The sequence below is a fragment of the Hakea prostrata genome, chromosome 1 (genome assembly GCF_041222555.1).
Source record: "Hakea prostrata isolate BN-2017 chromosome 1, UWA_Hpros_2, whole genome shotgun sequence".
Taxonomy (NCBI): Eukaryota; Viridiplantae; Streptophyta; class Magnoliopsida; order Proteales; family Proteaceae; genus Hakea; species Hakea prostrata.
Window position 1 is genome coordinate 27,158,544 of NC_142600.1, and position 72,089 is coordinate 27,230,632.

Below are 72,089 nucleotides of genomic sequence, written 5' to 3' on the forward strand. Positions count from 1 at the left end.
CCACAACCCCAGGATTCAGCTCATTCATGTTTTTAGGCTAAAAGTTGAAATCACCGGATTTATGAATCGGCCCATGTTTTTCAACCAAACAAGGTTAAAAAATCGAGTTATGAGTCCAGAGATTTGAAATCTCTAGATTCCCACAACCAAATAGGCCCTAAGAGATTTGGCACATTGATATATTTTATGTTGAAGGACAAAGGCGACAACCCTTCATAATTTGTTCCTGAAGGTCACTATATTCTTCCCATTTGGTTTCATAATTGAATCTTACAGGTTTCCTCTTAGTTTTTGCTGAAGTGACCTCAATGGGAGTGTGGTCAGACCCAACCATAGCCATTTTATGTGCATGAATACCCCTACAAGAGTTAAGCATCTGTGAATTACAGAATACTTTGTCAAGATTTTCTTTTATTAGAGCTTTTCCTCTCCTTTTATTGGACCAAGAAAACTTTGGCCTCGTACACTTTAATTCGTGAAGCCCATAGATTCAGATTGAGTCCCTAAAAAGATCCATTTGTCTCTGTGATTTTGGTTCCCCCCCCCCCCCCCATTTTTCAACATTACTTTGAAGTTCATTAAAATCTCCAAGCGCTACCCAAGGTGTAGTAACAGTTTTGCCTAGTTGACTAAAGCAGATAATAAAGTAAGAGAAACATTACCATTCCATAGCAGGGTTGTACCTCTAGACTGTCCTATTGGATTCAAAAAGAAATTGTCAGCATATCCTAGAGACGTAGATAATCTTTCCATTGCAATATTAGGTTGTTTTGTTTCAAGAAGTAAAACCAAACTGGATCTAGACAATTTGCATATCTTATGCAAATATTGTTTAGTCAAGGGTTGATCACACCCTTGACTATTCCACACAAGAAGCTCCATTTTTCACCTGGGGGCTGATTTAGGGCAGCCTTCCTCACCCTGTTTGCTGAGATGCCATTCAATGATGAAGTGGAAATTATTGCAGAACCTAATTTTTCAGCACTCTTCTAGCTCGGTGCTTCAACTTGTCAAAATAAGAGACCTTCAGAGTGCTTCTGAACTAAAACACTGGAGGACATCAGAAATCTTAAGTCTCTTAAATTGATTTGTGATAACTCTATGAAATAGAGTTAAGATTGATAACTTTATACTTGAGATGGCTTGATTTAGGAGTATTTTTATCTTTGTTTTAGTGTTAGTAGTCATTAGATGTTGTCTTATTGAGTCTTAACATGTTGTATCTTGTATAGGTCATCATTGTCATTCTTACATGAATTTCTCTTCAGATTAATGGATGAATTTGATTATTCCTCTTTCTCTTGAAAAATGTAGGTGAAGATCCAGAATAGAAGAAGAATCTGTCATCTAACTTTGCTGTAAAGTTTGCTGTAGCAATACGGAGTAGAATATTGTTAGATCCAATTCAAGTGGAAATGACTAAAAAGGGCTAACTTAATGGACTTTCTTCTTGTCATTCCATGAAAGATCTCAGCCGTTGATATCAAAGGAAAATGTTCTAATCCTACAAGCCAATTTTAACCTAGGACTTTGGGGGAGAAGAAGGGAAGAAAAGAGGAGAAAATGAGGCAAAAACGTGGGGAAGGAAAAGAGAGGAGAGGAGACACGACCAAGGAAACCAGAGGCAGAATTGACTCGTGCGGAAGCAAGGAGAGCTGCTGGAGAAGATGATCTACTGGAGAAGAAGGCTGGAGCTCTTGTGGAAGCATTGAAGCTTTAGTTTCTTTTCATTTTTATAACTCTATCTTTTTATCTTCTAGCTTAATGTTAACTATAACTACTGCTGTGTTTTTGATTTCTGTTATGGGCTAAAGTTGTGCTGTGTTGGGATGATAGTAGTACCTAAACCTGAATTTTGAGATGTAACTATCATGTGTTCTTTAGTTTTACTGCAATACAACTTATTGTCAATGAATTCAGCATGATATATATTGATTGATTAATTTTGGTTCTTGATGAATCTTTCATGAACGATTGTTATGATTGAGTTAACTGGAAGGTTAATGCAGTCTAGATGCTTGCTGAATTGTGTGAGTTAGTATAATCTTTAATTATTTTGTGTTAATTAGTAGGTTGGGTAGGAATACTCAATTACTTCACATTGCCATGATTGGGATTAGGTTTAAATTGCATTCATATTTTAATTCTTCATAGGAATATGGAGATGTTGAATTAGGATGCTAAGCATATGTGTATTGGAAAATACCATTATCCCATTTCATTCCAGGTTCTTAATATATTTTGGGGTTGTAGTATTATTTTAGTATTTGCAATATAAAATTCAGGAGAAGGGAAACTTGATTCCCAACACTTTCTTCACTCACTAAGTTCCTTCTATTGCTCAATTTAGTTCTTTAGTTTAATTACTTGTCATTTGGCTATTTAGTTAGTCAATCACAAATCAATCTTGTTAATCTTGTTTAAATCAATTTTACTTTTACATTTAAAGTTAAGGATAGAATTCTCCGTAGGATCGATACTCTACTTATCATTTATTACTTGATTGCGATACGTACACTTACGTAATATCTTGAGATATAAGCAACAATTTGTTATTTGCAAGTCCTCTTCCATTCTTCTCTTGCATATATGATTCCCATTATTGTAAGATCATTTGATGCAGGTAACTCTTCAATGTTGATAAAAGAAAAACGCATGGAAGGATTTGGCTGTTCCGAAGTCACAATAATTATCTTTTGTGCAAACTGCAATGGCCGTTTTTGATTCTTCAATCATGTTTCCTTGGCCTAATTCACTAAAGTTAACCACTAGTAGAGGATTTGCCTCTGTAGTATCAAGGTTTCTTCCTTGATCACTATCCGTTGCATTTTCAAGAACTTCTTTTTTAGAAGTTGAGGCACATAAAACATGAGGCAAAAAAGGTCTTACCTTATTCAGTTGAGCAAGTCTTTCAATTGGGATTTCTCCGTCAAGTGTTGCAGATGGGTTTATTTCTGTTTCAAGACCATGGGCTTCGTAGCCCATTTTTTCCTTTCCTTTTATTTTTCTTAATGGGTTAGAGATTTGGCCTTTTTCAACATCCATTATAAGATCATTATTTTTAATAGAGTTATCCATCTCCTCAGTTAATTTTACTAGCCCACTAACAGAATGGGCTAGTCTTAACGGGCCTTCTTGATCTTGCCTATTACCTTGCTCCCTGGTGGACCTTGACATACCTGGATTTTGATTTGTGCATGATTGGATGAGTAGGGCTGAATTGGCATCGTTGCCAAAAAGTTGATGTGGAAAGAATGTGTGCATTAGGGCTTCATTCAGCAACAGTGCCGGGGACAAGCTTCCCATGAACCCTAAATCTCCAATCTGTATCTTCTCTGGCGGTGCAAGGAGATCAAACACTAGCTTATGTATGTGTGAAGGAAGAGTAATGTGTCGGTTTGCTGCAGATGCCGGCAAAAACAACTTGGACTCGATCAGAATAGCTTTAGCAAGAAGTTTTTGTAATTTCTCTCTTGGAAGCTTGCTTGAATTACTTCCATATCTCACCCAATCACCAAAATCGGTATTGCATATTTGAATTGCAGCTCTTTCGAAAATCTGTGAAAAGATTGGAAACCCTTGTTTCTTGATAAGGTCCTTCACTAGGCATTGACGAGCTTCGTGTTCAATAATCCCACAGTAGTAGCAAAATAGAGGTACCTTTGCAAATTGAAGATCTATCCAATACTTAAAACCATCGTCTCCACTGACTCTAAACCCAGGTCTAAAAGGTTGATCAACCTTTTGTTCAAGTCTGATTTTGATGGGTTTCCGCAAATCTCTGAGCTGATTAGAGATAGTTACTGACTTTACTGCTCCCATTTTGCTTCCAATTTGAATTGCAATATCCTCTTTGTACAAGTGCGGAGGGACGTTTGTAGCATACATGGTTATTTCAAAAGTGTTGAAAGGCTAGTTCTCCAGTGGTATTTCAGGTACCCAATCTTGCATCAGCAATGGGAAATTCTTCACAAGCCACGACCCCTTTTTTATAGCCAAAACTTTCTCTACCTCATTCTGAAGTTTAATAAGAAATATATTTTCCTTTAGACACCGAACTTCGATTTCATGGGGTACCTTCCATGCATTGATCAATGAGCTTGCCACCGCTCCACCTGGAATCCTTTTTGAAGCAAAGACTTTCTCAATTACTATTGTGGTCCAGTCAATTGATGAGTTGATTCCAAAAGAATCGCCTTGATAGTTTTGACTCAAGATTAAATTTGGCATATAGAGGTCATCAGCATCTTGGATTGATGAATCTTCCATCTGGATTGTTCACCGTGCTACATCAATAAAATACCAAAAAGCACCAAAAGACAAAGAGGTGAATTAGGTAGAAATTAAATAAAGGACATCGCTTTTTCTAACCATTAACACAAAACAAAAAAAGAGTTATGCCATGAAAATAGAGCTTGCAACTACTAAATGGATTGAGTGGATCAATGTCTTTTTAGCATAAGATTGACTTATGTTGGGGGGTAATCTGGTCATTTACTTCTAAGTCATGTAACAAGTGAACCGGTTCGGTTCATTCGGTTTAAGCCTTTGTATATGAGAGGCTTTGGGGTTGGTTCATGATTAGATGCAATTGATTTTTCTGATTTTGAGGTTTTAGTTCTACGGGTTTCTTGGAGCTCTCTTGAAGGTCGTCCATGGTTGCCGTCTTCGATCACCTGCAACTCTGAGTTTCCTTGGATCTTGACGACGATTGTTGAGGGCTTTTGATCAGTAGGAAAAGGCGATCACTCGATGGTAGTTTGAGGGCATTTTGTTGCTGTACCATGTGTATTCGTGAACTTCTCCTTTCTTCTTCTTGTCTGTAACATCCTATACTTAGTTCAGTTGGATTTAGTCCTGAATCCCGGAGAGTAGGCATATTGCCGAACTCCGTAATCATTCTTGTCTCTTTTTCATTATTTGTTAAACCCTTGCATGATACGGTCCATATGAGATGTTAGGGCATGAGGTATTACGGTCACAGATTGGCATCAGAGCCATCTCATTCATGTTCCCTACTTCATTTAGGTATTGTTGAATCATCTAAACCCTAAATTGAAGGTTTGCTTATACGGTTTAAGATTGTCTCAGGTTACAATTTCAATTTCTTTAAATTTCTTTCGCTGCCTATACCCTCGATATATGAATTAACCATTCGGTTCTTATAGTCTCTATACAATTCTGTCATAAATGTTAACCTTATGAAATTATTTATTTCATATGTTATGAATGTGCTATGTTTATGATTCGGTTCTATAAAACCCTCTGTTAAATGTGTTTCATATAATCGTGGTATACTCTGTTAATGTGTTTGCAACCTGTTGGGTGACAATTGAGTATAAGTAGGTAATTCTGATATGCTTAGGGTTTAATTAATCTCATTAATTCTTGCTTCTTTGATTATACTATCTACTGTCCAAATTTTCTTGTTAATATTGATTTAATACTTGGTATGTATTGATTTGTTGTGTTAACATCTGTTTATAAGGCTGCTGCAAATTGTATAAATTGAGCTTATGGTTTTGTGATTAATTAATATTGATTATTTAACTCTTTGTTAGAATAATCTTTTATTTTTTAGAATTGTTTAATCAGTATTGTGAATAGTATTCTTGTATACTGATTAGTGTTTGATACAGGCTTCAAAGTGGAGCCAGGTAAGGGTTTTAGTCTACCAGGGGAGGATACTCCTCCCAGTGTGGTTACCACAGGCTCTAGTAGAGTAGTAGGTCTAGGGGGGAATCCTAGGTACCTAAATTTGGATACTCCTATGGGGGGTTCTAGGGTAGATATTGAGAAGTTTGATGGCACAGGGGACTTTGGGATTTGGAAGAGGAAGGTTTGAGCCTTAATGGCTCAGCAAAAGCTCCTAAGATCTATAGATGACCCAGATGCTTTCTTTGAAAGTATTGATCCAGTCTTGAGGACTAAAGTGATGGAGAATGCCATTGGTTGCATGCTCTGGAACATCACTGATGGGGTTATCAGGTGTCTTGATGATGATGACAATACTCCTATTAAAGTTTGGAATAAGCTTGAACAGATCTATTAGAAAAAGAATCTAGGTAACAAAATTTATTTGAAGGAGAGGTTGTATGGGTTTAAGATGGACCCTACAATCAGCCTTGACAAGAACCTAGATATATTTAAGAAGTTGATTCAAGACTTAGCCAATATAGGGGAGAAGACTAAATTGGAAAATCAGGACTTATCTATTATCCTATTGAATTCACTTCATAATGATTATCTTGTTGTTAAGAACTCAATCAAATATGCCTGTCAAAACATTTCCCTAGAACAACTGATTGATGCCTTAAAGAATAGGGAGTTTGAACTATTGGCTTCTGGTATGACTAAGGGCAGTGGGGAGAATCTGTTTGTTAAGGGTAAAGGCTCTTACAAACAAAGGAGACCCAAAGGGAAGGGAAAAGTATTTGAAAGTCATGAGAATAACAATAAGAATAATAATGGGAACAACAAGTCTGATGCAAACCTCAAGAGATGCTTCTTTTGCAAGAAAGTAGGACACTTTAAGAAAAATTGTTTTGCATATAAGAGAAAACTGCTAGAAGATGAGACATCTAATAATAATGTGCCTAATTCTGGTGAAATAAACATGTTTGAGGTCCTTTGATGACCTAGGTGCCTTCTGTGTTAGATAAATAGACCTAGTGTTAGCACACTTTGGTTTATCCTATTTTGTTCCTTTGTTAAAAGGAGGTGGTCTATTTATCTTTAAGGTGATATGCTTGTATAAGGAAGCTGTTTATTTTCATAAATCTGAGACAACATGTTTTATGCCTGATTTTCTATTGGTTAAGATATGCCTTGTTGTGTGAGAATTCTTGACCAATTATGATAGTGATGGTATGTTATGTATTTGTTGTTGTTTTTTGTACTCTCATGGATGCTTTTTTATTGGCATTGGTATACATGTCTGACTGAGTTTTGTAATGCTAGAGTGGTAATAGGTGGTGTTGAGACTGTTTAATACAATTGGTTACACATGAGGAAATTCCTATTTCACTTGGTATAGCATTAGGTGTATCCTTGGTGTTTGGAGAGGTATAGTCTCCATGTTTAGCATGAGTGCTGGTTTTTTGACACAATGTTGTCAAGTGTTTGGAGAGGTTGGTCTCCAGGGGGAGAGGTTTGTTCTCCAGTTCAGCATTGGTGCTGGTCTTGACATAAGTGTTGTCAAGAGGGTGTGTCCTCACAGGTTGGGGTTCACATGAGATTCATGGGATATGGTCTGTCAGCTTGTATGATTTTTGATTTGGGAGTAGTTATTGTCAAATTTATTGAGTTGTCTGGTTAGATGACTTGCACCAGTTTTATTGGTTAGATTATGTCTTGTTTGCAATTATATATTTTTATGTGGTCATTGAGTCTGGTCTTGTAGGTCAGAGTTGTTAAGTCTTATTGAGTTTACTTCTTTTATCTCTGGTTTGGTTTCTACTCTAGGTGACCTGGATGTGTCTAGTTGTGACTTGTGCCCATCATGTGTGGTGAGTGGGTGAAGAGGTCCTAGTTTGAGTAGTGGTAGTAAGCCAGTGATGGATTGAGGAGTGTTATTGCCTATTTGGGTTTGTTTAGAATATATTCATCTTGTTGGTTAAATGTAAGGCTATTAGAATGTTTGCTATCCTGAGTTACTCTCTTCATTATTTTAATGGGTAATTGGATACTTGTTGTCTTTCTTTACTTTAATGTGGAAGAAAGAAAGATTTGCAACTTCTTTAGGCATTTTAACAACTGAATTTGAAAATATGACTTGTTAATGAATCCTGTTGTGATTTCATTTGAATACCATTGGCATTGATAAATAAGACTTGATGGTTGAGTTTTTTGCATTGTATTTGCATTTTAGGTTGACAGTCGCCTTTAGTTTCTCATTTTATTTTCTGTGTCTTATATCTGCATCTATGTGGTTTACATATTGATTGCATGATTGTATTCCTTGGGAAAGGTTTTAAAATCAGAATTTTGAAATGAAAATACATGGATTTGTTAGGAATTTCCTAAGTTTTGGAATCTACTGATTGAGGGGGAGAGATTTATGCTTAGTTATCTGAATTTATTCCTTGATAAGGATCATTAGAATTTTAACCTGTTGGAATTTATTCAGTTAAATGTATCTTAGCTGTCATGTGTTAAATATTTATTGATCATTGTCATGTTTTATATATTTGAATTGTTCTAATCTCTCTTCTCTAGGTTGGTTAAGTTCTTTTATGTATCATATGATATGTTTAGACTTGACTTGGCTTATATTGTAAGCATTTGTAGATTCATGGGTGTGTTGGCATTGACAATTATGTCAGGATTCATGTTGTTCATCTGTTGATGTTGTGAGGTTTTGTTAATCTAGGTTGTTTTTTGGATATCACCATGGATTTCTTGAAGTTATACTTGTCTCTTGTTTAAAGTCTTACTTGTTTTAATTCATATATTTATTATGCTTTGGTTAGCATGAGTAAGTCTATGTGGTGGGTTATTATCTCTTGTGGAGATTGTATACTTTGTTTTCATTTATCTATGGTGTGGTGATGTCTAGGTATGTTTGTGTTTGTTTATCAGGTTTTGCATATGTTGCAGTTTTAGGGGAGATGCTACCCAAATTTTTATAACTCTTATTCTGTTTATCTCAGTTTTGAGATATATGCCTGGTGTGTGCATGTTTGCTCTTCATAGTTATATGAGTGAGTTGTGAATTGTGAGTTATGGTTAGGGTTTCTCTACCTGGTGCAGTTTGTTGCATGATGTATCTGCTTGGAGTCATTAGTGTTGCATGGTTAGTGCATGTCTAGGTATTTTGCATATTTATTTTGCTTTGTAGTGTGGTTTCTTTTGTCTTGTGTGTGTAGGTACACTTGGATGATGACGGTTGTCATCCAACTCACTATAGTCATTTTGGATGTACAGATTAAGGGGGAGATTGTTGGGGGGTAATCTGGTCATTTACTTCTAAGTCATGTAACAAGTGAACCGGTTCGGTTCATTCGGTTTAAGCCTTTGTATATGAGAGGCTTTGGGGTTGGTTCGTGATTAGATGCAATTGATTTTTCTGATTTTGAGGTTTTAGTTCTACGGGTTTCTTGGAGCTCTCTTGAAGTTCGTCCATGGTTGCCGTCTTCGATAACCTGCAACTCTGAGTTTCCTTGGATCTTGACGACGATTGTTGAGGGCTTTTGATCAATAGGAAAAGGCGATCACTCGATGGTAGTTTGAGGGCATTTTGTTGCCTGTACCAGGTGTATTCGTGAACTTCTCCTTTCTTCTTCTTGTCTGTAACATCCTATACTTAGTGCAGTTGGATTCAATCCTGAATCCCGGAGAATAGGCATATTGTCGAACTCCATAATCATTCTTGTCTCTTTTTCATTATTTGTTAAACCCTTGCATGATACGGTCCATATGAGATGTTAGGGCATGAGGTATTACGGTCACAACTTAGAAAAGATATAAACTTACCTGTGGTAAAAACCCTAACTTTCACAGCTAAAACAGACCTTTAACCCCTCACGTGAGGGACAATACTCCCGAGGAAGTTGCCGGAGTAAGAAAACATTTACCCACGAGAGGTAGGAATTACACTATTGAAGTGAAAATCTTCTTACCGAAATCGTAAGAGAAGTAGACCTTCACATAAAATCGTCAGCAAGAAGGAAGCGAGCAAACCCTTCCATATATAATTTAAACAAGTCGCATCAGGAATGATGCCCTTACCAAATACGAGCAAGTCAGCGAAGCATACCAAAGTGTGGTGGGTCAAGACACCATTGTAGCAATCTTTTGTTAGCAGTAAACATAAGAGATTAGGTACCATTCATAAACACCTAATATCTAGGATCAAGGTGCAATGCATAATCCAACTAATGAGTTTGGGAGGGAAATTCATCTAATGCAACAACGAGAGAAGAAGTGCCATTGCATAGTCATGGTCTTTTGCAAGACAATATTAAACAAAACTGGTGACTTCAAAACTCCATTGTCACAATCCTTTGTTAGTAGTAAACATCGGAGATTCGGTACCATTCATATCTAGGGTCAAAGGTGCAATGCATAATCCAACTAATGAATTTGGGAGGGAAATTCATCTTACGCAACAGCGAGAGAAGAAATACCATTGCACACAGTAAGTATAAGGGTATTTTGGTCTAGTAAAAATATATACTAAACAAATGTGAGTTTATATTTTCATATGATAGTATGATATGATATGATATGATATATATATATAGTAAATAGTATACCTATTACTATAGTATCATGTGCTGTCTCCCATTCTTCCTAGCTAGTTCCTCCCCAACACCCTCTAGCTGTCTCTTCTTTGACAAGTGCACTAATCTACAAATCCTGTATGTCTCACACACTCAGCGCTCCTATTCATTGAATGAGTAGCATGGGATTTAATCCCATGTCATAATTGAAGTGACATTTTAGGATAGTTCAAGTTTCATTATAGTCAATTAACTACATCTCCCAGACTATATGGCATCTAAATGGTAGGATTCTTGTATTAGACGTTTATATATTCAACGCACCTGAGAAATATTGAATAGCCTTGCAATTTGATACGGAGCCTCAAACATTGCACCTGTGTTAAATTAAGTGTCAGAATACATAGCATGGCTATTCAATGTATACCAGACAATATTTCACCAAAATGCAAAAAAATTAAATGCCCAAATTAATTATATATTTCAGTTTTATTTTAGTTGTTTGTAAAAAAATTTATATCTCGGTGAACATGCAATATATATGAAAAATATATTATCCAAAGGGAAAATTCTAAAAAATCCTCAACTCAACAAGAATTGAGAAGCATTCTATCCAATGAATGGGGTCGCAACTCTATTAAGGTCAAAAAAGGAAGGAAGGGGCCAACTAAACATGCAAAATTTTCAAATATGCAAATTCCAAATTTGGCCCTTTAGTATAGGAAGCTTATCCGGTCTATTTCTTGTAAGGAAATAAACCATCATTTCTAGGTGGATGTGTGACATGTGTCCTCTCATTACATCTACATCACTGGGTTGATGTTAGATTTACAAGATAAAACATTTTCTATTTTAATTTAATCATAATCCTTTGATGTGATGTAAGGATGGATCCTTGTAAGAAATTTAATTTAATCATAACCCTTAGATGTGATGTAAGGACGGTTCCTTGTTAGAAATGGCCTGTAAAAAATTCCTTTAAGTATATCTTGCATTGTCTTTTTTTCTTTGGGTGGAATAGATAGATAACTAATTTCTGATTTTACAAAGAAACGAAAAAGCTATCTGTTTCTTGTGACTCACTAGGGTCCACGTAATTCACTTATGAGCTAGTGTTTTTTCTTTTGTCGTCATCATCATTAGCGTTATAGCGATTGCGGTCACAGGCCTAGAAAAATGTGGATGTACTTCTAATATAGTGGTGGTAGCCTCGTATATTGCGACAATATGTCCCATAAAATAATGAGTTTGATCCTCCGCCTTAAAAGACCATAAAACAGCCTTAAGAGAGAATCTATCTCATGGAACAACCTTTCTAGATGTGCTTTTCAGAGCATGAGATTGGAATCTGGAAGACCTTTTAATCAACAAAATTAACGCATGTGATGGAAGAACAACTTTGACCCAAGAGAACCAGGAAAACGGAGATGAAATTGTCCTTTTCTCCTTATAAAAGCCCTTTAATTTGTCTTCTCCTTCTCAGTTCAGTCTTCACCCTCTGCTAATATTTTCTAGCGAGAAATGGCTTCGACTGTTACTCTTCTTAGCTTCTCTCCAGCAGTTCTTCACTGCCACCGAAGTAGACCTTTCGCTCTTTCGGAATTGCAGCACTCCTTTCACGGTGAGTGAGTTACTCAGGCCGGTTAATCTCTTCATGATGAGATATTTAGATCTCCCTTCTTTCCTGGAGATCGACGATATGATCAGATTATCTTGATGGAACACTTTCATTGTTCTTAATCCAATCTTCAATCATTTAATCATTTCTCATCCTTCTTTTTCTTTTAAGTTTTGCTTTCCGGCCAAGGGTTTGGAAAGTTTTAATGCATGAGAAAGTTTTGATGCATGCATGGCCACTGGAAAATTTTAGTGTTCTGATGATGAAACCTTCCGGTGAGAGTTTGAATTGGATTGTTTCGCCGGAGACAACGCATCAAATCTTCCTGACCCGGCCAATCCTATTTTCCTGTTATCGTTAAAGATCATCTCCCTTTCAAATCTGTGTCTTTTTATCGTCTTTCTTGGTAACAAAAAAAAGTACTTTTTTTTGGTCCGGACGACATCGTAGTCTCTTTTATCTTTTCTCCATTTGTTTCGATTCTTACGAGATTTGTTGGAAAATCTTTAACCATATTCTTTATTTTCATCTTGAGCTGACGTCCACCTGATCAGCTAATATGACTGGAGTATCGTGGTCGCTGAATCAGTTGTTTTGTCTTCTCTCGCGTAAGCAGAAAATATTTTCAACTAATTTTGAAATTAAATTGGAATGTTTAGGTTTTTGGTCTATTGGGACGAGAAATCATAAAGTAGCTCCCTACCTCAATCAGTTGAGTTCAAGATGGAATACCATATCCAGAACTGTCCCTCAAGGTAACAAAGGATGTCCATTTTCTTCAAATGTTTTTTTTTTTGATAATTCTGAAGTATACTTTTTTGGTAAAGAATAAACATCAGATATTGACAGTGATTTGCTTTTGATAGCACAAAAGCAACTCTTTGAGAATGTTCACAAAGATCCTTTTCAAGCTAACGATGATGTATTATCACAGGTAATTCGATGCTTGTTTGGTTGTGGATTTTTTTTAATCTCAAATTATAAATTCACATTATTTAATTTTAATGAAGGATCATATTGCAAAGGAGATAAACAAGAAAATAAAGACTATTAAAGCGATTTTGGGATCGATGGAAGATGGTGAGATAAGTGTATCGGCATATGATACTGCATGGGTTGCAATGGTGGAAGATATTAATGAAAAGGGTGTGCCACAGTTTCCAACCAGCATTCAATGGATTGTGGAAAACCAATTCGATGACGGCTCTTGGGGAGATTGTGATAAATTCTCTGCTCATGATCGAATACTTAATACATTAGCATGTGTCATAGCATTGAAGTCATGGAACATTTATCCAAGACTATGTGAAAAAGGTATCCACATTCAACGATTAAAACATAGCTTATACCGTAATTAGTAAATATATGGATATTTATTCATGTGCATGCATATTAAATTTGGAAGAATTAATTCAAAACTTGTGATCCAGTTTCAAAGTTATGAGAAAGTTTACATATATTTACCCTAGCTTGCACAGTTCTTGAATGTTTTATACGCAATAATAATACGCACTGCATAATCTTATTGCTTTTAGTATAGAGTATAATTAATATGCATGTATGAACTATTTCTCATAGCATCCTTCATTGTATATCTTATATTTTATGTGATTTTGATTGCATGCACTAATTAAAGATTAATATAGGATTAATTTTTTTTTCCTCTATAGGTATGGTTTTCATTAGAGAAAACATGTCGAAGCTCGAAAATGAAGATGAAGAGCATATGCCAATAGGCTTTGAAATAGCATTTCCTTCATTGTTGGAACTAGCTGAAAAACAAAATTTGCAAATTCCAAGAGATACACCATTCCTTCAAGATATTCATGAAAAGAAAAACTTGAAACTCACTAAGTAAGCTTTTGTGACAAAAGTCAGGGCTTTATTAATTATTTTTTTTGCTAGGAAATCTTTATAGTATTTGTGCAATAAATGTTTATATACGATATAGGATTCCATGGGAAATGATGCATGCAGTGCCCACAACTCTTCTCCATAGCATAGAAGGCATGTTTGGATTGGATTGGGAAAAGCTTATCAAACTACAAAGTCCAGATGGATCATTTTTGTTTTCTCCATCATCCACAGCTTATGCACTTATGAGAACCAAAGATGAAAAGTGCTTAGCATACCTTCAAAGAGCTGTTGAAACATTTAATGGAGGAGGTAAACAATCACTTCTCTCTTTTGTTTTTTCACAGTTAGAATCACTTTATCTGCTCTCACTGATACTATTTTCTTTTTCCAGTTCCTAATGTCTATCCGGTCGATTTATTCGAGCACATTTGGGCTGTCGATCGCCTGGAACGCCTTGGTATCGCAAGATTCTTTCAGTCAGAAATTGAAGAATGCGTCAGTCATGTACACAGGTATTATACATTATAGGTCTATAATCAAAACCTGCTTCAATGAGCTTTCCATTGTCCCATTAATACCACAATTTCTTGAAATATTGGCAGATATTGGACCGAGGATGGCATATGTTGGGCAAGAAATTCTAGTGTCCAAGATATTGATGACACAGCGATGGGTTTCAGGTTGATGAGATTACATGGTTACGATGTTTCCCCAGGTGACAAGACTTATAAAGATTCTCAGAAAGGAGAGAATTAGATCACCCTTACAATTCTAATGGAATTAACAAGACATTTGGTTGTTTCCTTCATCTACAGATTGTTTCCGGAATTTTTACAAGAATGGGGAATTCTTCTGTTTTGCCGGTCAATCGAATCAGGCAATTACAGGTATATTTAATCTTTACCGAGCCTCCCAGGTTCTGTTCCCAGAAGAACAGATACTACGAGAAGCAAAGATATTCTCGTCTAACTTCCTCAAAGAGAAACGGGCAAACAACCAACTACTTGACAAGTGGATTATCACAAAAGATCTTCCTGGAGAGGTATATCCATATAATTGAAGCACTGGACATACCATATTAAGTATATAAAGAATTAATGTATGAACTTAAGGAAATGTTTCAGGTTGGATACGCTCTGGATGTACCATGGTACGCAAGCTTACCGCGAATTGAGGCGAGATTCTACATTGATCATTATGGTGGAGGGAATGACGTTTGGATTGGGAAGACACTTTACAGGTTCTTTCTTCTTCTTCTTCTTCTTCTTCTTCTTCTTCTTCTTCTTCTTCTTGTTTCATTGTTAATACAATTCTTGAAACCCAGATTCTTTTCTTCTTGGTCATTAAAACCCTAGATTCTAAACCCTACTGAAAAGTTAGATAATGACAGTATAACTTGTATTTGTTTAATTTTATTTGGAAATATTGTAGGATGCCTTACGTCAACAACAACAATTATCTTGAACTGGCAATGCTTGATTTCAACAAGTGTCAATCCTTACATAAGCTAGAATGGACTACCATGCAGAGGTGAGAACCAAAGAAACTCAAACCCTAGCGGCTAGCTATGAAATACCAATAATTGAAAGGGATACAAGTGTTAATGTGGTCATGAATGTGGTCTGTGTATCAGTTGGTTTAGGGAATGCAACCTGGGAGAACTCGATCTTGGAAGTAGAGAACTTCTACTTGCGTATTTTCTTTCTGCCTGTAGCATCTATGAGCCCGAAAGGGCACCTGAGCGACTGTCATGGGCCAAATCTAGTGTGATCATAGAGGCAGTGACGTATTTTATGGAGATGGAAAGCACAACCACGGAAGTGAAGAAGGCCTTCCTCAACGATTTCAACTACATGAGTACCATGGGAGCCAATGATGATGTTAGGTGAGAATTGTCAAAAGTAATATAAATAGAGATCTTCTTCTTCGTGATATTCCTGCACCTCATATCACTTGTTACATCACAACCCAGAAAGGGGTTCACTGTTAGAGTCAACAGTTAAAGTGTAGAGTGATGAGATTGCAGTATAGCAGATGAGGAATATTTATCTACAACAGAAAGTTCCAAAGCAATCTTTCCAATGTTAATTTCATGATCCTTTTGCCTGCTTGTTTGTTTTTGCATGTGTCAACTGTGCACCGATTCATGCATTCTAGCCTATCTCTTTTGACCCCAGTTGGGTTTTATGTAGGGATCATATACAATAAATTAATGAGATCACTTATTTAATTTGTAATTATGCACAGGATCAGGGAAGCTGAGTCAAAGACAACAGGAAAGGAACTGGTGGAAAACCTACACAGAACCCTTGACGCCATTTCTCTGGAGATCCGGATGGCGCACCACCTAGACGTGCGACAACACCTGAGTTCCATGGTTAGAACTCTTCTTCTCTACCACTTGAACCATTACCAGATCCGCTTGGTTCCATTTATCGTTTTTCTAACTTTGTAACTGAGAATTTTGTTTGTATCTTGGGGCTTTGGTGCAGTGGACCAGTTGGCTTGTTAGCTGGTGCCATGAGAAGGACGAAGGTAAGAGTCAGGAAAGAGAACTTGGGGATGCAGAGTTACTCGTGAACATCATCAACTTATGTGCCGGACGTATCGTCTTTGAAGAGGATTCCAGCCACCCTCAGTATAAGCGTTTGATCCATCTCACTAATGCTATCTGTGCCAAACTTCGCCCACTCTTTACTTCCACGGTACTGCTCTCAACTGCTCTCAAACTAAAACCTCTCTCTCTCTCTCTCTCTCTCTCTCTCTCTCTCTCTCTCTCTCTCTCTCTCTCTATGTGTGTGTGTGTGTGAGCACCCGTGTAGTTTTGTCATTTTTATTTTTGGTTAAATGCAACAACTATTACCAGACAAAGAACACATCAGATCAGAAGAGTGATCATAAGCTAATGTAGCTTCTACCTACTAAAGCTTACTACTGTCTTTCCTTTGATGTGGTCAGGGAAATGGGAAGGAGAGCAGAGAGATTACTCGACCAGAAGAAGTGGATCCCTTTATGGAGCAGTTGGTGGAGATAGTTCTTCTCAAGAAACCAGACACTATTGACTCTGAAACCATGCAAACATTCCTCACAGTAGCCAAGAGTTTTTATTATGCCGCTCATTGCAGCCAAGCTACCATCAATACTCACATTTCAAAAGTTCTCTTTGAAAGTGTAGCTTGATTTATTATTTTTTTAATTTGAAAAATTACATACTCAAAAGTGTTTCTCCAATCACATTATATTATACTACTATATGAAAGGAAAATCTCAATTCAGTCATGGTATGTTTTTTGATCGAACCCAAATACCCTTCTTATGTCCACATACGTTTCTCTCTACAACGTGAGGAGATGCCTATGGCAACCAATGTTGGCATCCTTGCCCAAGGAAACAAACCCAACGCCTAGACAACACCCTTAGAAACGATACATGACCAATGAAAACAAACATACGGGCTGCCAAACACAAACAGAGGGTTTTTCCATCGTTCCACAATGCGCAGCACTTTGGGTTTATGATCTGACACCTCCTTTGTAGAATGATCTTTGAATTGTTGCTCGTTGTTTTTTGGAATAGCTTTGTGTCTTTATCTTCTGCATGCCTTAGAAATTGCTCTAAACCCTGACTACATCCCGGCGATGCTCTTAGGAACCTCTGTGTACACCATCAGTAACTCAAAGTACGAGGTCGTTCTTATTTCTGATCCCGGTAGCCTCAAAGTGTTAGCCAAAAATTGATAATATAATCAAGGGCACTTACAACCAAACTTAATGAATTAAGTTTTGGAAAATGAAAAGCTTTAGACATTAATAAACAAGCTAAGCAAATGAGAAGTTTCTTGGGAATCCAAGAGTCCCAAAACCCCTCCATTAACTATGCTAGGGAAATGAGAAGTTTGTTTGTTAGGAAATAAAATGATAACTAAAACACAATTACATGGTTATGTCCGTTTTGGCCGTGGACATCGTCCTGGTTCTGCGAGAGTTTCTAAAGAATTAAGCCCTCACAATTCTTAATTTGTCTCTTGACACAATTATAATTCTCATGGTTATGTCCACTTTGGCTGTGGACATCGTCCGGTTCTGCCGAGAGTTTCTAGAGAATTAAGCCCTCACAATTCTCCTTTGAAGCAGCCCATTTTCTCTCACATAGGTGATTTCTTACTTAAGAGTAACCCGCATTACTCCGCTTGGATCCAACGTTTGTCCAAAGCGTAAGAATCATTAAAAGCATAAGCTTAACCTATTCCTTACAGGTATCACTATTTTCATCTTAGTAATGAGTAGAGGATGAACCGCCACGTGATCTCACTCGGTCGTTACAGTTTAGTTGTCCTATTGAACCTAGATCTTGGGATCTCCAGTCAACTAGGTTAGATTTCCACTTTAATCAACCTATTCATTCATGGGTTTGAGTCCCATTCCTCTTGATATTTGTTTAACTTGATCTCGATTCAACCTTTGGTCAGTGGATCCGCAATCCTTTTCCTTTTGACCTTACATAGTTACGTGCCATGACTTCATTCGAGATCAACAAGCTAACAGTATTAAGTCAACGACATATGAATCTTGACTTATTGTTGAACATTACATCTGTGTTCTCTCAATAGATGCTTAGCTATACATATAGCAGGAATAGGTGATGCTAGAAACCAAAACAAAGTTTCATTCGCCCATGTATCTTTGAGATATATAAATTTCTAATGTGAAGCTAATCAGCTATAAAGTCCATTTATACACGAGATGCTCGCCATTTAGCCTGCCATCTAACTTGCCTTGACAATGCCATAACAAAATAAGACTGGTTTTGCAAAATTCCGAGAAGAAAATAGATAAGTTTTTACTAATAGATAAAACAATTTTGCAAAACCACTTTACCGATAAAACTTTCATATGGCACTCTTATAAGGCAGTTTATCAGTATGCGCATACACTTTCATAATTGTCAAGTTACTACTAATGGAGCATCAACATATTCTATCCATGGATGGACTCCACTAATTTGAAATGCACTAACCATTAAGAGACTATTCTTCACATCTCTCATAGTATAAACAACTTTAACTTGCACCTCTCAAACCCATCATAGTATAACAATGTAAGTTTAAATAACTAATACATTAGGATGGGTGCGGTCAAATTGAGAATAGCATAGTGGTTTAAATCAGATGATCATCCACAAAATAAGTCCATAACTATCCAATGGATCAAATATTAACCGCTAAATTAAATGCCATAAGCTAATCTCATATGTACCCAATTCGGGAATATCTTTCTAGAAATTCCATAGCCATACGGCCTCTTTGCCACACATTTATCCAAGGCTACAAACTCAAATTCTATCGTGAATTTGGTTACCATCTTCTGTCTTTGAAGGATTTCCATGAGATCCACTTCTTGCAGTCATAAACTAAAAAAGAAGTCATCTATCACATGACTTTCATGATCTTAAGTCTTCTCATTTTACATGAAAATTTACATAACCCCCACAATCGATTCGGGTTTAATATATATAAAGTTTTATAACCTTATATTTTTGTTATGTGCTCCATATGTAGGTCATAAGCACCAAGTACTCAATACTAATGAATTAGATTGCTTGAATTATGTTATATCATTCATCTCTTATGACCCTTTTATGGCCAACTATGGATTTGACATAATCCACATAGTCTAAATACATTTGATAAATATGCAACATGCAACCTCATATGATTACAACAAAGTAGGATCAACAAGAAAATTTTCTAACACAACCCAAGTTTGTCATATATGCATAGTGCAACATACAAGTGAATACACTTGCACTGGAAAACACATTTTCCAATAGATTATAGTCATCTCTTTATTTTTGTGCTTCCAATAGTTTTTTGAAGTCTTTCTACTTAAATTGTAGCTTCTTAATTATTGCAGCTACTTGGAAAGACTCCCTTAGATCATTCCCTCAAGAATTCAAAACTCGTAATTATTTCTGAGTCTATTATTTTGAAATTCAAAACTAATTCATCAAGAATTTTCCTTATTAGTAACCTCAGATCTTTGAGGTCTAAGGATTCCCACAGTTCTTTTGGCGGAACCATTAAGCTATACACACCATAAAGTGTATTAACCAAGCCGTTTAGAACATAGTTCCGGCATAGGAAATCAGATTGTTTCCACAGGTCAAAAATTTACACCGCTAATGCATTTGACTCATCCTCTCCAGCAGTAGGAGATTATCTTTTAAGAATATATCATACAAGATATAGTGTTGTTAGACAAAACAACATCTTTTATTTCCAAGTTTGAGGTTCAACCCTTCAAACTTATCATCTATCTTCATTAAAAGAAAGAGTATATAAATTAAATACCAATAGATAACAATCCTAATTGTGGTTAATAATCCAATTTAAAAAACATACTCTTTTTACTATTTTATGCCAAGATACTCTATAAGCATTGGAGATTGCAATATCCATATGACTCAATAATCCCTTACCAAAGCAAAAAATTAAAGTTGAAATTACACATATTGATCACACTAGAATATTATCTAGCTCATATGTCTATGCAATTCATCCGTCCCATAATGCAATTATGGAGCCATAAACTCCAAAACATGCTCTTTGGAATTAACAAGGTATTTTGATATAACAAACATGTGAACCAAGTAAAGACACTTAGTCATGAAAAATTGTAAACCCAATGAACTGTTGTAGTTTCAAAAGAAACATGCCTTTAACTTTGTTATGAAATAATAAACTCAAGGCAAACAATTTTGATCATTTAGAGTTTTTGCATCAACCCAACAAAGCAAATGACATAATTATATTAAATAAAACATGACAATGTTGGGTAAGCACCTTGAACAAAGTATCTCTCAGAAGAATAATATGCACAAGATGAACTTAAAATCTTCTTTTATTCCCATATTTCTTAACGGATTTTTGGCCGTCACAAATCAATATGTACTAGATGAACTAATTGAAATAATAAGTTCAAAACACCTAGTATATGAAACTAATAAAAACCAATGTAATGGTGCCTAGAGCTTGAGTAAGCAATTCTTTGGAAAAACCTTTTACTTATCCATATTTAGCATAGGAAGATGAAAAACCATATAAGCAGTACACATCATCATCTTCTCTTCCTTTCAATTTTATTTCTCCTTACATTAAATATATTGAGAAAGTAAAGTAAATAACATTATAACCTATAATGATATGTTAACATTCCAAACAACCAAATCAACATATGAAAAATTCATGGTAGTCATCCTTGTATATCCATTCTCACAATTTAAGGAAGGTTTTCATACTAAAGCAACAACTTTTGTGTAATATCTCAATCAGGATTTTCATTAGAATTAAAATTACATATAACAAGCAATCATATAACACTCTTGTACTGATGTTTCAAACATCATTAAATTGGTGGAAATATCATAAGCCCCCCTTCATTAGATCTTTAGAATAGGAGCATCAAGCAATTTAGATAGTGGTTCATGGAGTTTCTTAACAATAAGGTGTTTGAGAAACTCGCAGCCTTTACTATGATGTCTAATAAATCAATTAAAGAGGATAACCTCTCAGCAATAAAATTAAGATGGCTTTCACCATGCTTGCACCAATCAATAAGTATTTCAACCACGGCTACCATCCACTCATTTACACCACTATCTGCAATAAGTTATTTATCTTTCCGAAAATTTAAAAGAGTATCAAGAACTAGCCCATCAAAGGTTTCCATCTTCTCATCTAGAGGTTGGATCTCCTCTATTCTTTTACGCTTGGAACAAGAACCCATTCTTATATCTTAACAAGTCTATTTTAAGATTGTTAGCCAAAATTGATAATATAATCAAGGTAATAAAGAATTAAGAGAAGAATTGAAAAACATGTAAACAGAACCTGAACCGGAAGGAGAAGAATAAGGAAAACCCATCAAGGCGTGTCAAACGCTTTCCTTAAAACAGATTCATCCCCTCCACAGTGTGCTTGAGGATTCAACGGACGTCTGTCTCACAGGATGTTACCTCACTTGTGTAAGATGCATGGTAACAACACTTGTTTTTTCTTTTTCTTCAATTCTTCATTCTCTTTTTAAAAAAAAAACTTTATGCACCTCTATTCTCTGTTTCAAGCACACCCTTGCTGCACTTTTTCAGACAGGCTAACAACAGCCCTTTATTTCTCTTGAAAGCAGGTAACAACAACCATTTTCCCTTCTTTTCTTCTTCTGCTACTTCTTCTTCCTTCTCTTTTCACTCTCTTTCTTATTCAGCAAAACAAAAGACTTTCCTACAGCATCTTCTTCTTGTTCAAAAAGCAGATTTTCAACAGCAGCAACAATAGTTTTTTTTGTTCAAAATGCAAATCTTCAACAGCAGTAGCAACAACCTTTTTTTTGTTCAAAATGCAAACCTTCAACAGCAGCTTCTTCTTGTTCAAAATCGCAGCAGCATCAACATCTTTTTGTGTGTTGTTGTACCATATCAAAAGAACCATTGTTGAACTAGTTCCAATACTTGGCTGAACCAACTTGATTTGACCCGAACTAATAAGCCATTCAAACATCTCAATATTCTCACTTAAGTTGCCAACAATGACAACACCTTCATTTTAAGCCAATGGAACAATAGGTTATAGTGACGATACTCAATCATATGGCTCATACGACCATTTTGATCTGATGGACAGCTTGTCGAGAGTGATGGGGTCCATAATCTTAGAGGAGTCTGTGGGCTCCACTTCTCCTTATGGCTATGGGGCTTATGGTTATGGTGTCCCTTCTGCTTATGGACACGATGGTACATACCTGTCTTCTAGGAGTTCGCACTATTATGAGTATAATGATGGATCTTACATAAGCTTGGGTAGTAGGATGGTATCACATCTACTTATGGGGGTTATCATGGTTGGGGTCATCATCATCAGAGTATCCTGATTATGCCTCCATTTGGCTCGGAGACAACTGCTATGTTGAAGACAGCATACCAATATCCTTTTGATCATATGATCCTACCACCATATGATCCACCACCAGCACCACGACACCCACCAGGGTTTCTTGACTCTATTATATATCTCCATTCACATTACCCCCTGTGATGGGAGTAGTTTTGCATCCATGGACGATGCCAATTACAGAGCTCTGGTTTCTTTGTATGTCAGCAACCATCATCATGAGATGACATGGAGTGACTTCAAAAGAATAATGGAGCATAAGAAGTTTTAGCTTTTGGGCCTTACACCATGGTATCACAGAACATAGAGCTGATGGATCCACCGAGGCATAGCACTTGGTATTGAGTATTGACATGTAGTTAGTTGTATACTTGCATTTGTATACTAGTATAGCAGTATTTTTTTTTAATGATGTTTATCAATCTATTGTCATTGTGCATATTTATGTTGGTTTAATTTTTTAAAATAATGTTATAGAATTCCAGTTTTACGCGTATATAGTTGGGTATGTACCGATCGAGAACACCAATTTGGGTGAGGTTTTAGGCAAAACTAGTCATTCCACTGTGTTTATCAGCGAGATTTTGCCATTTCGGCCTAGCGAACCGGTGATATGGTGCAAAATTTCGCTCCATGGTTAAAAGAACTTCTTAGATTTACAAAACCCACTCCAATAACAATCAAATCCACAACACGAGGGGCTCTTTCTCCCTTTGGCCTCTTTCTCCCTTTCATCTCTCCCGAGTTCCCAACTCAACCCCAAGCCATATCTTGACTCCTTGCTAATACTTCTCAAAAAAACAATGAATATTCATAGAGGGGGAAAGTATGGGATTTCTAATTTTCTTTGGCAACAATGAACAATTGGAGCTTATGGGATTTAGAAGTTAAGAAAGAACTAGAGGAACCCAGGAGATATAAGAGACAACTAATCTTTTTCAACCTAATCTTCTCCTAGAGGTTCAGCTTTAACTCCAACCTTTGATTTTTTGAAACCCCAAAACTAGATTCGTATATATCTTCTTGCAAGGCACTCCCTTTTAAATCAAACAACTTTGAATATCATTCGCAATTCCTAGAACATACATCTAATCTGAGATTCATCTCTTTCTATTTGAGTTTTTTGTTCACAGAGAGGAAGGATATCTATGATTCATTGTTGGTCATTGCTAGAGAGGAAGGAGTTCAACAAGGGTTAGGACTACAGTTAGATTTTTCCTCAAATCGTCAAATAGGGTACCCAGTGAATAAATTAGATAAATTGAGGGGTTCAGCTTGTAAATATGAGACTCAAATAACCTAATTAAAAACAACCCCTACTCTTAACTGTTCGATCAAAGGGGGGATACGTCTTGCCTCCAAGAGCCTGCGCTGGAGATATCCGTGGAAGCGCGACCGAAATTCCAGAAATCCCATAATTAGTTGAAATTTGACTCCAACAACCATAAAGGCAAATGCAGAAGAAAAAAAAAATTCTTCAAGAGCTCCATATTCACTATCAACAAGGTAATACACATAGAACATTACTTTTGGTCATGGACAGAGTAGAATTTTAAAAATTGTATTTACAATTGACTTTAATTTAAGAGTAACAAGCCCACTTCAGGAATAGTGCACATGAAGTAGCTAGCACGAGTTAAGGAGCAATTTTATTGTTGTAGTTCTTCTTCTTTTATTTATTTATATATTATTATTATTTTAATTTTTTCGGGTTGGAGAGGCAAAATTGGCAAATGTCTAAGTGTACGGAAAATTTCCACAAAAATTAAAAGAGACACGACACATTCCAGAGCCAATTACTACTCAAAATGTCGCAGTTCATCCCCATGTAACGTCAAACTCTGTCATTGACCTTCAATATGGCCTTGCTGCAATATTTTCACCAACAGGTAAAGTGGTTCTCAACTGTGGCAACCAATAGTAGCAATATATCAAAGACATGGATTCTAGTTTCAAGCTATTAACATCAGAGAGAAAATTTCCCATCCTCATCAACTTCCTAAACACTAATAACTTACTCTTGAAGTTACTGTCATAAAATTTCAAAGTACAATAATAACATACTATTGCTCCTGAATTTGAATTGGACCTGAGTTGGTTCAAAGATAACCTGAGCTGATCTTAAACCAGATGTCTGGACATGAAATGAACCGTAAAAGTGGGCCGCCTCTGTGGATGGGAAGCCACCTTAGACAATTTAGTCAGATTCCAGATAACACGAAACCTTGTAGTGAGAAATTAGAACTCAAAGAGCATTCAAGATAAGAGTTATTGCAGGAGAGTAAATGCGCTTATTCTCACATGATCTCTCTTCTTTCTTTCATTCTTTACCTTTATTTTTAGGGTCCATGCTGTCCTCATGGAGAAGATTCTCATGCTCCCTTAGATTTAGCATATGCCTAATAAAGAGCCAAGATTGACTTTAATGCTTAGCTTGCAGGAGAAGCCACCAAATCTTCTTGAAGAAGCTAGAGGTGCAACACACATGACTTCATATATTGTCAAAAATATCTTCCTACCTAATCCCTTGATTTGACGTGTAATTAATATGGATAAATATCCTGGTGATTGACGTTAAGTACTCAAGGTAGTGGAGTAGAGCATTAAATGTCAAATTTAATGCTTTGATGCATCTTGATCCAGGTTCCAACTGTCTTCCATTGTTCTCCGAGAAGTAACATCTCCGGTGTCATCTTTTGGACGTCCATTCCTTCATGTGCCAATGCACATGTGACACTTATTGTAAAGCTAACCTCCACGAAATGTCAATTTCCGGAATGTATCTAGCAGTTCACAAAACTACTCGTACTAGATCGTACGGTCCACCCCGGTTCGTTAGCTTGAGAAATTATAGCATATCATAAGCTCCTTAAGTTTATGGATTTGGAGCTTTCGAATTTGGGAAGTAACTTTGTGGGCTCCTCTTGAGTTCAACGTGGAGTGGACGAAAACTTGAACCGATAAAAGTGCTTTTTGAGATGTGAGCAATTAATGCTCCGACGATTATGTCAGTAAATGATGCAACGTGTACGGAACCCAACACACATACTTGATTGCCACGTTTGCCCAACAGCTCCTCATAATTAAGAAGAAGAAACGTTACTTGTTGGCAGCCGTTAATCTTGGAACGATCTAGGTCGTTCATTCAAAATTTTACCTTGCTATAAAACCCTTTGGCCTTCATTATTTCTTTTCTTCTTCTTTTACTGCTACTGCAACTGTTAAAGTTTCCAAGCCTCCTACAACCTTACGCAAAGTCATTATGTTGCTTGCTTCCTTTTTGCCACTTTGTACCTCATAGTAGGTTCTTACCACAAGTCTGACTTATCGGTAGTAAACTCTTATTAAGAAATATGACGCACAACGCAACCTCAATGTCCCTAAGGAACCTTGGAGAGAGTTTGGGATTAGAGGAGACCCTTTCGTAGGAGATTTTCCCACTTCTCCTTCAAAGCTTGCATCTGCTTCTTGCAGTGAGTGTGTCCGAGAAGACGCATCGTCTGGGGGCACTGCTGAATTAGGTTTTGCCATAGCTGCAGATTTTGAGACCCCCTTAGATAGAAGGCATTCAAGCTTTACGCCTAGGTCTGGTCCAAAATATTTCCCTTCTCTTCTACGTCCCTAGCATCTTCAACTTATGAAGAATGCTTTCCGAATCCCATATGACTTCAAGGTGAGGATTTTGGGCCCTTTTAAGAGGGCATGCCTACTAAGAGAGGGAGAATTCCCTCTCTATTTTGATTTCATGCTAGGAAGCATGAGAATACCCTTCCACCCGTTCATCATGCAAGTCTTTTTCCACTACAACCTTAACCCAGGAATGTTAGCTCCCAACGAGTGGAGAAGCCTTGTATGGTTTGTTGGCTATTGCCACAACATAAGGGTAGAGCTGAATCTGAACGTGTTATGTAGTGTCTTCTCCATGAAGACCATAGAGCATGAAGGATGGAACAACTTTAGCAGGAGGGCAACTGCACAAGTGAAGTTCATGATGTTCATAGAAGGAACACTACCATCCAACAACAAGGGCTGGAGGGATAGATACCTGGTGTGTCCCCCTCCACAAGATTGTGTGGTTTTGGACTAGCCTGCTCACCCCAGAAGTAGGTTGAGGAAGATTAACACCGAGCCCAAGTTGTCAACAGAGGAAGAGAGAATTTACAAAAAATTTGTACGCTGTGAGGGGGTGCCCACCATGGGAGGGAGATGGACTTTGAGTTTGCTTTAATGAAGTGAGGAATCATGGATGGTGTACCCCTTACGGTGTTTGAATAAATTCTGCAATGCATCAGGAAGCAAGGTTAGTGTGGCAAAAACACATTATACTTCTCAAAAAATGTGGATAGACAAAAGGCTAGGGAAATAACACATATCAGTGGATTTTCTACAACTGACGATATAGGTCGCGATTTGGGAGTCCCTATTTGGAATGGAAGAACCAAGAAAGCCAACTACAACTATATTGTCAACAAAGTGAAGCAAAGGCTGTCATCCTGGAAAACAAATTATTTATCTCTTGTGGATCGAGTTGTACTAGCTAAATCAGTAATCCAAACAAACCCGTATTACACAATTCAATCAAATCTCATCCCGTAAATAATTATGCGATAGGTGAAAAAGGCCACTAGAGCATTTGTTTGGAAAGATACTGAACACCAAAAAATAACTCATCTAGTTAGTTGGGGAAGTTTGTGCAGTGCCAAGAGAAATGGAGGTTTAGGCATAAAAGATTTCACTATTATGAACAAGGCTTTTATCATGAAGCTAGCATGGGGGGGGGGGGGGTTCTCCACCAAGATACTATGTGGGCAACAATTATGGCTCTACAAGGATGAGCAAACCATTAAACGGTTCAATGACTGACTCTCCACTCTGGAAAGCAATAATAAAAGAAGCTATAACTGTCAAGAAACATTGTGAAGCGGTAGTTGGGAATGATAAGTCTATTCTTTTCTGGAGGGACAATTGGATAGGAACTAATCATGTTCTTGTAGATATGGCTATGAAACCTATTCTAATTGATTGGTTAGAAGATAATATACAGTCCTATGTGCAAACCAGTGAGAGGTTGTAGAATGACAAATTTATTAATTTTCCTCCTGATAATATCTATCAATAGATTAAAGCATGTGCCCCCCTTCAGAAGATAATGGTAGTGATAGGTTCATATTGAAGCATTCTCCAGATGGGCTTCACTGTTCGCACAGCTTATGAAGGTATTTCAAATGAACTAATAATGCCGGCTATTGATTCGTTCACATCAGCCTTCTGGGACGTGGTTTGGAAACTAAAACTACCGAGTAGATTGTGCTCGTTTGCCTGGCTTGCAATCAAAGATCGCCTATTAACGAATGCTCACAAGAAATATTTAAAACTCTAGGATGAAGATGGCTGCAATTTTTGTAGTGCTGGGGTGGAAGACAATATGCATGTCTTCCGAGACTGTGGTTTTGCTACAGGTATATGGAATCAACTAGTCCACCCGACTTGTCGAAATTCATTTTATATTTGTGATCAAACCTCTTGGTATGAACTTAACACCTATGGAGAAGCTTCTAAATGGTATTCAGGATGGCCAGAGAAATTCGTCTGTGTGATTTATTTTCTATGGAACTGGAGGAACAAAGAGGTGCATGATATCGATTATGTCCAACCTGGAAATGGGAATTTAATAATTGAGGATTACTTCACCATAGTAAAGGAAGCATGGGAATCATACAATGCGAAAGTACAAAAACCACCAAGTATTACAAAGAAGTGTAATTGGTCTAAACCATCAAAGGGTTGGTTTAAATGCAATACTGATGCCTCCATTATCAAACAAGGTCAAATTGCTCAAGTGGGAGGAGGTGCTAGAGACCATAGTGGAGCTTTCCGATGCCGATTCACAAAAAAGGTGCGATGTAATGAAGTTCTAGAAGTTGAACTTTTGGCATTGAAGGAAGGATTAGACATTGCTCTCAATATGGGGGCATGGCCTATTGAAATGGAATCCAACTCCCACCAGGCTATCCTGTTTCTTCATCATTATTCAAAGATCTAAGGAAAGTTTGGTAACATTATTAATGACTTCCATCAAAGATTCATATCAAATGGACATGTCCGTTTCACCCACATTAGACGGGAAGGAAACCAACAGCTAATTGGTGTTCAAAAATGTTCTGTGATGAAATGAAAATCCTAAAAATCCTACAAAAGCCCCCTTCGAAACTAGAAGAATTTCTTCAGGCTGATATGTTGGTTAAGCCAAATTAGTTTTTTCTTTGTTTTATTTTTTGTTGGGGGTTGCATGACCCGTTCTTTCCACAAAAAAAAAAAGTTTGAAAATATAATAAAACAATATTTAATAGTCATCTAAGTCAAGTCATGTACTCATGTTTACATTTAGTCATTTTACATTTTTTTTCTTTTACAATTCCATGGTTTTACAAGTGCCATGTGTGTGGCTCAAATGCCAAACATAACTCATAGTCAGAGAAATGCCTAAATAATTAAATACTTCATCTTCATCTTCTATTCTTCTTCACTTGGGAAGTTTGGTCATTGATGATGTAAGGTTTATTTTTCAGATCAGAAGAGAAGAGAAGAGACGATTGTTAGAGATTGTTGATGGCACTCATCTTCTCTTCAAACTTCAAAGAAAGGATTTCAACATTACCAGTGAGCTCAACATGGAGAGGTGCGACGGCGAGCAAATATGATCAGAAGAGAAGCAAAACAATCAAGTGGGTGAAATAGTGTCGTCTCCCACAACATTTCTCAGGTTCGACAGGCGATTATCGCCGATATTTCATTGTTTCGACCATTTTCCGGCAATGTTTCGGTGAGATTGAGTAATTTCACTTTTCAGTGAGTGTTTCAGTTCACTACTCGCCGAATCAGGCGAATTTTGCTTAAATGTTTTACCTTGGCCAACTAAACCTGGGGAAATTCCAAATTTGCCCCCTTTGGTATCCCCTGCTTTGTCTTTCTATTTGTTTCTCTTGACACCCCCAAATTTTTCTTCAAATGTTGTGGACATCACTTTCATCTTCTGCTTCTAATGAACAGAACCCCATAAATACTGTTTAACTAAAAAAACGTCCTTAGCGAAAGTTGTAGCCTAAGATTGGAATCTTATCCCATGGAACAAACTTCCTAGTAAAAGCGCATTGTGGAGCATTAGATTGGAATCTGATGGACAACTTAGTCGCATGTTGTGGAATAACAACTTTGACCTAACCCAAAAGTTCCAGGTGGACGATGGAGATGGAATGGTTAACTTTAGAGTGGGCCCTGAGTTGTGGCCTTTTCTCCCTTTGAAAACGCTTTTGTCTTCTTCACCTACCGAGATCCCTCCGGTCCTCCCCTCTCAGTCTTCATTCAACATTCGACTCACTCTCTGTCACCCTCTGAGAAATGGCTTCGTCTGTTACTCTTCTTAGCCTCTCTCCAGCATTTCTTCACTGCCATCGAAGGAGATCTTTCGTTCCTCCAGATTTGCAGCACTCTTTTTCTGGTGAGTGAGTTGCTCTCGTTAATCTCTTCTTCTTTCGTGGTGATCGAGGGCATGATCAGATTATCTTGGTGGAACATTTCCATTGCTCTTAATCCAATTTTCCATCAACTCCATCAATTCTCATATTTCAATTTTCAGTTTTCTTTCCGGCCAAGGGTTTGCACAGTTTTCCTGCATGCATGGCCGGTCGTAAATTTTACTCATCTGGTGATGAAACCTTCCCGGGAAAGTCTCTATTGGAGTGTTTCGCCGGAGACAACGCATCACCTCTTCCGGTTACTCCTTAAAGATTTTTTTATTCGCTTTCAAATCCTTATCTTTTTATCGTTTCCTTGATAACAAAAAAACTAAATTTTCCTTTTTCTTTGCTTGGATGACATCGCAGTTTTTTTTTTTTTTTTTTTTCGATTCTTACGAGATTTGCTAGAACATTTTTTTAACTATCTGATAAGAAACTATGCCTTTCCTGTAGTTTCATTTTGATCTGCCGTGCACCTGATCAGCATATGGAACCGGATTAGCGTAAGGAGAAAATATTTTTCACCTAATTTAGTAAATTGTAAATTGTAGGTGTTTGGTCAATTGGGAGAAGAAATCATGACGTAGTTTCCTACGGCAATCTGTTAAGTTCAAGATGGAATGTCATTTCCAGAACTGTCCCTCGAGGTAACAAAGATGTCCATTTTCTTCAAATATTTTTTGAGAACTTACAAAAATAGAATTTACAGTGATTTGCTTTTGGTAGTACAAACAAACCTCTTTGGGAGTAGTCACAGAGATCCGATTGAAGGAGACGAAGATGCATTATTACAGGTAATTTGATGCTTGTTTAGTTTGAGGCTCTTTTCGCTTGTTTGGTTTTGGGTTCTTTTTGACTTTTTATTATTATTTTTTTAATTCTCTAATAGTATATCCATACGGCTGAGCTTTTAATTTTATTTTTATGAAGGATCGAGTTACAAAGGAGATAGACAACAAAATAATGACTATTAAATCGATGTTGGGATCGATGGAGGACGGTGAGATAAGTGTATCAGCATATGATACTGCATGGGTTGCATTAGTGGAAGATGTTAATGAAAAGGGTGTGCCACAGTTTCCAGCCAGCCTTCAGTGGATTGTGGAAAACCAATTAGACGATGGCTCTTGGGGAGATCGAGATATATTCTCTGCTCACGATCGAATACTTAATACATTAGCATGTGTCGTAGCATTAAAGTCATGGAACATTTATGCAGAACGACGTGAAAAGGGTATCCACGTTCAACAATTAAAGCATATTAAATCATAAATATATGGATATTTATTCCCGTGCATGCATAATAAATTTGGAAGAATCAATCTATAATTTGTGATTCAGTTTTAAAGGTATGAAAAAATTTACATATAGTTACCCTAGCTTGCATGACTCACGAATGTTCTACACACAATAGTGATATGAAGTGCATCATCTTATTATTTTTAGCATATATTGATAATCAATTTGCATACATGAACTATTCCTCATAACATCCTTATTTGTATATTTAGTATTTTACATGATTTTGATTGTATGCACCTCTTAAATATTAATATGAGAATAATTTCTTTTTTCTCCATAGGTATGGCTTTCATTAGAGAAAATATATCGAAGCTTGAAAACGAAGATGAAGAGCATATGCCAATAGGCTTTGAAATAGCATTTCCTTCATTGTTGGAATTAGCTGAAAAACAAATTTTGCAAATTCCAAGAAATACACCATTCCTTCAAGATATTCATGAAAAGAAAAACTTGAAGCTCACCAAGTAAGTTTTTGTGACAAAAATTAAGGCTTTATTATTTTTTTGCTAGGAAATCTTTATACTACTTGTGCAATAAATGTTTATATATGATATAGGATACCATGGGAAATGATGCATGCAGTGCCCACAACTCTTCTCCATAGCATAGAAGGCATGTTTGGATTGGATTGGGAAAAGCTTATCAAACTACAAAGTCCAGATGGATCATTTTTGTTTTCTCCATCATCCACAGCTTATGCACTTATGAGAACCAAAAATGAAAAGTGCTTAGCATACCTTCAAAGAGTTGTTGAAACATTTAATGGAGGAGGTAAGCAATCACTTCTCTCTTTTGTTTTTTCACAGTTAGAATCACTTTATCTGCTCTCACTGATACTATTATCTTTTCCAGTTCCTAATGTCTATCCGGTCGACTTATTTGAGCACATTTGGGCTGTCGATCGCCTGGAACGCCTTGGTATCGCAAGATTCTTCAAGTCAGAAATTGAAGAATGCCTCAGTCATGTACACAGGTATTATGCATATATAGGTCTATCATCAAAACCTGCCTCAATGAGCTTTCCATTCTCCTATTAATACCACAATTTCTTGAAATATTCGCAGATATTGGAATGAGGATGGCATAGGTTGGGCAAGAAATTCTAGTGTCCAAGATATTGATGACACAGCGATGGGTTTCAGGTTGATGAGATTACATGGCTATGGTATTTCTCCAGGTGACAAGACTTCTAAGATTCTCAGAAAGGAGAGAATTAGATAACCCTTACAATTCTAATGAAATTAACAAAACATTTGCTTGTTCTTTCATCTGCAGATTGTTTCCGAAATTTTTACAAGAATGGGGAATTCTTCTGTTTTGCTGGTCAATCGAATCAGGCAATTACAGGTATATTTAATCTTTACAGGGCCTCCCAAGTTCTCTTCCCAGAAGAAAAGATATTACGAGAAGCAAAGATATTCTCATCCAACTTCCTCAAAGAGAAACGGGCAGACAACCAACTACTTGACAAGTGGATTATCACAAAAGATCTTCCTGGAGAGGTATATCCATATAATTGAAGTACTGGACATACCATAGTAAGTATATAAAGAATTAGTTTATGAACTTATGAAAAATGTTTCAGGTTGGATACGCTCTGGACATACCATGGTACGCAAGCTTACCGCGAATTGAGGCGAGATTCTACATTGATCATTATGGTGGAGAGAACGACGTTTGGATTGGGAAGACATTTTACAGGTTCCTTTTTCTTCGTCGTCTTCTTCTTGTTGTTGTCTCATCGTTAATTTGACTCTTGAAACCCTAGATTATAAATCCTACTGAAAAGTGAGATAATGACTGTCGGTCTAACATGTATCAGTTTAATATTATTTGGAAATGCAGGATGCCCTACGTCAACAGCAACCATTATCTTCAACTAGCAAAGCTTGATTTCAACAAGTGTCAATCCTTACATAAGCTAGAATGGACTACTATGCAGAGGTGATAATCAAAGAAACTCAAACCCTAGCCAGATACGAAATAAGGGATACAAGTGTTAATTAATGTGGTCTTATGTATGTAGTTGGTTTAGGGAATGCAACCTGGGAGAAGTCGGTCTTGGAAATAGAGAACTTCTACTTGCGTATTTTCTTTCTGCCTCGAGCATCTATGAGCCCGAAAGGGCGGCTGAGCGATTGTCATGGGCCAAATCCACTGTGATCATAGAGGCAGTGAGGTCTTTTATGGAGATGGAAAGCACAACCATGGAAGTGAAAAAGGCCTTCCTCAATGACTTCAACTACATGATCAGTACCATGGGAGCCAATGATGATATTAGGTAAGCAACAATACTACTGTATATAGGGAAGATGATCATCTTCGTGGTATTCCTGCATCTCATGTCACTTGTTACATCACAACCCAGAAAGGGGTTCACTGTTAGAGTCAAGAGTTAGTTTAGAGTGACGAGGTTTCAGTGGAGACTATAGTAGTTGAGGAAGAATATTTATCTACAATATAAAGCTACAAAGTGATCTTTCCAATGTTAACTGTGCATCAGTTCATGCATTCTACGCTATCTCCTTTGACTCTAGTTGGGTTTTATGTAGAGATCACATACAATCAATCAATGAGGTCACTTGTTTAATTTTGAATTCTGCACAGGATAAAGGAAGCTGAGTCAAAGACAACAGGAAAGGAACTGGTGGAAACCCTGCATGGAACCCTAAACACCATTTCTCTAGAGATCTGGCTGGCACACCACCTAGACGTTCGACAACACCTGCGTTCCATGGTTCTTCCTCACCACTTGCTCCCATGTACCTTGAACGAGAGGACACAAATGAAAATCCAAATTACTGAGTAACCTCAAAAATGGTCCATTTTGTATTGTTTCTGTAAGTTTGTAATTGAAAATTTTGGTTCTTTGTTGGTGACTTTGGTGCAGTGGAACAGTTGGCTTGTTAGCTCGTGCCATGAGAAGGACAAAGACAAAAGTATAGAAAGAGAACTTGGAGATGCAGAGTTACTCGCGAACATCATCAACTTATGTGCCGGACGTATCGTCAGTGAAGAGAATTCCAGCCACCCTAACTATATGCGTTTGATCCTTCTCACTAATGCTACCTGTAGCAAACTTCGCCCACTCTTTACTTACATGGTACTGCTCTGTGCACCCTTGTGGTTTTTTATGTAAGATTTTTGTCTTTGTAAAGAAAATAAAGCTAAATGCACAACAACAACCAGACAAAGTGCACATCATATAGCAATCAAATCAGAAGAATGATTAAATATTGATGTAGGTTCTACCTACTATAGCTTACTACTTATTATTGTGATCAGGGAAATGCGAAGGAGAGCAGAGAGATAACTGGACCAGAAGAAGTGGATCCCTTTATGGAGGAGTTGGTGGAGATAGTGCTTCTCAAGAAACCAGAAACCATTGATTCTGAAATCATGAAAACATTCCTTACAGTAGCCAAGAGTTTCTATTATGCCGCTCATTGCAACCAAGCTACCATCAATACTCACATTTCCAAAGTCCTCTTTGAGACTGTGGCTTGATTTATTATTTTTTTAAGAATTTTTATTAGTTGGAGTTACTTTAAACATGAATAATTATGTCAGTCATATATGTTTACTTTTAGTTAATAAATGGAAAAAATTCCTCTACCTTTTTGTGCCTCGATCTTTTACTAAGAAGAAGAGAAAGAAAAACAATAGTGATTGTCTCATTGCTATGACTACTACAATCTTATTACATGAACAACTTACATATACACCACATATAGATCACCTAGGTTTACAATCAATTACAGCTATTACCACTAAAAAAATCAATTACAAACAAGTCTACTGTCAAGGATTGAAGATAAATGATGCTGTCATGCATCAATATTTGTATTGATGACATCATCATTTAAGTAGTTTTATAATACAAATATTATATTTTCATGGTCATTAAGAGCTAGAACCTTGAGATTTTGGGACTTGCAGGAATCTATGTTGGAATCGGTTCTCCAAAAAAGTTCTTGAAGAGGAGAGTGGTGAGGTTCTTGCTATCGAATCTGAAAATGCACCATTAATATTGTTCTTATCGAGAACCGTGGCTTATCAAGTTGGTGATTTAATCAAAGTTTTCAGCGACCAATAAGGTAATTGAGGTTCCCTACTATATATCCAAGATTCCATTGGTGGAAAAGAACCGGTTTTAGAAACCTGCGAACCGTTAACAACCGGATCGGGTGGACCAACGTTACTAGCCCAAACCCAGCCAGGCACCAAAGCTTAATGGGTTGTGTTTGGGCTGAACTGACCTCCCTAACGTTCGGGCTAACTATGTGTGGCTCCACCGCTACCCAAGTAACACCGTTTGGTCCCGAAATCGGCCGGAACCCCGAACCAACCCGTTAAACCCGTTATAAATAAAATAAAATAAATTTAAATGTAAAAGACAAGAAAAGCCCCAAGTTTCTATTTGTTTTCTTAATTGTTTTACTTTGGAATATGCAAACAACAAGCCTATCAAAGCCTTCACCATTTGGAAGACGGGGTTAGTAAATATTTAGCAAGTGTATTATCATTTGAAAATCTTTTAATGTTTTATTTTGATCCATTTTTACAAGCGTCAAGAAGGGAAAAGAGAATAAGCAAATACAACCCACTAAAATTCATCAAGATGCTAGCTTTCTTTTGTATATTAGTTTTATAATTTTTACTTCTTTATAGAAAAAAAGTGTTTGGTTTTGAACACCCAACACAAGAGATTTGAAGAGAACTTAATGCTTATATGTGTTTACATACTCTTGATAAATTCCACACATCAACAAGATCCTCAAAACATAGCACTAGTAAATTAGGAACCCAAAGGCACCAGAATGTCGAAAACCGTATAGTTATTTTTAACTGGGCCATGTTTGGGCTGAATTTGCTTGTACTAGCGAAACGCAGCACAACCCGTAAATGTTGACACCCCTAACTATATGCATCCAAGATTCCATTGGTGGAAAAGAAGCAGGTTTTAGTGAAATACTATTGATACGGCCAACCCTTAACCGACCGACTCGGGTGGACCAAGGATGAACCAGACCGGTCAAACTCTGGTCAGTCTATGAATGAACCAAGTCGTGTAGCATGTACATTAAGCAACATACACTGTTTGAGTAACAACTAACCTCCCTAACGTTCGGGATAAGGTCTCTAGTCAAGTCAAGGACCTTGAATTACTCTTAAGAGTCCAAGTCAAACTCAACAACCACTACACAAGTAACACCCTAAATCCAATAGTCAGCAAGTGTTCGCAGATTGATCATATGGCCAAGGTAACTACCTATTAATGCAACTTAGAAGGGGGTGAATAGGTTGCAACTAGTGGATTTGCTTAGTTTTTCAGTTTAATTGCAAATTGAAAATTAATTATGAAATTAAACTAAAAGTGAACAATTTCAATCAACCAACACACGGATTTTATAGTGGTTTGATTTTACAAATCTACATCCACTCCTCTCTTGGCCTTAAGAGAGTATTTCACTAGTAATTTTCTTTCAATACAGTGGGTAGAAATCAAACTCTTGCAATCTATGTTCAATTAAAGTAAGAGCACTCTTTACAATCCTTTTTTATCCTAGGGCAAGAGAATCCTTAATCAATTCTAATCAACCTAAACTAGAATTAAACAAACAAAATACAAAAGATGAAATGATATTGCTTAACAAAGGGTATGACACTTTACCCCTTGTGTGAGTGTGATATAGACAATGAGAATGTAGGCTCAAATGAAAATAGATGCACCACCAATAAAACACCAAAAGCCTTTGATCACTACAAACTTGGCTCCAATGAGCTTGCTTAGATACCTTGGTATGTTCTTCAAGGTTGAGTGAGGATGGAAAGCAATGACAACACAATCTTTGACAACTTCGAGAGCTCGATAATAGTTGAAGAGCAATAACTCAATAGGCAAGGTAGAAGCTCTCAAATGGGGTTAGTTAGGCTTATAAAAATAGCATTGAATTGCTTGGCCTAACGTCTCAATGGGTAAAAATTTCTATGAAATTTTAGTCTAGATAGATCACCGTCTGATTCAGACGGAGCTCCATCTAAGAAAGTAGCCATTAAAATATAGCCGTTAGACATATTTTAACCAAACGGAATTTCGTCTTGTCAAAAGAAATTTTCTTTTGGGCTACTTTGACCAAACGATGGTCCTAACAAAAATTCTGTCTGGGCTTCTATGATTAGACGCATGTTCATCTATAGCATAGAAGTACAAACTAGGGAATTGAAGGGTATTTTCATATCCTAACCAACCCTATGTCCACAAACACACTCCTAGCATGTCCTAGGTCAATTTAATGACATGATGCACATGAATTTGATGCTAATGAATGCAATTACATATAATTGTGCATGGAGGTGTCCTAGGTCTTAGTTTGCTTAGTCGTTTGGTTGAGCTTGACTTAATATTCTTAATCTTCTTGCGTTTTAATCTTCATGCTCATTTTGACTTAGATTCTTTGTCCAACTTGGCTTGGTCTTAACTTGGGCTTGAGCATCTAGTGAGTTGGAACCGGTGAGTCAAATTAAGTGCACTTGTTCTCATACTAATCTGGACATACACAATGCAGTATAGAAATTAGTACTCCATTTTTGTTATCATCAAAACTAATGAAGACTAATGTGGCAACGCTGACATGGCATTTTCCAACACTACCTAAAATCTATATAAGCATAGTATATTGCAATAATCAGATATGCACACTTTTTGTACTCTTGCTAGCTTTAAGATCTCTACAAATACTATTATATCTTCTAAGGTTGTGTGCTTCTACTAACTTGATCGTCGGAGACTTTACTTGACCAACCCGATGGAGCACATGTTTTGCAGGTTAGTTCACTTGTGCTGCCGAGCAAGTTTCTGGAGCAACAACTATACAAGAGATTGTTAACTGAAATTGAGTAGATTGAGAGAGATGGTCCAGTGCTGCAAATTAAGGCCTTGATCTCCTGCAATTAGAGTTTGTGTTCAGATTGAATGATGAAGTGGATGCTTATGAAAAAGATGGGTGGTAGGCTAGCAAGATAATGAAAATACATGAATCCATGAACTATGCACAGTTTGATCTCGATGGAAGGGGATCGTGGAGATGTAATTGTCGACCCTTCTTAGTGACTTTTATTGATGAATCCAAATTTAGGGTGTGAATGGGATTCCATAAGATCAATGTATGAATGTATGTATGTATGTATGCATGCATTAGGAATTTTGAGCTGATTCTTCTTGATTCTTCTTGATGTCATGGATGTGTTTTGCCTTTATAATACATTCTTAAATCCCTTCCTTTGCATTCCAATAAGCCATATTTGTGTTTGAGCTTGGTGTTTTGAGAATAGATCCATCTCTTTTTTTGTGGTTTGGATGAGTTTGTGGGAGAGTACGTGATGGCTAGCTTCCATTATTCTTCCATGGCGAAGTTGATGATAGAACTGATGATGATGTCTGTATACTTCTTTGTAAGGGAATGACAACAAGGACTTGAAGATATTTTTAAGAAAACAACAGAGATATGCTCGCATGAGGTAAAACTGCTTTTGTTGCAAGACATGCCACGATTATTGTCGTTGCTATATATTTATCTTGTTTTCGAGTGGAGGAGGATTTTAGTTTTGTTGAGGCAAAAGCTTGGAGAGGCATTGGGTGGTGATGATTGGCTTTGGTGTTCCTTAAATGTTGTGTTTCATCTTGAGGGAAAGAGAAATGGATGGAATTTAGAAAGTTATATTTTTTTTTTCTCCTTAGTTTATATATTTATAAAAATATAAAAATGGGATAAAGGAAGAAGGTGGGATTAAGAACTAATAAAGGAAGTGAATTATAAATGAATATTTTCTTTCATAGTGAGAACACCTTGTTCCGAGAGCTCTAGTGGAGGTGTGACATCTGAGGGGCAACTGGCTTTCTTGCTGGTGCTGCATTCTTTGCTTTGTCTGTATGGCCACGAGAAGTACCTTCCCAATGGCCCATGGTGGTGGTGCTTCATCACCAAATGGGAGGGATGATCATTTAAATGAAATATAGTTATGTCTAGGTTCACCGTTTATAATAATAGTATGACTAGTAAAATCACAAGTGCAAATGCACATGTTTTTATCTATAGATTGTATTTCTTTTTTTTTTTTTAATTAAAATTCTTTATTCTATTGGAGAAGTAAGTAAGATTCTCCTATTGTTAAGGCTTTTAAAAAGGGATTTTATTAAATTAATCCCAGATATAGTTTTTATTTTATTTTATTTTATGAATAATAATTATATAGATTGATACTTCTTGAAAATACTTATTTCAATTTCTTACTTTTTTTATGATTATTGAATTTTATTTTTTTTAAATGATATTTGGATCCCAAAAGATAAAATGATGGGAGAGGGAAGGAGAATGTAACTGATTAACTAATTTTACTTTCAAATAATAAAAAGGGTAAATATCACTTACCTCCCCTCTTAGATAGACAAATTGCATTTACACCCCCTCTTAGTTGGATAATATCACTTACCTAGCAAATATATCAAACACCTCCCCTCTGTTAACTTTCTCGGTTAAATTTAACTTTTACCGTTAAATATTTTTCTAGAACCCCAAATTACCCTTAACTAAAAATATTTTTTATTTTAAACCCTAAATTACAGTAATCACCCTAGCAGTTAAAATACTAAATTACCCTCAATTAAAATAATTATTAAAAACCAAAACATCATAGTTAAAACCTAATTATCATTAATTATATAAAGCCCAACATACCTTCTTTTTTTTTTTTTTTAAATTTATCAAACAATTAAAAGAACCCAAAATAGTAGTTCGTGTTTGATTTTATCAACATACCTTTTTTTTTTTTAATTGCATTTTTAATTTTACTTGATAGTAGTATACTAGTATCTGTTTTAGCAACAATCAAATGGATAATTTTCATTTAGACCCTTGAGGTTTGACAATGTCAATTTTACATTAAAAAATGACATTTACCTAAAATAATATTTTTCACATCACTTCCTTTTCTTTCTTTTTTCTTTTTTTTTCCATTAAAAATTATTCCCATAAAATTTCGATCTGACGCTTCCCAATAAAAAAAATGCAAATGAAAAGTGTCATTTCTTTCCGCATTAAAAGTGACTTAGGTCAACACTCAAGTGGTCGAAATGAAAATCACCCCAATCAAGTTTGTCCATGAGTATAGCTACCAGGAATTGATCAATTAATGTCAATCATCAATGCCGATTTCAATTAGGACCAACACTAAGATTTGATTGATATTGTATTAATGGAGTGAAATAAGACAATGGTCCTTAAACCAAAAATTCGAGTAACAACAACATGGTCTAAGTAAATCCGACATGATCGATCCATACCTATATATTGCACTAGAATCAAATGCTAACACACAAGTAAGAAGCGACGAAAAAAGAACAGGAACAGAAGAATGATTGAAGCAACTCTTTGTCATTTTTCTGTTACTTTTTATGTGATTAAGTGTCCGAAGAGTCAATTGGTCAGATTTGAGTCAGAATCTCTATTGGCTCTCCACAGCAATCTTAGAAACCAATCTGGTTTGCTGTCTCTATTGGTGCATGTCTCTATTAAATAGGAGAAGCTTGTCTGATCAGAAAACGACTTAGGGAACAAAAAGCTGTGAAACAACCACTCAAATGTCATTCTCTAATTTTTGGTAGAAACAGCAAGGTCACTTCAGGAGAGGGTGTCGGGGGAAGTTTTTCTGGGTTGAAAATCTTCATCCATATTGGACTCTTCAAATGAATCTACTTACATCAAGTGATAACCACAACTTCTCTTGTGTTATGCTTCACCTAATCCTTCAATTATCATGGTAGGTTTTCAAGTAATTTGGACTGAGTTAATAAGAAACCAAAAGATTGTTTGAAAGTTTGATGAGGTTGTCTACAAGCTTCTCACGTATTAAATGAAAGATTGGAATTTGTTTTGACTTGTCCAGTCTCTGCTATAGTACAAATTTCTTAAGTGAATTCTACAGGCAAAGCAAAACATGACTGATCCATCCACATCCCTGCCCCCACAACACCAATTCCAGCCCTACCTGGGTAGCCTGGTCCATCCCCCATCGACATTTATCTGAACAAATGCTTCATACAAGACTGTAGGATTTGATGGCACAGCCTATTTTGTACAGAATGGAATACGCATCTAGTGGTAAACGTTTCAGCCTTAAAGAGATAAGAATTTGAGGTGAAAAGCTGGAATGTGCCTGCAGGCCAGTTGCAGACACACTACCCAAATGAAGCACAAGAGGTTTCAATGAAGCATCTTATTTGACCTATAGTTTGTCATTCAAAGTTAAATGACTTGATAGATACTTCCACAAATCTCCATCAATTTGGCAACGGCTGAAAAATTAGATTGGGGTGGGGACGGGATACAAACACAGCAGAGCAAGACAAACGAACACAAACAACACAAGGGCAACCAGGTGAGGAGTGGGGGACCAGGCCAATTAGGGTGTCCTCCACCTAGTTAAACCAACTAGCTGAAGCAACGCCGGACCACTGCCACCATGTTGGAGAATGGTGAGAAAAAATTCAGCTGGACATTTTGATGGATTCACACACTACAGTAAGATTGAAAACCATGTTATGCAATAGAACAGTCCTTCAGATCAGTCCCTCAAACCAAGATTTTTGTTGCATTTGAACATGGTCAGATTACTTATTTTGATTTCCACAGGACTGATCTGATTAAACAACCAACAAAAAACTCAGCCTCATCACAACTAAATGCAGTCGGCCACAAGGCCAAAAAGCAACAAGAAAACTGAGAAGTGCAGTTAATTTGAAAAGAAAGGTAAAAGGGGGAAGGGCAAATGGAGTACCGCCGGAAGGTCAGAGAAAAAACTAAATGGAGAACGACGATATATATAGACAACCTCATTTGTTTAGGGGACAGCTATTTGTTATTGTAAGAACATAATTCCACTACTCCCAGTGTATCAAAAAGATCTCTAGAGGATGTTTTGCATAAAACACCAAGCAACCCTAGGGCTATGTTCGAGGGCAAGAAAAGGAAAGTGTAAGTATATCAATGATGATAAGTTAGGTGCCTTGATTTATTTTCAATTTTTTCCCAACTTTTCTTACCTTCCAAATATAGCATACCTGCCAACCTTGCTTACCAAAAGATTGCAGCCTAACTAGTATATAAGATGACTACCCACTTCCAACTACAGAATCAATGGATTGGGTAGCCAAAATACAAGAACAATTCTGCAAGTTTGTCATAATAAAGTGAAGTTTAAACAAAAGGGTGAAGTGATATCTAGGCAGGATTCCCACCACCAAACACCCCCCCCCTCAAAAACAAAAAACCAACAAAGAACAGAAAAGAAAAGAGAGAAAAGGAAAGGGAAAAAAAAGAGACAATTGTAGGCAGGAGGACCGCAGTTGGTTGTAGTAATATCTTGGCATCAAATCCTGCCTTCACTGTAAAGCTCTCATGCAGGACTACTTTGATGAATAAGCTTGAGAGTACAACCACAATGATGAAAAATATACAAGGCCAACAGGGGATCCAATTACCCCCACTCAGAAAACTAGCAATAGCACAAAGAAGACTCAGTCCTACCAAATTTGGTTAACAAGCCATTGCTACACGGTTAATCATACTCAAGTTCATCAGGAGTTACTGGTCTTTTGAGGGGAACAATCGACTTCTTCTCAACATCGCGAGACAATGCTTTTCTCATATCTGAAAAAAATAATCCGCCAAACATATAAATATGGGTTGAAGTTGATGAAACTCACTAATGCTACATGGAGAACATGGAGACTCACCCAACCCATCTTCCTCCCCAGAGTAATAACGTAGCACCCGTCTATAGATTACATATCCAAGCTGATAAGATAGAGAACACAAAACAAGATGAGCAAAGTAACAAAAAGAAAACAGAATGTGTTAGGTACTGTAACTAATGTAACCAGAAGGAAAAAAAATCCACCGGCAATGGGTCATATGATCCACGCACAAAACAATATGCTCCTCTCAATCAAACCCCCCTTCTCCCAACTCTCCAAAAAAAAAAAAGAGAGAGGGAATGGGGAATGGGAAGAACCACTTCCAGGGTAAAACATAACACTCTACAGCAGCCACCCATTCCCAACGAGTCCTTAACAGCTATGATGAATAACAAATCCAGATAAATACATGTCAATATAGACTGTAATTTGCAGTGTACTCCATCAGGGTAAGAAATTAATGAAGAAAATGATTGCTTAATAACTCAGCAGAAGCTTCATTACAAATGGTAAGGAATTCATTAGTATTTTAGGGAAAAAATCAGCATGGATAAAATCAGAGCATGAAAAGTTGTCCAACTTGAAGTCAAAACATCATGTCAGAAAGTTGTACCTTTTCATACATCTTTATTGCCGGAGTGTTTGATGCCCTCACAAAGAGGTCGACAAAGTAAGCCTTGTCTCTGTCAACATAAAGCACTTCCTTAGTTCCCAATGTGGCTGATATGGATACCCATAAAACAAACAACAATGCGAGGAATGTTATAGTAGTGTCATTGCTAACGGAAGTTGCATTTATCTTTTTAAGGATACTCATAAACCAACTCAAGAACTAAAAAGTTCATTGCAGAGCAATAAACAAAATGGAAATTATTCGCACTCCATTTAAAAATTAACATTAAGTCCAGTCAGCACATTGGTTTTGGTACACACAGTAACGGATTCTAATATAGCTGTTCTGTAATTTCAAGTCACCCACACTCAAAGACTAGTTAGTTAATCTAGCTAGGAGAACTACTAGTAACTACAGTAGTACCAAGGGCTTAAACTATGATAACTCCTGTAACTGCAGCTAATTAATACAGATTTTCTTTTTCATTAAAAAAAAAATCAATAATAATAGTTTTCTGAACAGACTCGTAATCAACTTAAGCCCATTGCCCAATAAGGAAAGTTCTCTAAACAGAAACCCACTAGGCTTTCTGATCAACTGGAGAATGCAAACTTTGGCATCATTAGATGACTATACTTTCAGTTTCCAGAACTAAAAAGTGAAGTCTATGGTCTTGCACAAGGTAACTTTCACTACCTATAAGAATGAACAACCAATTAAGCAGTGAATTTTTAACTGCATCAGAAGACTTCAAGATGATACATTGAGAAGGACGACAATATACTGATTATTTAGCTAGTTCACAGAATGAATAACATTGAGATAAATATCATCTAAATCTGATCAGCTAAATAGCAAGCTTCTCTGAGGAGCCTGAAGGTCAAATTCATTTTATATGGCTCAAAGTATGTAAACTGGTTTTTCCATTTAAGCCATATAAGAATGTACAGGCAACAAGAGAGCCATTACAATGAGCTAAAACTCCTACAAAATTTTTACTTGGGTGGGCGATTTTGGGGGTTTCTTTCTGGGGCAGGGGTGGGGAAGGGTTTGAAGAACATTTTCTTTTGCAATCAGGAAGAAAACTCGGATCCAAAAAAGTCAGCAAGAAGCCAGCTACTTGCCACTAGTATAAAGTTATGTATCACCCATACATCTTGTCACTGATGTCTTCAAGCATGTGCATGAGTTTCTTTGCTAATTGCTGCCTCCGGTATTCAGGAGCAACAGTCACTGCAGTTACATGGCCATGCCAAGATTCACCCTGCCCTTCAACTTTTCCCATAACTGCAAACATGTAAGACAAAATTTCAGTAGCTGTGCCAACTCTTGGAAGAGAACCTCCACATGGAGAGGAAGATCTTCTAGAAACAATGTAGCAGGAATTGAAGAAGGATCTGAATTAGCAAATTAAAAATGCTACACCTTTCCTTAATTAAAATGCTGAATACAGAATGAAATAAAATGACACAGAAGCATGGTTTATTACCCGATGCTCAGACATCTAATATAATATGGCATCACCAATTAGCATTCATATTTATCCCTGATGAATGTCATAAAAATGTGAATCATAAGAGGCTGCAAGGACAGAATCCATCTCTGAATAATATTGACGCTGCCTCATAGGATGGCAGTATAGGTCACTGCTTCGAACGTAATGGAGTTTTGTGAAACCTTGAGGTGAATTATGTCTGGGCAGTAAGGAAGGGGAATTTCGTGGTGGGTGGACAGGTTGTAGTAATGCGAGGACACCAATTTTATAGGGAATAAAAAATTGGACAGAAATAGAATAAAGAATCATTTCTATACTTCTTTTTGGATGAAAAATAATTTGAATATTGGTTTTACTACCATTGCAGTAACAGATCTCCATGGGCTACATGGATCACCTAAGCATCACTCTCAAATTTAAGAACATAAATACATCAAGGTAGATATCCGAATGGCTCCCCAAACAGCAGTATAGTAGCAACAGTATTTTATAGATTTAAGTGAATTAAAGCTTTACATAGACTTTCATCCCTGATCCAGGGGAGCAGTCTCTTAACTAGACTTCACATGAGTAGATGACTAATTTCACTGAATTGCAAATACAAGGAAACCCGTTCTAAACTGATTCTTGCACTCTCTCAGTACAATCACTTATGACTTACCAATTGGATACATGAGATTTTTCAGTTAGTTCAAAAGTAAACAAAACCTCTCTAAGTGAGCATCAAAAGCAAGCAGAATAAAGAAATTTGAACCAGGAAACAAAGCCTAAAAGTAAGTGATAGAAACATGACAATGTTAAGAACTTAAGGATTCAGCGATAATGGGTAAAAAGACTCTAAATGTAACTAAATCTAACAATGCCAAGACGAATCTAAGTTAAAGCAAACCAAATAAAATCCAAATGTAGCACCTAGTATGACCTTGAACATAGCTGATTGAAGGGTAAGGATCCAAAGAGCCAACCCCATGGAGTTGGGATTAGGCTGAGTGGCAGTTATTGTTGTAAGATCCAGCACCAAAAAAATTTCAAGCCCTATTTTTTGATAAACAAAAGCAGTTGTTGAAATATTTTTGAATATGTTTTTGGGGACTACCAATATGTGTGTAACTTACAGAAAAAAGAACATAAATTTAGGGTGCAAAGAAATTGTTGTTATCCTCCGTGTTCAGGTAATGAGTAAGCATCATTCCGATTGCCACTCAGAAGTATCAAAGCATCAAGACAATACACCAGGCAAGCCAGAATGCTTCTAGTGCAGATCCAGCACCTAATTGGCCCATTTTCCCCTGAAAACAACCTAAGGTCAACAAGTATGAGTGAGGAGCCTTTGTTTAATAAGCTTATGTGGTCATGTAACAATTCCATGGTCCCAAAAGTCCAGCGTCTAGGCCAGATACGAATTAGTTAATTAGTTAAATTGGTCTAATTATGTAAATTCTGCCCAACTTAAGTTATTGATGCAAGATCAACACCAAAATTGGGCTTCTTTCCTTAAGAATAATCTAGAATTGGATCATATATGTATTTGGCCTTCGATTTTCTGAGATTATCATATAATTGGCCAAAACTATGGGCCTAAAATACAGGTAGAGAGTAGGAATATGGGGACTTCCTTCATTGGTTTAGTTAGAGTACTTTAAACCTGTTTACTTTATTAGTTCAATTTCCTAATTAGTTTAGATTACCTTATAGGTTAAGGATTGGTTTAGGCATTCCTTTTTTTTAGTATAAAGTCCATTTTAGAGTTACTTTCTAACTTTGAGTTTGAACTATATCAGCAAATATGGCTATTATAGATGTAATTGCTCAGTTTTATGACCATATTCTCCACCCCCCTGGGGGGTGGTTTCTTATCTTCTCTTTTTCCATTTTCTTTTCCCAACAATATCTTTTCTAATTCAAGCTGATATTCAAGAATATCTTCAGCAAAAATAAATTGCATTATCCCCAACCCCAATTCTTCTTTTCCTAATCCTCTAACCTTCTAAATTCTCCAACCGTAAGTTCCTTTTTTTCTTTCTACTTTCGTACTCCCTAAAAAACCAAAATTTACTCAGATCTACACCAATATGATCATCAAAACAGTACGGAATTTTAGGGATTATCCCCATAAATCATTAACTAGGTTCTTTCCAAGTTTCAACTCATTCCAATAATTTTTCACTCCATATCTCAAGAACTTGTGTCATCCATCTATACCCCCCCCCCCCCCCAATTACACTAGATCACTCCAAAACTATCCAACCACCATAACCTATGTTCTTATGTATCCCAACCAACTACCCCAAAACCCTAAACCCTTACTTTTTGAGTTGAGATCCTAGAAAGCTAACCCTAGTTGAACCTCTTCAATCTAAGGCTACATTAATTATAAGGCCAGAAAAAGTCTAATGTTTTATTTTGGTTTTAAGAGTCTACACCAGTTAGTTTCTATTTTTCTAGTTTAAGTCGGTTTCTAAGTCCTAAATTCACTAGGACTTCATATGTAAGGCTATAAACAGCCCCCCATTGATTAGAATAGACTACAGTCTGTTAATAGATTATTTTCCCTTGGAGCCTAAGTACTTTTATGTGTGTATTGTTGCCATTGGCTTATGTCAACTTTGGTCAGAGAAGGTCCATAAATTGAGTATTCCGTTAAGGTTCTTGGTGAAGTCAAGCCAAATCTGGCCATGGCTGAATAGACAACATTTAAGAAGCCACTATATTCCACTCAAAGCTCTACAAGGCTACCCACCCAAGTATCTGGCAGCCTACATTCCATTCCAATTCTCATATCACCTTTTTCATTTTATTTCATTTTCATAAATTTTTGGACTTTTCAAGAGACCCAAAATTCAAGTAAGATCTACACTAATCTAGCAATAGATCTATCCCACACTTTAGGTACATCATCCCCTCAAATCTAGTGAACTTAGATCCTAGTTTGTCCAATTTCACAACATAAATTTTTTCTTGAATTTTCATACTCCCTAACACCCCCCCCCACCCCCACCCCAGGGGGGTCCTTGTATCTTCTAAATTAACCATCCAAATCCAACCAATTCGGCAAATAATATTCCTACATTATTAACTACATTCCCTCCACATTTCAACCCATTCTAACACGTATAGGCCCAAGTTTTTCATCTTAAGGAACTTACACCATATCTACGGGCAAGTCCATGTGTGAGGGTGGAGGGTGGAAGGACGGGCAGTTGGGTGGAGAGGATCTGCAGGCATCCTTGATACTCTTTGAAACCTAACCATTTCCCTCTAAAACCAAATCTATCCACCCCATATGAGTTGGTTCTCTTAATGATCTTAGAAGAATTGCCACTCATTTAATTAAGGCTACATCAGCTTCACTCAGCAACAGCATCACCGGCACCTCTCCAATTCAATGGAATGGAAGAACATTTCTTGTTCTACGACCTAAATGACCTATAGGAGGAAAGTGAAACAACAGGTATCTTGTCTACATCATTCTCCCACATCTTCTGTCCTTGATATAGTGATTTCTAACTTCCAAAGTTACACTATATTGTTTGGCAGCAAGAAAACATACAAACAAGGTACATGGATGTACTAAATTACATGTTTTAAAACAATGACTACTCTTATACCAAACTTTACTATAGTTTAGTAGATACAAGTGTCGACTTAGAACCAAGTCACAAGCTCCTATTGGGCTCACCAAGGGGTCCACCCAAAACCCGGAAATGACAACTCCCTAATCACAGAGATTAGTCGGGCTTGACAAACAACGTGATAGAATAAGGGATAAACCTAGAACATTGCAAAAGAAATGGGGCAATTCTAGAAGTAACACAAATGGATTAAACAAGCAATCATAGAAGAAAATTCGACCGAAATTTCGTCGAAATGTCTGCATTTTTCAAAAACCAAATTCCAATTATTTCGGAAAAGTGTCAAATTTAAGAGATTTCGACCATTTTTGAGGTTTCGACCTAAATTTTGACCATTTCAACATTCCAAGTTTCCAACATGTTTTTCCTTAGTTTTTATTGATTTATATCCCATTTTCACCTAATTTCCATGACTCCCTTGCCTTCAAACAACTCTTTTGCTCATTTTTTGTCCCCAAACACCTCCTAAGCCACAACAGCTACAAAGGAAACTCCGGCAACAATAGAATGTGAAGCGTGAGTCATACCCCAATAGTTCCAAACTTCCTCTCTTTTATTTTTGTTTTATTCATGTCTTAAATGATTTTGTATTGCCTTGAAATTAATATATATTTAGCCCAGGACTATGATCTATGATTGTGTTTTGTTAAACTTATCTTTTTATTATTTTCTACCATTTGTTCATTTTCTGATTTTAATAATTATTTTCTAGAATTATGTATTTTTATTTTATGTATATATGATATATAGGATTCAACTTAATAAATGTGAGACACCATTACTTGATCTAGTCAGTCACTTTATTTTGTTGACTTGTTGTATATGTAACCATGCTACCAAACAATTCATATATGTTGATGATTCTATGCCTTTATGCAACACAATTTGCACTATTCGGAACTAGTCATTTGTTAATATACTTGAAATCTTGAATGATAAATTTTTAATAGTTCTTTTTTTTTTTTGGGGCAAAATACTAGTTCCATTGTGTTTATTATGCTTGAAATAGGTAGTATGCAAGAATCTAAATTATTTTGAGTCCATATGAGGCCCGAAATTGAAGTTTCAATTTTCAGAAAAAAGTATAGTTTTGACTGAAATTTTGACCGAAGCATGAAATTTCAGCCTTTTGCAAGGTCGAAATTCCTATTTCAATTGAATTTTCTTCCTTGCTAGAAATATATTTAAAAGGGTTAACATTTTATTGTAATTTATAAAACCTGTTCTCAAAAGCAATTTAGAAGAGTAGATGTCCTCTTCAACCTCCCAATGCTACAAGAAACAAAACCAGCGGTAGAACCAGAAAAAGAACACAGAGCCAGACCCTATCTGAGTCCAAATCCCATGAAACTGTAGGGTATCATTTGCAACCTCCTACAATAAAGAACCCAACTAATGGTCACTTGAAAGAGAACCAGCTAGCTCCGGGTTCAACTGGCACATCACTCCTAACAATAACTCATCTAGTGATTCTTCAACATCAGTCGGTTCAGACCTCCACTTAGTTTCACCCGAGCTTTATCTTGGTCATGGATATAGATCACCCAGGTTTAGGTCCACAAGTAGTGACAATTGCCCTATGAAGACTCACTTTTGCTATAGCTCTGGTGGGTTTCCTTAACCAAGCCATTGCCTATGAGTTGTCGGCTCATTCTTCAACAAGCACAGAGCCCAAGTTTCCTCCCACTGCTTGGCAGCTTATGGTTTCATGTTCTATTTCACTCCCCAGCAGGGGTTCTTTCCACCCTTCCCTCAGGGTATTACTACGCCATCAATCACCTAGGAGTATTTAGCCTTGCAAGAAGGTCTTGCTGATACACACAGGGTTCCATGTGCCCCATGCTACTTGGGTTAAATCTTAGAGAAGCTTTTAGCTACTGGACTCTCGCCATCCAGGGTGTGGTACTCCACTGCTTCAACTAGCATCACAATGATTGTATTCCTCTCCCACAACCCCATTTTCATGGTTTAGGTTGCTCTCATTTCGCTTGCTGCTACTACATGAATCTATTTTGTCTTATTTTCCTCAAGCTACCAAGATGTTATTCAAGAATCTCCATATTCAGCAATATTTCTGCCCATGGATTCAACAGCAGTTGAAAGGTTAAACTATTCAGGAATCTCCGGCTCTATGCTTATTTCCAGCTCCCCGAAGCATTTTGTCACTTCCTACGCCCTTCCTTGTCTCCAAGTGCCTAGGTATCCACCATAAGTTGTTCCTCGTTTGAACCTTGCTATTAACTTTAAGGCTATGCCATCCTAAATGCTGCCAAATGGAAGGATCTTATCAATGTCCATGAATTATAAACCATAGATTGAACTGCTGAATCAGAAAAATTGGGTGCTATGATATAACTTTGGTCGGCTAAGTTCACGAGCTGGAGATAAGCAGACTTCATGTCAAACCTAATATTGACAGTAAGATTCACAAAATACAAGTTTAAAATATCATATTTGGCAGCTTGAATCACCCCCGAGGAAGAAAGAAGAATAGAGGAGGGAGATTGACCCTAGTCTTGGGGAACTATTAGCAATACTGAAACATGGATGCAGTGAGTTTAAGAAACTCAAGTAGGAAAAGAAAATAAGAGAAGATGGGATGAGATGAGAGATGAAACACAGAGAACAAGTGGAGAATGCAAAAAAGAAGAGAGGGGAGACCACGTAAACACAATACACAGCCCTCAACTAAACGCTCATGATTACATATATTCAATCTGAAATATTCACTGATTACAGCCTTATATTGAAGAGAGAAATAAGAACTCCTAACTAAACTCTAAAACTGACCTATAATGGAATTCTACCATCTCCTAACACATTCAAAGTAAAACCTAATTGGACCCATTTCATCTCCATCAGATTCCCAAACAGGTTCAGGCAAAACTAGGTTAGCGTCTGGCATCCATCTTGGACAGCACTCATACTGACAATGATACATATCGCCAATATCCATTTATATGGGTCGGGTACAGGGTTCAAAAGTTCAGAACTCCTATTTTTTTCTAAAACCAGAAATCCAGGATTCGGAGTGGTTTCATGAATACAATATTGGCCTAGTATAGGCTGATATGACTAAAGAGGGCATACCCACTGAACAAGGCTCCTGCTGCAGTAGGGTCTAGGGCAATCATAACGTACTTACTTCCACTCTGCTGAGAGTCTGATACAATATTGATAACTAAAATCATGCATTGTGGTCATATGATGTACTCGACATTTTACTTCTGGTAGATTCATTGCCAGCATTCCCCTCCATAGGAGAATATTGACCTTAAATTATATTACTTCAATGAATAACCATACGGATAACAATATGACTGAAAGACGACGGCAGAAGTAAGCATATGGACCTATAATAGAAATCAGACAGCCACATCCAATTGAACCAAAAGGCAACAGATTTCTTCATTAACCGACAAGAACAGAGGGGAATAGGCCGGATGTTGCGCCGGTACACATGAGCCAAGCTGATGCCGAGTAGTTATTTACTGTTTTTTCTTGGTCTTGGCTTTCTCCCTATACATGCAAATTACCGTATGCTCTGTACATATGCAAGAAAGTTGTAGGAACTGGTGAAGGCACAACTGTAGGCATGCCACTTCAAATCCTTCCTCTACGAAATTAAGAAAATAAAAGGAAAGACAAACCAATAACTACATTGTTACCTTGCTAAGGTTCCTTTTCGGGTCCCTTATAAATATAAAGAAAGCTTAATAGGATTAGAGTGGAGCTCTTGCCATATTAAAGAAAACGATTTTATCGATCAAGTAGCAAATTTACAAGGACACACATTCATGTTCATAGTTGCTTAGAACATTTCAGAGTAATTCTAAGAATCAGAGTGTCTACTATAGACGTGATCCGGGGTTTCTATAGCCAATGTCTTACAATACAATTTGATTTTCTGGCCTGACAAAAAGAGGGAAAAAGGACACTAATATGATTTAGGGCACATAAATGCCCCTAGGACCATTACACTATTTACAAAGATATTCCTTTTAAGAAGTTCTCTTTTTCTGACGTCGTTGTCTTAGTACTGAATCTCTAAAATATCTATTTTCCAGGAATCTGATGACGTCACTTCTTGCTCTTGGAATCTTCTATTTTCTTCTAGGTTATCACCAAGGCAATCCACGTAGCATGACTATTGTTTTCCCCATTGGACCAAGAAGTTAAACCATATTTTACAAGCAGGGTTTTTGTTTGACATGCTTATTAGTTATTACCCTTAGCCTATTCAAGTTAATGCACTAAATTTTATACTAGCTTGTCCAATTAACCCAATATTTAATGAGCTTGGTTCTAGCTCAGAACCTGTTATAAAGCCAGATTCAAGGCTTAGACCAGTGTTTTACATGGAAGTCATTCCCATAAGTTACCTTTTGAGCAAGGTCTAGGGCATCACAGTAGACTTAACGTCTTTCTGCTAAAGATGACTTTTTTAGACTGGTTTGTTCTTCAGTAGCTTTTTGTGGTTGTGGCCAAAACCATTTGGTTTTGTTATGGTCCAAATAAATCATGCCCAAGTTTTACGACATTTGGTTTGGTCTGGCTATATGGGAGCCACCCTTTGTTGGAGTCTAAAATAGTCGAAATAGTTGAAAATGCCAGAATGTTGCAAATTTGTACAAGAATTGATAATCTTGTGAGATTCAAAACTGTCTCCCCGATCATCTAACTCCCGTGAAACAATTGAAAGGAGAGTCACTGAATATATATGTGCACAATTGGGTTGGGGTTTCAACAAACAATCCCTAAAAGATCATATTGGTTCAACCCAGCCTGTTACCATGTTTCTAGGGAACACTCCTTCTAACGGAAAACTTCCACAGCATCTGAATCTCAACAAGATGAGTCTGCTGAATTCTGAAGACCAACCTCACAAATCACAAGATCAATCATGTTTACCAACTGACAACAGAAGTATTGAGCACCCAAAGAAAAACAAATATTTTTATCAGAACAGAAGTTCTTCCCGTATGTTTCATTTCCTTTTGGTGGCCGGAAGAACGATTTTAGCATTGCTCGCTCTATCTACAGAAGACTAAAATTTATTAGTTCACAAAGAGAACTTCAAAATAGAAACCGAAACTACTAATGCCTGTCTTCCGGTTGAATTCGCTACCATTACTACAACTCTATTCCGATAAGAAACAAAGAAGAAGCCCAGATAAGAATTAAAAAATAATAATAAACAATAAATAAACTTTTTTCTTGGATACTTGAAAAATTAGGAGGGGAAAATTGAGGAGGGTAAGTACGTACTGTATCCCATGATTTGATGCCCAGGAGCTTCAGCAACATGGAAGTAATCGGGCCACCTTGCCAAGTAGGTCATGTAGAATGACATATTGAACTGCAAAGATTGGATTTTTGGACCTCTTAGTTCAATTCCGGACATCCTAGTATCCAATAATTGGAGATCTAAAGAAAAAATTAAACCGGACAGAACACTCACAGTCTCAGTGAGATGATCGAGATTCACGAAAGCGAAGCGAAGAAGATCGTTGCAGCAAAATCTGCGAATGGTCGTCATCTCCAAGCTTCAAAACAATCTTCGTTGTTTATTCTCCTTCCCTCTTCCCCTTTCTCTGTTTCAAGAGAAACGCAAGGTTTGTCGGATAGAGAATCTGACTTAGATGGACAAAGCCTACAAGGCTACAACCGTGACAAAGGATATTTTGGTCATTTTGTTCCTGAATCGCGACTTCTCGAATCTAAGTCGTGGCTCTTTCCCCCCACAAATTACAATAGATAAATTTCACGTCGGACGAAAATACCCACTACTCTCTTTCAATTTCATCCCTAGGGTCCCAAACCTCGAAAGGAAACGCAGAGATCATCGGAGAAGGGATAAGCGACAGAGAGAGAGAGAGAGAGAGAGATCGAAGGGATGGATCTACTGAAACAAGAGCTGCTGAAGAAGAGGCAGAACTTAGCACAAGATGTGGGAGGCAAGAAGGTCTTCAAACGCTCAGAGATTGAGCAGAAGAGGATCCAGAGGATCCGCGAGGAAGAGAAGCGGGAGCTGGAAGCCAAATCCCTCCGCGACAAACAACACAATTCATCCACTGACACCACCTCCACCACCCCCGACGCTTCGAACCCTCATTCCAAATCCGAGATACCACCTTCCTCCTCCAAAACCCTAGAAAAAATCACCGATGAGCAGAAAATCGACGAACTCGTTCTCCCCAAGCAAGAAGTAATCCGCCGCCTTCGTTTCCTCAAACAACCTATTACTCTCTTTGGGGAAGACGATGATGCTCGGCTTGATCGCCTCAAGCTCACGCTCAAGGCCGGTATTTTCGAGGTAGACAGTGATATGACCGAAGGTCAGACTAACGACTTCTTGAGGGACATCGCAGAATTGAGGAAGCGACAGAAATCGGGGATTATGGGTGACCGGAAACGGAAGAATAAGGACGATGGCATGGAGGATGGGGATGGCGGCGCAGGTGGTAATGACGACATGAGTGGGGACGGATGTACCTCTGGTGGTGATGGCGACAAAGATTTAAAGCGGATGAAAGCTGATTTCGAGGATTTATGTGACGAAGATAAAATCCTTGTTTTCTTTAAGAGGCTTTTGAATGAGTGGCAACAGGAGCTTGACGACATGTCCGAGACGGAGAGGAGGACTGCGAAAGGAAAATCCATGGTAGCTACGTTCAAGCAGTGTGCTCGCTATCTCCATCCCCTCTTCAAGTTCTGCCGGAAGAAGGTATTGGATCCTTTCCTCCTTTTTTACCTTAACAAAACAGTAAATCCCTCTGGTTGAGCTTTTTAGCTTGTAGTTGAGTTTTGGCCATTTTCTAGTTCCTGGTAAACGGTGAAGTTTAGCTCTTGGCATATTATGTGAACAGAACTCTTCCTAAGAATTGACCAACAGATGTTCGTAGTCAAGTACAACACCAAACAACTCTAATATAAATTCTATAGATTCCATTACTGGTGATTTATTTTCGCAGGGTTTGACATGGTTCTACATTAATGCAAACTACTGAAGTCAAATTGGAACTACTTGTGTTGACAATTTCTGCATCCGTCTTCCATTTTATATTGCTTCTGTAGGTATATGTTATGTAAAATCTGTAGATGGAATCCGTTAGAGTTCACCATGGTGTCTAGTGAAAAGGATAACACGAACCATTGGTTTGAAATTTGTAATTGTGTCTACCAAGTAGAGATTCATCCTGCATTAAAGTTGTCTTTGTACTGAGGATACTTGTCTTTCAGTGAAAAAAGAAGAAAAATAAATAACCAGTGGTTAAGGAGAACGAGGTTTAGATTTAGTGGTTGTACTTGTATCCTTGTGTAGAAGAGTGGGAAAAAATTGCATCAGGGTTCTGATGATTGTCCACAATAGACTTTGGGTTTGTTGTTGTCTGTGAGGAAATTATTTGGTTGTCAGAGAACAATGGTAGCATTTAATGCCATGTGAACAATATGCCAAGCCGTTAACTTAAGGTGGAAAACTGACTCAGGTTAAATTAGCCTCTTGTACCTTTTCCCTCACTTGAAGAGGAAGGTTTTATTTTCAGTTACTTTCTCCATTCTCATGATCATTTCTTAATGAGTAGCCAAGGATTGGTTGGCTGGATGTATACTGTTAATTGATTAAGCCTTGGTGATATAGTTTGACAAGCTTCTTTTTCTATTCAGTTCTTAGTGAAAACTTACTGAATACTCTAGTAATTGTGGCTGCACACTTGATAATGTATGATGTGATTATGCACTCTTTTTAAAAAAAATCTAGTCAATTATTTGTCTATCTTATATCTTATGATATAGAATAAAAAAATTGCTGATTGGCAGAATAGGATTTGGGTGGTTTTGGTAAATGGTAACTCAAGTGTTGACAGAGGCACATTGATGGTTTTGTAACTTCTTAACCATTATGACTCACTTTCTTCCTGGGGGAACATGTGTATAACAACACGCATTCAAAACCATGAGGGAAGGTTTGGTAGACCAAAGCGGCAAGTATCACAGGGGTATTTGGTTTATAACTTATTACCCAAAAATAAGAATTGTATATAACAACTGTGGTTTCATTAAACACCTCATGTAGATCTTTCTTACCCTGTCTATACCTTTCCATGAGTCTCCCTAGTAAGAGAGTAGATTCCATCATGGATCTTTCTGGCATAAAATTAATTTGGTTCTTGAAAATAGTGGTTCCATTCCTCAGTTGGGTATCAGTTGCCCTCTCCCGTAGTGTCATGTTATGACTCATAAGCTTTCTGCTTCTATTATTACCTGAGCTTTGAATATCATGTTTATTCTTTTAGGTCCATTCTTTAGGCTTTCTTGGCACTCATAATCAAGAATCCTATGCGTTTCTGCACCTCTTTTACTTTACTGAGGTTTAAAAAGGCTATACTTTGAAATAATTGTTATGTCCTAATTAGACCTATAAATGGATATCCAAAATCCACCTCCGAGTTCGCATTTGTATTCATTTAAGAGGGTCCAAATCTGGAATTTTTCTTACCGGGAAAATATCTATATCCTTTTGATAAGCAATCGGATTCAGATTCAGATAATTGTTTATCGGATCGGATAATATCCGGATAAAATTTATATTGTTTGAGTAAAGTATTAGATTTTTTTTTTCCTTTGAGAATGACTGATAATTGGATTTGGAAGCCGCTGAATCCAATCGGTAACCGGAAAATCGGAAATCAGAAATTATCCGGTTAGAGTAAAGTATTAAACATTTTTTCTCTAAAAAGTGTTGATAATCTGATTCAGATACCAGTAATCGGTAACTAGAAAATCAGAAATTAACAAAGATGACAATCAACAACCAATAATTTGATAGTTTATCAGGTCGGATTATTATCAGATATCTGAGATACCTTCTGAAAATTTCCACCAGATTCGGATTTGGATAGTAGTCTATCCGATCGGAATCTGGTCCATTTACAGGTCTAGTCCTAATGTCTTGTCTATTCCTACCTTTCTTAGGGCACAAATAACAGCAACCATAGCTAGGAGTATTCCTCAAGTATATATAGCTAGGAATAGTGTTCTCAAGAACAGCTCCTCAATAGCAGGTGCTTGACTTCAACACTAAAAAGCATTGAGCTCCACTACAAAGGAAAGTCTTCCTTTAGTTTTGTTATTAATTGGTTTTATTATAGGTAAAGATAGGTGCCTTGGTGGGATTTCAGAAAGCAAACCATGCAAATTATTTTTCTTCTTTTTATTTTTAAGTTCTCCTTGTCATTTTAACCTAGTTCCTTAATTGAAATAGCATAGGGAAAGCTGATCTATAACTATATGGTTTGCATAGTTGAAAAGGTTCTCGATATATCAACTTGGTCATACAATTCATTTGCCGCCAGAAAAGAAACTCCTGCTGGTTAACTAGAAGAGAGTGGAGAAACATCGATCTACTGAGATGCCACTTGTCCTGAGGCACAACAAGGCTAAGTTCTTAGTGAAACCCTCTAGAGAGCTATTTCTGGAAAAGTGCATTTGGTAGGCTGCAGGAGCACTCTTTGCGATGCTTCTTGATGTCATCATCCCTTATTAGAACTACTGTTTCTATCATTGAAAGAGCCTGCATCTGGTTGGCTGCACAAGTGCTCTTCCTGATTCTTCTTAATGTCGTCATCCCTTATTAGAAGTTTAGAATGACATTACCATTATCTTTTTTGATGCATCTTACAATGTCGAAATCTCATCTCGCCCTTTCTCTTTAGCAGTTTTAAATATAGCTTTTCACCTTCCTCTGTGCTCAGGTGGGTTGTATAGGTCATTATGTTTCTCTGCCCTAATTTCCCATCACTTGAGCATTTATGTAGTCACAGCTAACTTCATTATGAGTCAAGCTTTTCTTTGTCCCCCCCCCCCTCTGTATTATGTGTATGATTTTTTTCATTTAATAATGCATCTATTTTCCATTCTGGCTTTCACCTGAGGTGCTTCAAGATGAAATTACTCTGAGCTCGTTTGCTGATGTATTGACTTGCATTGCAGGTTCTTCCAGACGATATCCGTCAGGCACTTTTGGTGGTGGTTGAATGCTGTATGAAGCGAGACTACTTGGCTGCGATGGACCAGTATATCAAATTGGCTATTGGAAATGCACCTTGGCCCATTGGTGTGACTATGGTTGGTATCCACGAGCGTTCAGCCCGTGAGAAGATTTACACGAATAGTGTGGCACACATCATGAACGATGAGACAACACGTAAGTACCTCCAGTCTGTGAAGAGATTGATGACATTTGCCCAGCGAAGATACCCTACTATGCCATCTAAGGCAGTTGAGTTTAATAGCTTGGCAAATGGAAGTGATTTGCAGTCATTATTATTAGAAGAAGATGCACATGCGAGCAGTCAGGATCAAGCAGAGAGATTGCGGTTGATGCCTGCGTAAGAGCAGGGCTAGTTACCAAGATTTAGTTACTATGTACATTATCAGTTATCATGATGTTATAAGGTCTTGTTTGCCTCCAACGATGTCCTATGTTGCCACTGTTGTAAGGAATTCATTCAATGGTTTCTTGCAGAGAACCACATTGTGTCCTTGTCTCCTATGCATTTTACTTCCCACAGAGTTGATATCTAACTGAACTTGTCATCATAGGATCTTGGGAACTGGAAATGCATTACAATGAAAATGATTTTACAGTAAGACCCTTTTCCTCTGGTACGCGTGATTGGGCTGTGCATAGCAAACAGGACCTGGGAATTGGAGATCCTGGGTGAAAACAGAAACCTTGTAAGTGAATTGGACATTGAGGTAGCATTTACCTTTGCGAGTGTCACTGTTTCTGTTTTCACCTGAATCCTAAGTGTCCAACACGGTTTCTTCATTCAATAATAGGTTTATCCCTCATAATACCTTTGTTAGAAGGGTCAGCGGGAGATGGGAGATTCTACATTTTAGTTCTTTGTAAATTTTCTGTTGAAGTTTCTCTTTTCTTCTCACAATTTGGTTTCTCCAATGAAAATTGGATTTCGCTCCATTATTTCTTTTTCTTCTCCTAATAACCTGATAATTCAAGGAGGCATTCGATAGGCGCCGTGCCTATATTAGTTAGGTAGGTGAGATTAGGTTGCAAGTCTAGTTCCTATATTTTTTTTGGTAAACCAAGTCTAGTTCCTATGGATGCATAAGAAATAACGCCAAAAGGAATTCACTTTGTCTTGGTTGGTGGGAAGCATTGGGTTCGCTTCTAATTTTTGGGTTTAAATCTCCGATCAAAGCCCAAGTAGACGCTTAACCGTTAAGCGCTTGGTTTTGTCGGATTTTTCCAGAATATTTTGGTCCGACCGTTTCTTTTTTAGTCTAATTTGTCTCTTCTTTATATTAAATTGTTTATTTAACTGGTCAATTATTTCTAAACTATTCACTTCTTTTACCAAAAATTTCAAAGCGGTCGAAAAGAAATTTTGTTTTTGTCCCTTCAATCAATGATATTGATGTTATAAATAACATTGGTTGTGTGGTTGCCGATTATCTCGAAAGAAATAATATCAAAATATCAAAAAGTATAACTACTAACTGAAGATTTCAATCACTTCAACACATAATATTGACAATCAATATTTCTATTTTGTACACTTTTGACTATAAAAGCAATTTAACTTTTCATATCAAGAGCATATTATTATGTGTAAGTATCATATTTTGTACACTTTCGACTAATTTTCTCCTCCTTTAGGAAGAGTCTATTATACATAATTAGATATAGTTTTTAATGAGTTTTTAATGTTTAAGTTACTTATGAGCCATTCACCCAAGAAAGATTGCATATGAGTCACAATTTAATTGTTGGCAATCAGGCCCAATTAACTCTCAATGACAAATAACTAAGGGCTTGTTTCGTTACATGAGTCTGGAGATTTCAAATCTATGGAGTCATAATTTATAAAATTAAATGTTTGGTTGTAGAATGAAATCTGTGGATTCATCCTAAAAAACTATTTGATCGACATAATTTTTGTGAATGTACAAATGTATAGCTTTTTTGAAATTTTTGGATTTCACCCCTTGCCCATCTACAGATTCACATTTTTAGTGTAAAAATGTGAATCTCTAGCTAAAAAGGTGAATCTCTAGATTTCATGAATCTAGAGATTTTTACAACCAAACGGGTATAATTCTCAGATTCATGAATCCAGAGATTTCATATCTCTGGATTCATGTAACCGAGCAGGCCCTAATTAGGGTCTGTTTGGTTACATGAGTTTGGAGATTTCAAATATCTATAGATTTCAAATCTATGGAGTTATAATTTATAAAATTAGATGTTTGATTGTGGAATGAAATCTGTGGATTCATCCTAAAAAACTATTTGATCGACGTGATTTTTGTGAATGTGCAAATGTATAACTTTTTTGAAATCTTTGAATTTCACCTCTTACCCATAAATCTATAGATTCATGTTTTTAGTATAAAAAAGTGAATCTCTAGATTTCATGAATCTAGAGATTTTTACAACCAAACGGGTATAATTTTCAGATTCATGAATCCAGAGATTTGAAATCTCTAGATTCATGTAACTAAACAGGCCCTAAAAATATTCTCCCATGAAATTTTAAAAGAAATTTAGTTTTGAAAAAAAGTTACTAAAATACCTTGTTTCTCCTCTCAAGTTTCCTGCCAAAATATGAATTATCATCTCTCTTTTCCCCTTAAAATTTTAAAATGACCAAATTATCCTTTACTTTTGCCTCTTTGATCAATTATGTTGATTCTTTTTTATCTGTTTTATTTGCTTTCTTCTTCGTTTTTTGTCTCTTTATTATAGGTATCTATTATACATGATTACGTGTATTTTTTTTATACGTATTCTTTTAAGTCTTTCTCTTGTATATACGTTTTTATTGTTTTCTTTATCCATCATTTTTTTTATAGGAATCCATTAAATATAATTAAATGTTTCATTATTTTTTTCTTTCTAGGATTTTTATGAGAATCCACTAAGTATGATTAGAAGTAAAATTTTATTTCTTCTATTTTATAAAATTTCATCAAAAGAGAACGGAAACCATAATTGTAAACATAGAATTCTACAAAAGATTGTGAAAGCAAAATAAATAAATAAATACACAAATACACATATTGGATTCTTGTAAAAAGAGAGAGAAACAAGGATAAAACAAAATAAAAACTTTACTTTCAACAATCAAGATAATTTTACTATTTTAAAATATCGAGAGAGAAGGCGATAATAATTCATATTTTTGGAGTCTGAAACTTTGGAAAGGATAGTAAATGAGTAATAGTAAATAAAAAAATAAGTAATTTCAAGGAACAAGATTAAATTTTTCCTATAAACAAAAATTTTTTTGAATAACTACTACTGTCCTTTTTTTTTTTTTTTTTTTTTTTTTGTGTGTTAACCTCTATTGTCCCCTAATACTATAGTTCAAGTACTACTTTATCCCCTACACTTTTTTAATCGCTAATCCAACCTTAGACTTTGCATGTTATTAGTGACACCCCCTTGCCATTAAGTTCAGTTAGTTTAGTGATGATATAGCATATTTAATTTATCTAAAAGTCCAAAAATAATTCTAAGGTTTATATTACTTACTTTTTATTTTTTTTGGTAAACAATAAATTTATTCAAAGCCCGCAAGGGGTGGGGGTGAACATAGTTCTACAAACACATAGTGGAAAACGGCCATTCTTTGGAGCCCAAAACCAAAAAGGCCTTCCTGGCTAAGAGATCTACAATTACATTAGAACTCCTAGGGATAGGCAATGATACAATGTATGAAGTTATCCATTAAATAATGAATATCTTGGATCAAGGGCTCCACTACCATTGGAGGTTGGATCTCACCTTCAAGATATCTGATTAGCTGCTTATAATCAAACTCAATTAAAATTTACTCATATCCACATGCAAGTGCATCCAATAGTTCTGCTCTAAAAGCAATAATTTATCCTTCTTCAATAGAATTATAATGTCCAGGTAACGATGAAGCACCCAAAAGTTTGCCTTCAGCATCTTGAATAATAATGCCAGCACCAACTTCCTTTGTTCTCTGAACCCATGATGCATCAATATTTACCTTCACAAAACCAAATGGAGGAGGTTCCCAAGGTAGCCGATTAGTGTCTTCACATTCAACCCTCCTTTCTGAAGTTGGTTTGGCTAGTTTTTTATTCTCCCAAAACTCTTGCATGGTATAGACCGCCTTCTCAACTACTTCTTGTGGATTCCAACTCTTATCTCCCATGATCTGGTCATTTCTAGCTTTCCATAACCACCATACTATAAAGGAACAAAAGTTTTTCATAATTTGCTGAATTCCTTCTGTATAGAGATTCATTCTTGTAGAGATTTACATTTATCATCTGAGGTTCTCCAAGAAAGGAGAGACCCAAACCATACACTCCTTACAAATGGACAATGTAGTAGTACATGGAAGGTTATTTCCTCTTCTAAACCGCATTCTCCACATAATGCATCTACCCCAATCTTCTTGGAAAGTAAGTTGGATGTAGTTGCTAAACATTCATTACAAACTCTCCATAGGAAATTTCTGATTTTTTGCCATGTTTTACACTTTCAAGTGTAAAAATCTCTTGCCAGTGTTCCTCCCTTAACTCATCCCAGCTATGAGTTTTAAATGTAGAAGGTATCTTCTTTTCTTTTTTCTCTTGATGTTGTACTAGCACTTTATATGCACTTTTCTTTGAGAAACTTCCATCTCTACTGCAGCCCCAAACTAGTGCATCTTCATTAGGAAACAATGCCAACTTAATGTTTAAGATTGCATTAGCTTTCTCTGGAAAGAACCATCTAATGATTTATGTATTGTTCCATGTTCTTGACTGTTGGTCTATCAAGTCTGCGACAATTGAAACCCCACATTCATCATGCTTTGTAGTATGGACATTGAAATCCTTTAGTGTAGGAATCTAAGGGTCTTTCCAAACATTAATATGGTCTCCCATACTTATTTTTCAAATCAGCCCTTTCTTGAAAACTTCTCTACCTTCAATGATATTTCTCCATGCCCGTGATGGATTATTGCCTAAACTTGCCTTCAAAAATGTTGTTTTTGGGAAATAGATTTTTTAAAGAAATTGAGCCCAACATGCATCAAGTTGAGAGAGAAGTCTCCAAGCTACTTTACTTTTTTTTTTTGGGTAAACAATACTTCATTCAGAGAACTAAAAAAAGTACAAACACAAATGCATGAGTACACAAGGTTCGAACCGAACCAAGGAGCGGCAAATGACCAAACTATCGTACATGCAATAGACAAAGCCAGCCAGGGTAAGGGTTGGATCAAGCCCAAAATGGATCACGTCCACAAAACCCTTAGAACAAAGACACCAGAAAACCATCAACACCCACATAGGGGGACTTACATACATTCAAGCTACTTTACTTAGTAGAGTTTTGTTGTGCATAAGATATTACTTACTTACACTTTATATTAAACTACATCATTATCCTTAGTAACTAGGAAAAATAACCCAAATTAAATGATTTTCTTCTCTAACCAAAATTTAAGAGAGAAAAATAAAAAAAAATTGCCCTCTTTTATTCTTACCATGGGAAAATAAAAGAAAAAACCCATATTTCTTCATTTTCGTTTCCTTCTCTCATCCTAGACGAAACCCAAAACCGAGATTGAAATTTAAGATAATAAAAAATTAGGTATATATATTTTTTAACCTTTATTTATTTACTTTCAGTTTTGAGCTTTTTTTAAGTTTTTTTTTTTTTTTTTTTTTGCCAACCTCGGTTTTATAAACCGGTGGTTCGACCCGCGTCGCACACCTGGCTGTGGTGGGTGAGTCTCCCAGCGGGGATTGTAAGAATATTAGTGTAAAATTAATATTTCATTTTTTTTCTAATTAAGGATAATATTGTTTTTTTATTTTTAATTCTAAAACATAAATAGACATTAAATATCCAACCATAATGTTGTCTTTAACATTTATCAACTAAGAAAACAATACTAATTTTATAAAGAATAAAGTCTTTTAAATAATTAAGTTAAAATATTGAAGGACAATAGTTTTTTTATTCTTTTAAGTGCAATATATCGGAGTTCTTTTTTTTTTTTTTTTTTTTGCCAAATTTAACTTCTTCTTTTTTACATTTGTTTTTATGAGGTTCATCCGGGCCAGCTTGTGCGCACCATAATTACATCCTCAAATTAATGCGGCCGAATGAGTGCGAACCCAAGACCTCCCCGTGGGAAGTAGAGTCTTTAACCGCTTTACTAACCCATCATTGACATATCAGAGTTCTACGCAAGGACACTGGACACAGAACACCTGCATCTGTGGTTGTTTACATAAATACCATTGGCAAGTTCATCATGCGAGGTAGAGAAAAAGAAATGGTCAGTTCGCCCTTGTAAGGGAAGCAAAAATTGGATCATAGTTTGCGTGGATGAGAAACTTCATATCAAAATCAAGCATCTTCATTGGTCCAACACATATCACCTTATCCAAATATCTACCAGACGTCCAAAGCACACCACTCACCCAGAATTCCTTTGCTGTGTCTCTTGCAATCCAAATAGCTTGAGTTCATTATCCCACCATTCTCACAACAGCAACTAGAGCCCATCTCCCATCTCCCCTGGAAGGCTGCAACCATCCGATGGCCATGGCAACCCAAGCATCACTCTTCACCCCAACCCTCTCCACTCCCAAATCTGGCAGTCGCACCCAGCTTATTCCCTTGAAACCATCTTCATCATCTTTTTCCTTTGCCACTCCAGGACCTCTCAGTCTCTCAGTATCACAGAGAACCATTAGAGCTGCAGCTGCTGAAGGGAAGACCGAAACAGAAACAAAGGAAGCTCCAGTAGGCTTCACCCCACCTGAATTGGACCCAAACACTCCATCCCCAATCTTTGGTGGCAGCACAGGTGGGTTGCTACGCAAAGCCCAAGTGGAAGAATTCTATGTCATCACTTGGGATTCACCCAAGGAACAGATATTCGAAATGCCCACTGGAGGAGCAGCTATCATGAGGCAAGGTCCCAACTTGCTTAAATTGGCAAGGAAGGAGCAATGTTTGGCTCTTGGCACTAGGCTGAGATCCAAGTACAAGATCAAGTATCAGTTCTACAGGGTTTTCCCTAATGGTGAGGTTCAATACCTCCACCCTAAGGATGGAGTCTACCCTGAGAAGGTTAACCCAGGCCGTCAAGGAGTTGGTCTGAACATGCGATCCATTGGAGAGAATGCGAGCCCTATTGAGGTCAAGTTCACTGGCAAGCAGGTGTATGAATTGTAAGCTGAGAGAGTGGCCGGTGAGGCTGGAACTTGATGATGACTCTGTATTTGTGATTATAGCTACCTGTTTTATTTTGTGGTTCAATGTATTGCTTTTTTGCTTCCATATACTCTGCTTGATACATTTAAGCTTGGAAATGTTGTGTAATTTTCATTTGATCTGATCAAAGTAGTTTCTCACAAAACAGTGCATGATTCCTTTCTCGATCCTTGGAAGCCATGGAAGAAATTAAATAGTCCCAAAGAAGGTAGAAATCTAGGGCTAGTATAATTTAAATTGAACTTCCAGAGCTAGAATGAATACCAAGAATTCACTAGCAGAAATACAAACAAATGAAATGAACACAAAGATTTAACATGCAATGCATGGGGTTATCATTCAAAATCAAAAGACTGTTAGTCTTGATGCGCCAAAACGCCAGCCGATCTCCTCGTGATGACCGAGCGCGGATGGGCGGCCGGCGGGGTCGGGAGTCCACCTCCGAGGCTAAGCGGTGATGAACTAATCACACGGCTCTCTAGCAGGGCGGATGAAGACGGGAAGGTGATCTGTGCAGCGGATGTTAGTCTTCAATTGCACGAACCCACTAAGAAGACAATCGACAAAAAAAAAACAAGGACGAAACAGGAAACCAAATGAGGCAACCAACCAGAGGATAGGGCAAGAAAAGCATTTGGACCGGGGGGGGCCGGTGACCCGGTTTATTGCAGTCTTGTATTCTTTGTACAATCTTTGGTAAAGCCTATCAATCACTCATGCGGTGCATCAATAGTTAACTATGTTATTTCTATTTGATACACTTAACCATGCCATTTCCTTTTATAGTTAATAAAAGAGGAAAATGAGATCAAGACTTACTTGTAGAAATGTAATATAGAAGTGTTTAAGGAAATGACAAGATGATAGGTTGAGGTGTGCCAAAGACACTTCCTTAAGACCACAGACGCTCCTAGTAGTGCTTCTGGGGTTGAATGCGAATTGGCCTCTAAGATACAACAGTCTTTATAGCCTCTTAAAGTAAATTAGCATTTCGCCTACTATTAGCTCCTTTGAGTTCTTCAAGGTAGTGTTCAAACCATAACAATGACAGCATAATGCTAGTAGCTTGATGAAAAATATGAGAGAGAGAGAGAGAGGGGACAAAAAATCCACTTTGGATCCTTAGAAAGACCCTCTACTTGTATAGGAATGAAACCTCTTAGTGAGAGGGTGCACCCTCTTGGTAGAAGGGTATCCCTCTTGGTGGAAGAGACTTGTCTTCCGCAGGAGACACCTCTTGGTGGAAGAGATGTGTCTTTCCCAAGAGACACCTCTTGACTTGAAGCGACACCTATTAGTCCCAAAGAGACATCTTGTTTGAAAAAAAACACTTCTCTTGGCTTGAAGATACACTTTATTTCAAACAAACACCTCTTTTAGCTAAGAACACTAGAGGTGCTCATTGGTCTCAAAAAAACATCTATCTTGAGTTGGAACCCAATGGATATGAATCCTAAATGGATCAACCAATTCACCATATCCAATAAGCTAAATGGATCAACCCATTTAACTATTCATATCTTTAATAAAGGAATATGCTAATTATTAAAGTCAAATCAAGCCATGCCACATCATCATCAACCAACCAATGATGTTTTTTTAACTTATTTTCCTTCCAAAATAGACAATTCCCCCCCCCCCCAAGTTTCAAAAAACACAACAACATACCAATAAAACACACAGCGAAACAAAAAAAAAAAAAAAAAGAACCGAAGTCGATAAAGCAAACAACTTGAGCACTTTAAACTAATAGAATACATTGCCGTAGATATCTTCTGGACTTGAACCTACCCTAAGTTTAGTAACGTAGATATCCTCTCGTTTGTATAGGTCCTTTGATCTAAACTCTTTCATTTAATATAATCGCTACTTTTTTCTTTTGGCCAAAAAAAAAAAAAAAAAAAACTCACGCCATAGAGAATAGGTGAAGTCAAACTTTTTGAACTTTTCCTCACTAGTGTGGTCAACTGCCTTGCTAACCATATTTTATTACTCAACCTTTCAAATTAAACCCTTTAATTTTATCTTGGACATTTTTTTAGGCTATGTCCCCATCTTGGTTCCGTGAATGTTTTAGAAAATTCACCTTTTAACTTTCCTTATAGGTGGCCTCACCTCTTTACATTCACTTAAGTTAGTCATCTAGCATGTACCGCATATAACATGCCCTCATATTATATGAGTTGTTTGGCTAATTAAGAGTTTTATAACTCACCCTTTGTTCATTGCAATAAGTACGATTCTTTTATATAATTAAAATAGGCTACTTTAATAGTACTTACAAGTCAACCAGTGATTTCGTTGTTACCCATTGAACCTAATTTCAGGGACTTTCTGTCATATGGATTGGTCGTTTATCACCTAGACTCATGAATCACGGGCCTTAATCCTATTCCCTTAAATGTAGTTTGAATAAGCTTAGTAACTTGTGGCTTTGTAAGCATGTCAAACACATTCTCCTTTGACTTAAAATAGTCAAGAGCAACGGTACCATTATTTATATATTGCCATATTAGGTTATGCATGAGACGTCTATGTCTCTTTTTACCATTGGATACCTTGTTTTTAGCCTTTGTTATTGCTGCTTGATTGTCACAATGTAAATAGATAGAATGCAATGGTGTTGACCATAAAGGTATGCCCGATACAAGATTTCTAAGCCACTCAACTTCTAAAGCCATAAACTCGGATTCCATGGTGCATCCCATCCCACAGTATTGTTTTACTGATTTTCAAGAAACCGCTCCACCGCCTAAAGTGGAAACCTTGTAGCCAATGTTTCACTTGAACCTGATATCCAATTTGCATCACAAAAACCTTCAAGGATTGAAAGATTACCAAAGTACTGCAAAGCATAAGTCATTGTACCATTTAAATATATCAACAATTTAGTTAAGGCATCCCAATGTTCTTTTCCCCAAGGTGCATCCCATCCCACAGTATTGTTTTACCGATTTCCAAGAAACCGCTCCACCGCCTAAAGTGGAAACCTTGTAGCCAATGTTTCACTTGAACCTGATATCCAATTTGCATCACAAAAACCTTCAAGGACTGAAAGATTACCAAAGTACTGCAAAGCATAAGTCATTGTACCATTTAAATGTATTAGCAATTGAGTTAAGGCATCCCAATGTTCTTTTCCCCGGATTACTTGTGTGTTGGCTTAATTTTCCAACTACAAGTGCAATGTCGTGTCTAGTACAATTCATTAAATAAGACGTGGAATCGATTATTTGTGAATACTTCTTTTGTCAATTGGTTCACCCTTATTATTTCATGAAATACCACTCAAACAATAATGGAGTTATTAAAAACTTCTCATTAATATAACTATTGGTGCAACCTAGAGGGGGGTGATTAGGTTGCAACTAGTGGATTGTCCCAATTTTTTGGTTTGTGCGGAAATACAAGGTAAATTGAAAATTCAAATGAATAACAAGACAAATAATTTATAGTGGTTCGTCTTTGCAAGTCTATGTCCACTCCTCTCTTGGCCTCAAGAGAGTATTCCACTAGTGATTCTTTTTCAATACAATGGGTAGAGATCAAACCCTTTACAATCTTTGTTATGGGACAAGAGCACCCTTTACAATCTTTGTTTATCTTAGGGCAAGAGCACCCTCTTCAATCTTTGTTCATGGGCAAGAACACCCAACCAATCTTTGTTCATGGGCAAAAGTATCCAAAACCAATTCTAATCTACCTAGACTAGAATTGAAAACAGTTACAAGAGAATTACCTTAACAAGATGTGTGACACTCTACCTCTTGTGTGTGTGTGTGATGCAATAAGAGTTGTATGTTCAAGATATGAAATGCATGCACCACCAAAGCCTTCAATCACCTCAAGCTTGACTTCCACAAGCTTACTTTAACACCTTGGTATGTTCTTCAAGGTTGGAAAGAGGGTGAGAGGCAAAACCCAATGGCTTTCTTGTATTTTGAGAGCATGAGATTACTTGGGGAGTAGTTGATCAAGTGTGAGATTCAACCCTCTCAAAAGGGGTGAATTGGGCTTAAATAGATGGCCTTTAAGTGCCTTAGCCCAATCCCCAAAGGATAGAAAACGGACATAATTTTAGTCCAATTTTCAGTCCAGACGGTTGTCCGTCTGGGAAATAGCCGTTAAAAACAAGTCGTTGTGTTGTAGTTAAACCAAACGGAATTCCGGGGATTCCATCTCAGACGGTCATCCGTCTGCCAGACAGTCATCCATCTCAGACGAAATTCCGTCTGGTGCATTGTTTGCTGTCCTACTTTAGGACATGGACTTGGCTTGGGTTTTTAGTCTTTTTGTTCAACCCTAAGCCTCATACACCTTCCTACTATGTCCTTGGTTAGTCTAGTGACATGATATGCACATGATTACATACAATTACATTAAAGTGCATATGGAGGTGTCTTAAGTCCTAATTTCATCTAAGTCTTGATCATTGAAGTTCTTGAGTCTTCTTGTACTCCATTATTCATGATCATTTTCATGTTCATATTGGCATGGTCATCTTGACTTAGATTTCTTGTCCATCTTCATGTCCATTTTGGTATGATCTTGGCTTGGGCTTGACTTGAGCATGAGCATATGGCTTTGACTTGGAGTTGGTCCACTTGTTATCATGTTGAACTAAAATAACACAACTCAATATAGCCATTAGTAATTCATGTTTGTTATAATCAAAACCAATGGAGGCTGATGTCACAAATGCTGACATGGCATTTTCCAACAATAACACCATACTTTGTTAGTAGGTTCTCTACATAATGGGCTTGAGACAAAATTATTTCATTTTCACTTATCATTATCTTCATCCACAAGATCACATCACCCTCACCCATGTCTTTAGTCTCAAAGTTAGACATTAGAAAAGCTTTAGTTGATTTTACAATATCAAGAGACTAGTCCCCATTATAAGCATATTATCCATGTATAGGATAATAAAAACACCCCGTTTATGATGGAATTTGCTATAGACACACCTACTAGCATCATTAACATGGAACCCATTTGCCAATAGAACACTATCAAATTTTTCATGCCATTGTTTAAGGGCTTGTTTTAGTCCATACCAAGACTGGACCAATTTACAAACTTTATGCTCTTGCCCTTGAACAATGCAACCGTTCGGTTGTTTGATACTATTTCTTTTCTAGGTCCCCATTAAGAAAAACGGTCTTTACATCTATTTGATGTATGACTAACTTATATATTGGTGCTATTGCAATGAATACTCGAATAGTGGTTATCCTTGCAACCGGGGAAAAACCATCAAAATAATCGACATCTTTCTTTTGTCTAAACCTTTTTAACCATTAACCTTGTTTTATATTTGTCAAGGGTACCATCAAGATGAAAGCTTCATCTTTTTCCTAAAAATCCACTTAGCAATGTCTAAAACCTTGGATTCTTTAGGTAAATCAACCACCTCCCAAGTGTTATTTGCAATAATTGAGTCTAACTCACTTTGTATTGCTTCTTTCCAAAAAAAATAGAATCCAAAGAAGTAATTGTTTGTTAATAAGTTAAAGGATCTTTGTCAATCCTGAATGTATATACATCATTTTCCAAAGGATCATTTACTAAATATATATACATATACCATCACCCAAATTGGATTCTTTTCTTTGTCTTTTAATTACTTCTTAAGTGATTTTTGTCACTTGGTTTCAGTTCATAGGATCTTGAGAGGTTTTCCTTTCTCTTTTGTGAAGAGTTAATATCATTAGTTATAGATGTACTAGTAAAGGCCACGGCCGGCCAACGCCCCCACAGAGGAAAACCATAAGCAGCACAGGCCCAAAACCCAGGCCCAACTTCCCGGTCAGGGCGTGCGTAGAGGCCCAGCCCAAGCT

General features: G+C 36.9%; 4 protein-coding genes and 1 pseudogene across 4 annotated transcripts; 4 read left to right on the top strand and 1 right to left on the bottom strand.

Moving 5' to 3' along the window:
* The first annotated feature begins 11,744 nt into the window (after positions 1 to 11,744).
* On the top strand, positions 11,745 to 16,878 carry LOC149028550 (ent-copalyl diphosphate synthase 1-like; annotated as a pseudogene).
* A 5,510-nt stretch (positions 16,879 to 22,388) lies between these two features.
* LOC149028551 (ent-copalyl diphosphate synthase 1-like) lies at positions 22,389 to 34,968 on the top strand. The gene is made up of 14 exons (XM_089155831.1): positions 22,389 to 22,562; positions 27,828 to 27,878; positions 31,114 to 31,393; positions 31,742 to 31,925; positions 32,018 to 32,232; positions 32,314 to 32,434; positions 32,526 to 32,638; positions 32,737 to 32,963; positions 33,047 to 33,162; positions 33,307 to 33,405; positions 33,488 to 33,742; positions 34,069 to 34,198; positions 34,352 to 34,564; positions 34,747 to 34,968. Exons 1-14 carry the CDS (start codon positions 22,389 to 22,391, stop codon positions 34,966 to 34,968), a joined length of 2,400 nt encoding a protein of 799 aa, XP_089011957.1.
* Positions 34,969 to 42,066: 7,098 nt separating this feature from the next.
* On the bottom strand, positions 42,067 to 54,734 carry LOC149028552 (Acyl-CoA N-acyltransferases (NAT) superfamily protein). The gene is made up of 6 exons (XM_089137541.1): positions 54,418 to 54,734; positions 54,225 to 54,315; positions 44,984 to 45,116; positions 43,830 to 43,899; positions 43,256 to 43,316; positions 42,067 to 43,169 (listed from the first exon to the last, which is right to left on the bottom strand). The coding sequence occupies exons 1-6, from the start codon at positions 54,493 to 54,495 to the stop codon at positions 43,078 to 43,080; spliced, it is 525 nt and encodes a 174-aa protein (XP_088993667.1). The 5' UTR covers positions 54,496 to 54,734; the 3' UTR covers positions 42,067 to 43,077.
* A 17-nt stretch (positions 54,735 to 54,751) lies between these two features.
* On the top strand, positions 54,752 to 59,829 carry LOC149028553 (splicing factor Prp18 family protein). The gene is made up of 2 exons (XM_089137529.1): positions 54,752 to 55,683; positions 58,950 to 59,829. Exons 1-2 carry the CDS (start codon positions 54,853 to 54,855, stop codon positions 59,349 to 59,351), a joined length of 1,233 nt encoding a protein of 410 aa, XP_088993655.1. The 5' UTR covers positions 54,752 to 54,852; the 3' UTR covers positions 59,352 to 59,829.
* Positions 59,830 to 65,460: 5,631 nt separating this feature from the next.
* Positions 65,461 to 66,309, top strand: LOC149028554 (photosystem I reaction center subunit II, chloroplastic-like). The gene has a single exon (XM_089137554.1). It carries the CDS (start codon positions 65,563 to 65,565, stop codon positions 66,202 to 66,204), a length of 642 nt encoding a protein of 213 aa, XP_088993680.1. The 5' UTR covers positions 65,461 to 65,562; the 3' UTR covers positions 66,205 to 66,309.
* The last annotated feature ends 5,780 nt before the right edge of the window (positions 66,310 to 72,089 follow it).

Excerpts from the sequence above, each read along its gene's own strand:
- LOC149028551 (XM_089155831.1), top strand. The coding sequence starts at position 22,389 with ATGGGGTCCATAATCTTAGAGGAGTCTGTGGGCTCCACTTCTCCTTAT. Across the intron at positions 22,563-27,827 it reads TAAGCTTGGGTAGTAGGATG|ATGGGCTTCACTGTTCGCAC; the intron begins GTATCACATCTA and ends AGCATTCTCCAG. Across the intron at positions 32,233-32,313 it reads TGAAACATTTAATGGAGGAG|TTCCTAATGTCTATCCGGTC; the intron begins GTAAGCAATCAC and ends TATCTTTTCCAG.
- LOC149028552 (XM_089137541.1), bottom strand. The coding sequence starts at position 54,495 with ATGACGACCATTCGCAGATTTTGCTGCAACGATCTTCTTCGCTTCGCT. Across the intron at positions 45,117-54,224 it reads GCATCAAATCATGGGATACA|TTATGGGAAAAGTTGAAGGG; the intron begins GTACGTACTTAC and ends ACATGTTTGCAG. Across the intron at positions 43,317-43,829 it reads CAATAAAGATGTATGAAAAG|CTTGGATATGTAATCTATAG; the intron begins GTACAACTTTCT and ends CTATCTTATCAG.
- LOC149028554 (XM_089137554.1), top strand. The coding sequence starts at position 65,563 with ATGGCCATGGCAACCCAAGCATCACTCTTCACCCCAACCCTCTCCACT.
- LOC149028553 (XM_089137529.1), top strand. The coding sequence starts at position 54,853 with ATGGATCTACTGAAACAAGAGCTGCTGAAGAAGAGGCAGAACTTAGCA. Across the intron at positions 55,684-58,949 it reads TCAAGTTCTGCCGGAAGAAG|GTTCTTCCAGACGATATCCG; the intron begins GTATTGGATCCT and ends CTTGCATTGCAG.